The sequence below is a fragment of the Ambystoma mexicanum genome, chromosome 3p (assembly GCF_040938575.1).
Source record: "Ambystoma mexicanum isolate Mex_15411 chromosome 3p, UKY_AmexF1_1, whole genome shotgun sequence".
Taxonomy (NCBI): domain Eukaryota; kingdom Metazoa; phylum Chordata; class Amphibia; order Caudata; family Ambystomatidae; genus Ambystoma; species Ambystoma mexicanum.
Window position 1 is genome coordinate 1,229,392,339 of NC_090925.1, and position 72,089 is coordinate 1,229,464,427.

The 72,089-nt window shown below is 44.8% G+C and overlaps 1 long non-coding RNA gene across 1 annotated transcript; it reads right to left on the reverse strand.

Moving 5' to 3' along the window:
* Positions 1-591: 591 nt before the first annotated feature.
* On the reverse strand, positions 592-46,055 carry LOC138581393 (uncharacterized). The gene is made up of 2 exons (XR_011304545.1): positions 45,617-46,055; positions 592-2,854 (listed from the first exon to the last, which is right to left on the reverse strand). It is a non-coding gene; the product is annotated as an uncharacterized lncRNA (long non-coding RNA).
* Positions 46,056-72,089: the final 26,034 nt, after the last annotated feature.

A 72,089-nucleotide genomic window follows, 5' to 3' on the forward strand; every position in this document is an offset into this window, starting at 1 on the left:
GTTAATATGTTAATGATTGCAAGCGGACAGGCCTTGAATAAAAGCAACCTTTCATCTCAAAGAAATGAAGTTCGAGTTTGTTGTTTAGTGACCACTCTTGCACAATGCTTGTTACAGAGTTATGTTCCAGGTGTACGAGCCTTTCCTTATCCTTGTGATTTGCCTTATGTGGGAGTGGGCATGGGAAAACTAGAAAGACTATCTCCCATATTCATGGAATTATTTGCGCGTAAAACGCACATTTGCGCGCCATTCTGCCTGAAAATCCCTGTTTGAGGTATGGGTATTTTTGTGAAGAATGATGCACAAATGTGCGTTTTACGCGCAAATAATTCCATGAATCAGGCTGTATGGCGTATTACAGTTCAGTTTGTAACCCGATTAATGGCACCCTCGTGCGATTGTGGCTGAGCGAGAGCTCTTGCCCAGGCTCAGAGATTCGACGGCAATCACTGACAAAAACGGCCTTCATAGCAGAGCACTGACACGAGAAACGCATTCATAATAGCACGCTGCCTCAATGAACATGACATCAAAGGGACCTGTGTTGACTGATGTCTGAAACACATTTCTGAAACTTAAGCACTGAGCTAAAATATACATATATTTATTTACAAAATGGCAGAAAACAATACACGTCACTATATGTGGGTCGCGCACGCACTTCAATGGCTTTGGCAAAACCCCAATGATTTTAGCTTATACCTTTCCAGCGACTTAACTTTAAGAATTGTAATGTTTCCTCGAGGTCAGAGGGTTGCGACGAGACTGTTAGGCCAATAGCACATTTTCCTGACCTATTTCGTGTTCCTGTTTGATACCATTTTCTGACGAGAAAAGGAGGGGGTAAACATCCACATTTTCTGCACCAAAAAATGAGTGGGGAAGTTCCGCGCAATTTATGGTCGAGTGTTTGCGGAGGTGGTCAGGCGCAGTCCTCACGTGTGCTTGTGCCCCCGACGCGACTAGCAATTTGAGAGAACCCGGGACAGGCAGCAAGGGGACGGCGCTGTGAGGTTGACTCTATAATCTCAGTCAGCAGCTTGCTCTCGCCCGTTTTGTGGAATGGGGAATGAACACCCATGTATGAATGGTCACTCCACATTCATACGGTCATTCTGGACACGCGTGCTGACTCTTTTTTTCTGTCAGGATGTGTTGCAGCAACAGGCCTAGTCGAAGACTAGAGATAGTGTCCCAAGTCATGTAACCAGGCAGGAGAGACATGCATTGCACATGCTTTACAAGAGGCAGGATGCCCGGGGGAGACATCAGGAGGCTTCATTGCACGGGAATGTTTCTGAAAGTTTGATAGAGGCTGTCCAGAGTTAGACGTGTGACACGTTAGACAAGACACAAGCTGTGCCCATGCTATTCTCAGATTCAACTGCCTGGCATGAAATGCCTCTCAGCACACATCTGGAAGATTCCTTCAGAGCTAAAACAGGTTAATCCCTCACAAAGGTATTGGAAGATGGCCGTTGATGTACATGTTTCGTCCCTACCCTCCAAAGACGGGGCCTACCACAACAGCCCCCTCTTGGTGTTTTGAGGAAGGGCTTTGTGAAGTTAAACCCATGTGAAAGCAGAAGGAGCGTGGACCGGCAGTGGATGATTAGAATGCCCAGTCTGCCACCATTCCTCCTCCTACAGGTTAAACTACTCCAGCCAAGATGTTCAGCTTTGTCTGTGCACTAAAATGAATGGAGTCTATCCACTGTGTGCGGATGTCTGAACAATTGCAGGGCGCCCAATCCTTTGTAACAACGGGGATCCAACTTTGCAACCGCCCAAAGGCCCTCCTCATCAGGATAGACTTGACATATTTCTGTCTCTGTTCATTAGGGCAGGTGACGGATGCCTACTAGGCAGCCCAAGGGTTCCTGCACAATTCCTTGGTAAGTTTGGCCTGTGCTAAAATGCATATTACAAGTGGGTGTGGGAAGGCTTACAGCACTGTGAGGTTCTGTGAGAGAAACCTCTCCATCCTTTTCATCAGTGGTGGAAACGAGAGGTGAGGAGGTTCTTCTAATGTGAAGTCCATCATTTTTTAAGAAGGAAATAAAACACTGGGCCTCTTGCGTGAGCCTTAAAAGTCTGACTGGCTGGGCAAGTAGCGATAGCTTGGTGCTCAACAGAACACTGCACTTACTTCCGGGCAAATGCAGCTTTGGCAGAAAGACCTCTTAGCATGATGTCTGCCAGATCACATTTTTTAGTAGCGGGCCTTAGATTTTGAAGGGAAAAGCCTCAATGTATCTTCTCAACACCGGCTGCAAAGGCAGTAGTGGTAGTCCTTCCCGGCCATGGGTGCGTACAATCTCCCGTCGGCAGAGCTCCTGCAGGCTGGGCGGACGGCTACGGCGCAGAGGCCTTGTCAGGACCAAACGGACACCATTCTCACAGCAGATGGGCCGAACCCGAGTTCTCTCAACTACTAACTCCAGTAGCTTGACAAGGCAGTCTGCAGAGTGCTCCCTCAGCCAAAAGCATCCTTTGTGGAAGATGACACGCACGCTGACAGGTCCCCCCGCCATCCTGACGCTCACCGTGAAGAGGTGGTGGTGCTGAGAGCTGTCCCGCACTAGGAATGTGCCTGTTGGCTCCTGTGTCAGCTTCTCATGGGCTTCACCCATGGACAGTGGGCCCCAGTAGAAGTCGCTGGTCTGTAGTCTGGCCACCGAGCACTCAACCACCTCTCGTTCTCGGTCCTGGAAGACACGGTAGTGTGTGGCTTCAGAGCAAGGCTGGCATCTTGGGGAGACAGTGCTGGCTGGCGCTCTGCCTCCGACCATCTCAGTGGGCCCATGGCGCAGGATGGAGGACAATTCTTCTCAGTGTCGTCACATAAAACCTGTGTGGGAAAGAAAATAAGGTAGGTTTAAGACAGAGAAACCTGGTTTGAACTCAAGCAGACAGAGGATCATACATCAGTGAGCCACTTACACGTACAAAGACAGCAAAACAATTATAAAAAGATAAGTTACTTACTGCTAGGAAAGATTTCTCTAAGTGCAATTTTCCCTCCATATTATGGACCCCCCAAACCTTTTGCTTGGTTGACCTAACCTGACTTTTTCCAGTGGAGCCCTGCCTTCAGCTGTATTCCCCTGGGATTTAGCTAATTTGTTATGGGAAACCTGACACGTCCTTCAGACCGTCAGTACTGGGAAACTATGTTTTCCTTAGTTTTTGACTATGTTGCCATTTCTTCGTAACTTTTTATCTGTGTGCCAAGTACCTTACTGTCCCGCCCACAGGGGTCTTTTCATTTGTATGGCCCTAAACACCCTCTAAGGATTTCTGGTGGCTATACAAGTGTGCCTAAGACAAACTGGTGGCAGCAGTTTACGTTACTGGTATTTGTACTTCTTTTCATTGTACCATACCGCGTTTATCACGTTTGGTCCCTGACGGTGGCCAACGCCGAAAATGGCTGTTCCACGAAATCTTTTGTTCTGTCCTTTGACCATCTTGTCCTTAGCCTTCACCCAGGTATAGCTGATCCAGGACGTCCTTATTTGGGCATGCAGCCTTCTGCGTAAACCGCATCATGTCACGTGTGCTAGTGCCCAGGAAGAGGACTGGGACTGTCTGGTCCCAATCCACACTACTGGTGCCAGGATGTCTGGTGTGCCTAAATGGCAGAGACCACCATGGGCCATGATTGGCCCACGCCTGGTGTGCATGCAAGAGAGCAGATCTTCCATTGGATATTTATTTTATTTTAACATGTATAGCAGCACACCTAGCACTCAGGCATCTGGGCGCTAGTTACATAGATAGGTACAGTTGCATGGTAGGAATAGTTCAAGCCGGGGTTGGATGCTTTTAGTCAAACAGGTGAGTCTTTTGTTTTTTTTCTGAAGATTTGGTTGGATGTCTCTGAGCAAAGGTAGAGCGGGAGGTTGTTCCAGAGGTTAGCTACAACAGTAGGGAAACTTGAGCCACCTGCTTGTTTCCGTTTGAATCTGGCGGAGATTAGGCACTGGCTTCTGGAAGATCTGAGCGCTCTGGCTGTTGAATATTTCTTTATTCTCTTGACAAGGTAAATCAGTGCTTTGTTTGCCAGCCACCGGTGTGCAATCGTGAGGATTTTGAATTGTATTCTTTCCCAGATGGGCAGCCAGTAAACTGAGCGCCTTAGCTCGGAAATGTGTTCAGATTTGGTCAGGTCCAGTGCTGCTCTGAGGACATTGTTTTGGATGATCTGGAGACGGGTCAGGTTTTTTTCTGAGGTCCCACAGAGTAAGGCGTTGCAATAGTCTAGCTTGGGCAGCACCAGGGCACGGCAACAGAAAGGCGGATTGTGGTGGATAAGAACGGTCTGCTGGCACTAATGAGTTTAATTGTATAGGCTGTTGCAGAGGCGATGTTGTTTATTTAGCAGATCATGTTGAGGGAGGCGTTGAGATAGATGCCTAGTGTTTTGACGGATGAGGAGACAGGGTTGTTGTGACCATCTATGGGCAATAGCCGGTATGCTGGATCAAGGTTAGAGAGACGGGCTGAGGGGCCGATCAGGGGCAACTCTGTGTTTTTGTCGTTGAGACACAGGCTGTGTTGGGTCTCATAGATGGTGTTTACAGTAATTATGGACACCACTTTCTACAACTCCCAGTGTTTGGCATTACTGACAGACAGGGACACCTATATCCCCACTGTTGAGAATCCCACAGACAGAATTGCATCTATGATTGAAGAAATCTTGGAAAAAGCAACGACAATGGTTGGATAACTGAGAAAACAAGATGTTTTCTATACAAATCTGATCCGATAATACCGGTATTTTACGGATTGCCAAAAATTCATAAACATCTACGTCAACCACCTTTAAGACCCATTGTAGCAGGAACGGACAGCCTATTTCATCCTCCGGCAATTTATGTTGATCAGATATTACAACGCATTGTACAGAAAACTACCACTTACTTGAGAGACACAACTCATTTTCTGAACATCATACATAACCTACAAGACCTACAACAAGATGACTTATTAGTTACATCAGAAAAAACCTTTAGACTCGAACTAGTAACCATCATCTTACAAAACAACTTTTTCCGGTTTAACCAACAATTCTATTTACAAGCATCCGGTACCTCAATGGGTTACGCCAACTTGTTTATGCTTCATTTGGAATCAGAGAATATAACTTCCCACCCAGACTGGGGACCAAAATTGGTATGCTGGATGAGATATATTGATGACGTGTTTGTCATTTGGAGAGGAAACAGAGAGTTACTTAATGAATTCTTAACATATATCAACACAGTGAACGACAGAATCAAATTTACCATGGAAATAGGGAACCCGAAAATCCATTACCTAGATGTAGAATTGGAATTGAAGGATGGTGAAATCATCACAAACCATTCACTAAACCTACTGATGTGAACAACAGCCTACATTACTTAAATCACCACCCAAGACATCTAAAAAACAACTTACCCTACAGTCAGTTCCTCCGAGCCAAAAGGATTACCTCTATGGAATCCACAATCACAGTGGAAATGGATAAGATGACTCACAAATACCTTGAGAGAGGTTATCCAGAGAACATTATTACAGCAGCTAAAGAAAGATCCACCTTAAAATCAAGAGAAGTTCTATTGGAGAAAACACCAGAACACAGGGAGATACCCTTTCTGTACACACTCAAATACTCAAGCCAAAGTCATCAGATCACTCGTTTGATAAGAAAGAATTGGAGGATTATACAGATGGACACCCAATTACAAAAACTCTTCCCTGAACCGCCCCTTATTGCCTACAAGAGAGGTAAGAACTTCCGGGACCAATTGGTAAAAGCAGAACGTACCCAGGAACAGCGACAACAAACATTACATACCCAAAAAACCGGTACTTTCGCATGCCTACATTGCGGGAACTGTAATAACATCACCAAAGGAAACTACATTAGGCATCCAAGGACAGGTGCGAAAATCAAACTAAGAAATTATGCCACCTGTGATACCAAGTTAGTCATTTACGCATTGAGTTGTCCCTGTGGGATCTATTATGTGGGACAAACAAGAGGGAAAATGAAAGAAAGGTGCAATGAGCACAAAAGTAACATCAGGACAAAGAATGAACGGTCACCAGTGGCACGACATTTTTTGAAAAAAAGGCATACAATAGCCCAATTGCGTTACCAGATAGTAGAAGTAGTCTAGGCAGCAAGAGGAGGTAACATTCCAAAAAACTTGATCAACGTGAATTATACTGGATTGATAAATTGGACAGTATGACTCCCTATGGAATGAATGAAGAGTTTCATTTAGGTGCTTTTTCATAAACCAGCTACATGAACACAACATACACACATAACGGTTGAACCATCAGGTGATTGGTGATTTAATTTAAAGATCTTAGATGACATCACACTATTGACCAAGCATTGTTGAGTACAATTTGATGAGAATATAATATATATATATAATATCGGTACCAAATCATCATGAGTTATTGTCACCATAAAGACCGATGTGAAAATGATTACTGCATTAATTTGATGTCTTTAGATTGTGAACAGAGGTGCCCCGTGGTTGACCTCTGTCTCTTACCACATATCATTCCCGACATAATCTAAATACCCCCCAGATTTAGACATCCCCAATATGATTCGCGCTCTCATCGCGATGCGTGATGTCGTCGCGCGTTCTCATGGGACGTCATTGCGCACGTAACGCGCTGGCGCACAAGACGCGAATGTTGCAGGAAGTTAATTCCTACTAAACTGAATATACGAGCCAGTCCCGCTACCTAATGCACCGCGAATATCAGCCAGTTCTCATTAGGCACACGAGCAGGATCCTTACTATCAGCACGCCAGACATCAACAATAGGTAAGCTATCTGAACGATATTACAGATTGTTGAGAGTTACCCACTCTCTGTTTCCCACCTTATGCCTAAATATGTTATTTTTGAGGTCAAACCAAAGCCCTGACTTTGATTTAATTTCAGCCTTAATTCTTTCTTTCCAAATTAGGATCTTGGACCCCCATTGGGGCATACAAAGGGAGGACCTAACACACTACCCCGTTACTTTGAAACTCCAGCTACTCCTGCCAAGGCATGACTTGGACTAGAGATTTTTGAACTGCAGGCAACTGAAAGAATATAGCGTAATAATCCCAAGCTCCATGCAGTTTCATATCCAAGGTACATCTCTCTGTCATTCTCTTGGATTCTCCTGTTATGAATATGTGTCTTGGTTTTTTGATACTTTACTTATCAGACCTACCCTTATCTTGCAGGGTACTTATTTACCAGTATTGACATATGAAGACTGATAGATGTTAATCTCATCCACTTAGACCCAGGGTTTCAACCTCGTGGCACCGATGTGATTAGTAAGAAAGTCTTGTTTTTCTGAGTAAAAATTACAACTAAGAATAATAATGTCTTCTCTTGTAGATATCCAGACACAACGTCTCGGAAGTTTAGAATATTGAAGATTAATCATTGGACAGAAATTTTTCTTGACAATCTTTAACATCCACTCCAGAAGAAGGGAGTTTTCCCGAAACGCGTAGAGTTTTTATGTTTGAATTTTGATGACTTATCACGTGTGAAGAAATTATATAGACTTCTAAAAGTTTTTTGTCATAACGGTATGTCTAGATGATGATTAACATTTATATCTAGAGAACTATACATATTGACTGTCAGTGACAGTACCTAGAGTGTGCCAGGGACGCAAGGGGCCCACATCTTGTGGTTACCCTCCCTCTTCCAGTTTTTCCAAACCCACAACCTCGTGTCAAGGTTGTGTTACACTCCTCAGCACCTCACTACTAATCTTAAAACCAACAAATAGGTTTCTCCAGGACAACAATAGGAATGCATATGTGTTCATTGTTTCTTGTCATAATTGGGGAACTGACCTGACACTGTAACAAATGGCATAAGCATGTTCCGTGGGCAATGTGGAAACCGGCATGGGAATGTATTTACTTACAGTGATATTTTCACGCCACTGTCCAAAACGGCATGGTTGGGATTCCAAGATGGCCACCGGCCATAGAGCAGTGTAATCGCTGAGCTCTCGCACTCCCCGCCCCGGGCAAAATTCAGTAAAGAATTTACTATAAAGCCTCCCCAGGAGGGCAAAAGATGCAGGTCGCGATGGAGAAACAGAGGCTGCATTCGGGAGTGGATGGTGGCGGATCGCAACGTTAGGACCAGAGAGAAACACGGCTTGAGTGCAGCGTGGCCTGGAGGCACTGTGGGCTCACAGCCTCGTGTGCTCCTAGAAAAGCAAAGAGCCTTGACGCCAGGGCAGAGCGGCGCATAGGGGGTGAAGTAGTGACTACCGTGGGACGGCCACCAGAGGTGTGGGGAGGGCCTCCTCCTTTGCAGAACAGAAGCAGCGGTGGCTTGTGCCGAATCTGGGAGGCCCCGGAGGGGGTCCCGTGATCCGGTGGGGTGGACCCAGGGGGAGGGGCCCTCCCCGAGCTCAACAGACCGCACGACAGGCTGCAGCCCGAACTCACCGAGAGATAGATGGAGGAGCGGGTGGCGGACTCACCCTGAGATTGAGCAGCAGTGTGACAGAAGGTGAGGGGCTGGAGAGTGCTGCAAGGCTTTGTGGGGCGTACACTGGGAGTCATTAAGGAGGCCGAGCCCAGTGAATGTGCGGTGGGTGGCCAAGAGTGGAATTTCACCCAAGGCCAATAGTGGAAGATTAAAGGCAGAACAGGCCAAGGCCTAGGAGCGCACACCATAAGAAAGAGACCACTGGGTGTACCAACACAAGATCAAAGGCAGCGCAGGCCACGTCCAATGAGTGCACTCCATAGGAAAAAGACCACTAGGGGTACCGGCGTGGGGCAGCTCCCCCCAACCGGACAGTAGCACAATAGGCAGAGGATTTGGGGGTTGGAGCACCACTTACACATAAAGGAGTGATTTCAGGTGGCTGGAGTGCTGACACGGTCCTCCACCACCAAAGAGAGACTTCCTGATGTCCACAAATGAAAATAAAGAAATGCAATCCACCCCAAGTCTTCCAAAAAGGCGTAGGAGGGCAATTTGGAAAGACTCTGGAGAAAAGATGAGGAAGCGGCCATAGTAGGCGAGCAGGGGTCCCATGCAGAGGGCGAGCCTTTGGGAATGGCATACAAGTCGTACAATAGTGTTTTCAGGACTTTGGCAACAAAATCACAGAAACAATTCAGTCACAGCTGAGCATAATTCGAGCAGAACTCTCCCAGTCGCTGCAGAAAGTAAAAGGCAATAGAGCGAATCTGGAGGAGCGGACCGATGCGGCAGAGAATGCCAGACAGGAAATTGCAGAGGACACCCACAAGATGGATGAGCTGGTGGATCAATTAACAAGGATCACATATGACCTAAAAATGCAATGCGAAGATCTAGAGAACAGCTTGATCCAATATAAGAATAAAAGGCCTAGCTGAGGCGGTAGCGGACTAGGATTTGTAGGAGTGTTTGCATACCTGCTGGAATTGGAGGTTTGGCCGGGGATACAATTAGACCACATCCACAGAGTGGGGCCTAAGAGAGGAGAACCGGGAGCTAGACCCAGGGATGTGGTGGTGGTGGCGCTGCACCAATATGGACAGAAGAAAAAGGTATTGGCAGCCACCAGGCGGGCAGGTTCGATAAACTAGAATGGGTCAGAGCACCAGTTGTTTCAAGACTTGATACAAGCCACACTGGTGAAGAGAAGGATGATGGGGCCGGTGGTGCGGGCTCTGTTGCAATACAGATGGACCTTTCCTTTTAGACTGGTATTCTTGTGGGAGGGGAGGCAGCACTGGATCACCACCTGCAAGGAAGGTCTGAGGGGCTTGAAGATGGAAGAGGAAGCAACGCTTTGACAGGAGCAGAGGGCAGCGAGAGAGACCATCAAACGGAAACTATGGGAATGGACAAAGATCCTGGCAAGAGGCCCAAAAAAAATGGGCACAGAGTGGCCCCACCAAGTTCCCTGATAAGGGGACTGTTCCTTAGGGTAGTCCCTTGGACTCTGATAAGGATCCACTGTGCTGAGGGGAGGGGAAGTGTGGCAGTATGGTTACAAAAGAGTACCATAAGGGGGAGGAGGTAGAGGTGAGAGGAACCGATGGGGAAGAGGTGCGTAGCATCTTGGAATAATTATATGGGTCTTGTAGGACCTTCACAAGTACACTCTGGGTCGTCACGGGAGCTCAACTTCCAGGGCTTGGTGCTTGGGGGTTTCTAGGTTGGTTGAGCCCAACCAGTGGATGGGGGGTAAGGCGGAGGCTGGAGACAGTTAGGGAAGGGGAGAGCTGGAGGGGGGAAGGGAAAGGGTGGGGGAGAGGGGCAGTGGACATCCATCCCAAGGGAAAGGGTCAATCTGTGACGCCCATGGGTAGCAGGGAGTTGCTTTGTCTCACCATCCTCAATGTTAGGGGGCTCAACTCCCTGATCAAGAGGAGAAAGGTGAAGCAGTTCTTGGGGAATGGGAAACCAGACATCAAGGCCCTGCAGGAGATGCACATCCAAAAGCAGGACAAACAGAAGTTGAAACTGAAACTGTATCTTCACATGTTCCAATCCAATGGCCAGAGGAAGACGGGGGAGGTTTGATAGCCTTCCGGGAGCTACCAAGCTTACGCTTTATAGGAACCGAGGGGGATAACAAAACTTAGCAGTAACTGTCCATTGGGGCAAGGGGGCATACAGTCTGGCAGAGATTTATGCACCCAACATGGGGCAGGACGGATTCATATGATCAGTATGGGCAAGTTTGAGAGGTTCACCACAGGGTACCTAATCCTAGTGGGAGATTTTAACTTCGCTCGGGACGCACAAAACAACAGGAGCGCAATGGTATACTGTAATCAGGGAGCTCCATCAGAGAAACTAAAAGAGTGTATGACCCAACTGGACCTGGTGAACTGCTGGAGAGAGATGCGGGGAGGAAGGGATATACGTTTTACTCCCACATTCATAGGTTCTTTTTAATAATAGATTATGCCTGGATCTCTATCACTTTGTTGGAGCAGGTGACAGAGTTGGAACTGGGGACGATCACACTCTTGGACCATGCGCCCATTACACTGGCCATAAATTTGGGAAAGCGGGGGTCTGGTTTATGGCAGCAGAATTTCCCTGACCATCTGCTCAAAGATAGTCTTTTGCGATGATCTAAGGGGCAAATAGAGGAGTTCTTCACAATGAATAGAACAGAAGGGGCCCAGGAACATATTATGTGGGATGCATTCAAGGCCACAATGAGGGAGGAACTAATTGAAAAAAACATTCAAAGGGAAAAACAATTAAGCCAATTGCAGGTGGAACTGGAAACTAAACTCCAGCAAGTAATGGCCAAAATGTTGGATGACAGGAGGGGTGCGTTCCCGAAAGAGTACAAGCAGATAAGGGGCCAACAGGAGGTTCCCCAAACCAGGAACGGCCAGCGATCCCTACTCTACCTACAGCAGAGGTCATTTATTAAGGCAAAGAAGGCGAATTGGCTCTTGGCGTGGCAGGTGAGGAAGAAAGGGGCATCCAGGATGATCCTCAAAATTAAGACTTGGCCGGGGAGGGAAAGCTCCTCTTCTGTCGACATAATGTCCACTTTTACGGAGTACTACTCTGCCTTATATTTATCGGACTCCCCTGATGATCAGGCTCAGACAGAGTACCTCTCCCACTGCCCCCTATCAAAGTTTACACTGAGGGAGAGGGAGGAGCTGGGAGAGGATATCCCATATGTCAGAATTATTTAACCTGTCCATCCCTTCTGCAAAGATCCAGGACATGCAGAGCTCCATCCCTTATAGGTAGGCAGATGATAGCATTAATTAATTGGGAGTACAACTCACAAGGTCCATGGATTTCCTAGGAAGGTGAAGGAGCTGCTAGACCAGTGGGGGCCTTCGTCCATATTGGGGCTGCTGGATGGATGGGCCGGTGGTGGGTAGACCCCTGGAGGAATTGCTCTGGTACCCAAAGGAGGATAGTCCCAAAAATATGTGCTTGAGTCAGATAACAGCTCTAGTCGAGGATGTGTAGGACTCCTTGGTCCGGCAGGTAGGTCTGACAACCTTCCCTCCCCTTTGACACAGTTATTCAGAAATCCCCAGTTCCCACTGGGGGAGGAACAGGGGGCTTTCACCCGATGGGAAGCGGCACGGTGCCAAAAGCTATGGGGCATGGTTGAGGGCCAGGAAATTAAATTGTTTGTCCAGTGTAAGCAAAAATTCGGGTTAGGGGAAGGAGAGAGTTTCTGATATTTGCAGCTGAAGCACTGGTTAATGAGTCCCCCGGTCAAAGCGGCAGCGATCAGGCAGCTCACTCCTTTCGTCAAGTATGTCACTGCTACCTCAGGAGACAAACACCTGGTGGCAGCACTCTACAGAATATTTAGTGAGGGCCTGCATAACCCGGAATGGCTTTACATGAAACAATGGGGATCCGCATTGGGCTATTCGATAGAGGGGCAGCAGTGGTCTCAGTTGTGAGCAGACATACCCAAACTCACGCGCACTATCCTGACTCAGCAGATATGGATCAAGGTAATGGTGCAGTGGCATCTCACCCCAAGGAAATTACACAAATACTACCCAGAGGTATCTGCTTTATGCTGGAGTGGATGCAGGGAAATTGGATCTTGGAAACACATCTGGTGGGAATGTGGTGGCATACAGCCCTTTTGGGACATGATTCACATGGCTATGAATGCGATATTTGGCTCTCAGAACCATGGGGGCTTCGGGAAGGCGATGTTGGGAATGGATGAAGTCTTTGGGAACTACCTTCGAAGGCACAAAGGAAGGCATACGTGATTCTGGTGGTAGTGGTCCTGCTTCTATTGGCATAAAAATGGAAGCAGACGAGCCTCCCGACAGAGTATAGGCATGCATGTACATGGGTCACAGTGAGGAGCCATCCGCAGATGGAGAGGCAGACATGCTCCTTTTCGGACAGCACATGGGTGGCGCACCACACCATTGAAATAGCTGGTTACCACACAGCCTTGTGATTCGGGTGACAGACGCTTCCCACCGGCCTCCACACACACAGGACACCTATAAACACAGTAGATTGTCAGCCGCAAAAGCATGTCTTCCATATACCCAGTGCAAACACGGGCGAATCGGTGCAGGCAGGGCGCATATCCACACTTAGGCTCTAGTAATCGCTGTGGTGAAACTTGGAATGGGCACTAATAGGACTCCATCCTGCCTCATATGGTGCAATCCATTCTTCACAGGCAGTTCCAAAATTCCACCCCATCAGTGAGGACACCAATTCAAATCAATCCGATACTCCAATAAACTTCTTTCTACACAAGGTATGGACTAGGGTCTTCCACGGCCCAGACTAGGGTCCTCCTTTGTCTTTTGATATGTCTTCTAACATTACAGGGTACATCATTTCTTCTAACAGTACCCTGGTATGTGTGTTGTTCCAGACCTTTCTGAATCATAGCGTATGAAATACTTAATCATAGTCTTACTGAGTCTTACTGAATCGACAGTTCAAGGCTTGGATGATCCACCCAGAGGGACAGATGCAAACGGTAAACCATTAGGATTAAGAAAATGTTAATGTTAAAGGATATTTGTACCGTGCACTATCACCACCGGAGTGGTCCCCTGGCGCTCTGAAAAAAGGAAAGGGTGGGGGGGGCGAGTTAGTGGGAAGAAGCTGAAAAAGTGCAAGAGAGCAGTGATGTGCTATTGGTGGCCACAACCCGGTTAACTCTGTTGGCTGGGCTTGGGGTGTTTTTCGGTCGGTAGTCATCGTGTGCTGTTGTGCGAGTCTATGTGTGGTTTGTTTTGTTCTTGCAATGTAGTGAAGTTTGTGCGGATTGTTGTGTTACAGGCTTGTGGTTGTGTTTGGTTAAAGTTTGAGAGGTGTATGCAGAGGGGTGACATTGTTAGTGGAGTGGTTAATTGGCAATCATGGGGAATGGTGAACAAGGTAGTATGGAACCTGGTAGATAGTATGGAATTAGTAAATGTCCATCTCTATTTTTTCCAGACAGGGTCCACATGCGGTCCTGAAGAAGCCGGTGACCTAAAATAAACTGCTGAAACTTCATACGAGCTGGGTAGCAGATAAATCATTGTAAATATTCTGCCAATCCTGAATTACACTCTGAATTTATGGGAACTCTAGGATAAGTAGTTACAGGCCCATTCGGATTCCTGGGGAATCCCAAATCATTTTTAGCACATGAATAATGTACACTGCACTGATCGTGTTAGAGCACGCCAGCACTTTAGACAGCTATATGTATTATGGTTGGTTGCAGTTGCATGTAAATATGTACTGTTGATTTTTTCGTTGCTTATTCTCATGTTTAGAATATGGTATTGTATGTGTGTATGTTGCATGAAGTGGAACCACTATCATTGCTGCATGCAGAAGTTGAGGTTTGCTTTCAGTGCAACTTGGCATTACCGTTCACTGCAAAGGAGGAATAAAATGAAATATGTTATAAACTAACATAACACACTGGATCAGTTCTGAAGGGAACAGCTTCCCAGTTCTGGCTGCGAAACTATGGAACTCACTCCCCAACCCTCTTAGAGCTGAACCCTCGTTCCTAGCTTTCAAGACCAAGGCCAAAGCCTGGCTGACCACACTCCACCTGCCTGTGTGCTAACTGGCATGGTAGTCATTAACTGTATACCCTGTATAACTGTATAAAGATTAATATGTATATACGTATAGACTGTATTATAGCTGCCTTTGCTCAAACAGACTAGTGCCATTGCCTATGCATATATGTATTTGTATTCAAATTGTAATATAACCGCTTGGATTATTTGTATATCTCTATGTATGTATAACTTGTAAGATTGCTTATATGCCTTTGTAACCTGTAAGATTCAGCGCCCAGCTGCCCCAGGGCTCAGCCGCGCTTTACAAATAAATAAAATACAAAAAATACAAAATAGTACTACTTTATAAATTGCAAATATATATTGCATTTTTTGCTTGATTATTGAGACTGTTATAGGTTGTCAGGAACACTTTTTGTGTTATAGAGCACCCGACAGAGCTCGAATGGATTGCCAAGGTCTGGAATTATGTTGCCTTGGAATGGGTGACTTATTTGATTCAGTGGGACGATCAGACATTTCTGCCAGAATGGGACCTGGTCATGAACTTTCTTCAGAATGACTTTCGGGCTGTCTGGTGTCCGCAGAGACTACGAGTGCTGGGTCTGGTTTGATGAAGTCACCTCTGTGAGGAAAGGGGAACCTATTGGATGTCCACTGGGTTAATCATTGTTGTTGTTCTGGGGGAGAGGGAGGGAGGGTGGGAGGTTTACTGTATGTTGAAATACCAATAAAATACTTTTTTTTGTATTGCACGGTCCATTTTGGCATAAATATTTTCGGATTATGTAGAAACTAGAATGCTAATGTGCCTTACTGGGAAACAGGTATAATGACACTGATAAAACTGCCATGTCATTGATCAGTTTAATATTGTCATGCAACACTGAAATATTTGAGTGATAATTTGAAATTATTGACAACACAAATCATTATTTCATAAACACTCAGATATAATTTGAAAGTACACTAGAATACAATAGAATAACTTTTCAGCTAATCCTAATTGTATTTTATGTGATGGCATTTCTGATTTTATGTTATTAACTAGCACAGGAATAACGATGCACATTAAGGGCCTCATTAGGAACCTGGCGGAATGGGTTTAACGGCGCCGCTAATGGTGCCGTTGCTGTTAAACCCATTTCGCCCTATTACGAGGTTCCCTCGCGGGACCCGCTCTGGACGTCTGGTCAGACCAGGCGTCCTTTCCGGGTCCCGCGAGGGGACCAGGGAGCTAACAATGGGCCTGTTGATAACGGGCCCGTTGTTAGCTCCTTCCCCATTCCCATTGAGCCCTATGGGGGCTCAAATGGGAATGGGGATGGGTAAATTGAATGAGGAATTACTGGGTCCTCCAAGGTTGGAATGGCCTGGTAATTCCTCATTCAAGGAACCCAGACCCGGACCCGAGTTTGGAGGCAGCCATGCCGCAAACAGCGGCATGGCTACCTCCAAACTCGTAATGAGGTCCTAAATCTCCTAGCACAATCATTGATGTCATGTTTACTGCTAAGTAATTTCTGTTTGCCACCTTACTATTGTGGTAGAATCCACTTTATCAGCCACTGGTTCAGTGAGGTGACGCAGATATATATTTGTCTATTGTGCAGCCTGAATTTATATTGGGTGCAAATATTTCTGTAACCCGTAATCGAATTATTTTGATACCGTACTAGATGAGAGAGGCAATTTCTTGTATAGCTCTATTAATACAATGTTTACACTCGAACACGGACGACACGTGACAGCATTGGTGAACTTAGAGATTGTAATGGCGGATTGATTACGGGTTACAGTAACCCTTCTGTTATTGAGTATTCAGATAACAACCATTCATCGTTTGAGAATGACGCATAACCATATGTTTTGAAATACTGTATGACACAGAGTTATTAGGAGAGTTTATTAGGATTATAAACAATATACTAACATTGCATTTAATGGTAGCCACACACTATATGCAGAATTGTATAGTTATATACAGTGCTGTGACATCTATCACTTATGCTCCCCCTAGCTCTTATATCTTCGGCCACATGACCGGGCTACGTCTGGGACGCTGGGACTCTAACCGCATACAGTGAAGGACCTTGTACCCTCCCAAACCTCAATTTTATCGAGCCTAGTCATCTGCAACTCCTCTTACAGCCATTCTCAGCTGAATATTGAAGCCAAGTATCTCTCTAGGCGACATAAGGTTGGTTACTCCAAGTTAATTTTATGAAATTGAGTGCTCTTTGACCTTCATAAGACCTATTGGTAAAACATACTCTCTATGTGTCATCTACAGATACACATTGGGAGTTGGAAATTGAAAACACAGTAAGGCAGTATCAGCCCTAAGAAGGATTTATTCCAAAACCAGTTGGCATCTTTTTTGCAACATCTTTGATACAGCATACATATTTGGATCAATTAGAGACAGGACTACAGGATACCTGACAGTGTGGAATCGAACACATTACTCTTTGATGTTACATTGAGATGTGATACACTGGACTCTATTGATGAATTTGACTTACCCTGTATGAACTAATCGTTCTTATTTACCTGCATTTTTGCGTTTTTTGGTTAATGTGGGGGATATTGTTAAGAAGTGGAATTACGATATTGCTTTTACAAATTTGTGTATATCTTTTGTGACTAAAAAAGTATTTTTCCTAAAGATAATTCCTAAAAATCATTCTGTTCTAAACTGTAGTCTGATCATTGACTGATTTCATTTATATGCATTGAAAGTTTAATGCTCTTAGGGCTTTGATTGAAACACATTATAATCCTTTCAACTTACATGAAATAATACCTGGGATACATATATCCCCTAGGAGTGCACATAGGGACCACCCGTCAACATATGACAGGTTTTGTTCTTTAGCTTTCATAGATGTACATGCATTGCTCCGACGTTGGTTCAGTTAGATATTACTAACCTGGCTTTAGAGGCTTTCTGGAAAACCCACTGGCATAAGATCTAGGCAGCACATGGTGGCAAGGTCAGAAGTGATGAGATGCAGTAAATTGCTTATGAAAGGAGTGGCGGCAGTTGTGTGTGATGTGGAAATGTCCAAAAAGACTGTTAAAAATCTCAAATGGGAGATTTGGCCGAATTTGGGCTGTTCGAAAAGTTCGACTAAATCCCCCATTCGTGGGCAAGGGCTGCGGGGTAAGGGGGTGTCCCCGGCACTCTTGTTCACTATACTGTGAGTGGGGGTTGCGGTGTTGTCCCCCGCAGCCGGTCCCATAAAGAGTCAACCAAAACAAAAAAGGGAAGGACCTTGCGGCGCCAGTTCCCGATCACGGGAGTGAAAGGAACAGGCGTCGCAGGGACACAGCGAGTCACCGGCATACAGCAAAGTGTGCCGCCGCAAGCTAAGTAGAGGTGTGGGGGCAAGGGCAAAGGCTGAAATGTGCAGGGGAGAGAAGAAAATAACTTTTGGTATTTTCTCCCTCGAATATTTCAGTCACAGGCTTCCAACCCCAATCCGTGTGATGTCTAGGATAGAGAGCGGTTCCTTGATCTTGTCCTTCATGGCCTTCGCTGAGAGATATCCTAGCTGACTGAAGTCCCAATGGAAGATGGTAGTTGATAGTTAAGGTGGCGCTGGATGCTCTAAAGTCAAAGTTTTCTATGAAGTTTTGTCAAAACTGGGCAGTCTTTAGATGGTTGGTTCTGAGAAGTATTTAAAGCTGCTGGTTGTCTGGATTTACGTGTGTGTTGTGCATGTCCAAGAGTTTTTATGAATGATGCCGTCCTCTGCTGGGCAAGTGCTGCATTGAATTGCTCTGTATTAAATATGAAGCATTTTATAGTTGGGTCGTCAATTTCTGATTAAACAGATAAAACATTATGCGCCTCTGAAGTACGTCAGATCCCCCTCTCGCATTCTACTCAGTGGCACCACTCAGAAGAAACAGAGTCAACAGACAATGTTTCATAACACCCAGAGCCGCTCTGTGGGATGGGCTCCCTGCCTAGCTTAGAATGATCAAAAACATTAGCAGTGAAGGAGTATCAACAAAATGAGATTTAAACTGTACCTTCTACACTCTTCAAGAGCTAAATAGCATAGCAAAACATGATCAAATTATCAAGCAAGGCAATGATGTTGTGCTGCCATTTTGTGTTACAACAACACATTGCTAACTTGTGAATGTGTTTCTAATGCACTGATATATGTCATACCGTTTCAGTTCTAAATAATACTGTGCTTTTAATCTGGGCATTTTACATGGTAATGTTTTAGACGTTTATTTGTTGACACTTGAGATTCAACCTTCAATCAGCCAATTATTTGAAGATGACAAAAGGACCACCTGCTGCCAAACATTCTAGTTTCTGTGTAGCAGTGCAAGTAATTTCTAACTTAACCAATAGGGGAGGGTTGCATGTGAGTCTATGAAAGATAACATTGCTGAAGAATCAAAGTTACAGACAATCACTCCTTCTCCATTGCTGAAGAATCACAGTTCCAGGAAATCACTGCTTCTCCATTGCTGAAGAATCAGTTACAGGAATTCACTCCTCCATTGCTGAAGAATCACAGTTACAGGAAATCACGTTATCTTCTCTAATGCTGGAAAATCAGTTACAGGAAATCACTCCTTCTCCATTCCTGAAGAATTACAGTTACAGGAAATCACTCCTTCATTGCTGAAGAATCACATTTACAGTAAATCACTCCTTCTCCATTGCTGAAGAATCACATTTACAGGAAATCATCCCTTCTCCATTGCTGAAGAATCACAGTTACAGGAAATCACCCCTTCTCCATTGCTGAAGAATCACAGTTACAGGAAAACACTCCTCCTTCTCCATCGCTGAAGAATCACAGTTATTTAAAATCACTCCTTCTCCATCGTTGAAGAATCACTTACAGGCAATCATTTCTTCTCCATTGCTGAAGAATCATAGTTACAGGCAATCACGTTTCCTTCTCCAATGCTGGAGAATTACAGTTAAGGGAAGCCATGCCTTTTCCATCACTAAAGAATCACAGTTAATGGAAATCACTACTTCTCCATTGTTACAATCACAGTTACAGGCAATCACTACTCCAGCTCCCCCTTCTCCAATGCTGGAGCATCACAGTTACAGCTAATCAATCTTCCTTACTTTGGATCGTCCACAGATGGACACAGGTTGTTGCAGAGGCGATTGAGCAACCTAAGCAACCTAATCTGCACCCTAAGCCGAAAATATACGCGTGGACAACATACCCACGAGGTACAGTAATAATAGGTTTCCTTCTAAATTTTTGTGTACCACAGTTAGTTCTCAGTGAAAAATACTCCCAGGAGCCTAACTTGACATCATCAACCCCCTTTTTTTGTTTTTAGACTCTTTAACAAAACATAGAAGAGTTGAAAACAGTGTTCCTCTTCGAACTGCACCGCCTGTACTTCCGAGGCTACCCCCGGCTAGTTCCCTACAGATTGTGCCCCCCAATTTGGGTAAGCTGTCAATGAGGGACTCTAAATAATTGATCAGTCTAATAAAGACAAATCACAATTAGAATAGCCAAATTGATTTTGTAAGCCATCAGTAGATTTCACTGTCCCTTTCTTTTGTGTCTGCTTCCCTACAGGGTCCAGTTGTTTTTGTCGCCCTGAGGAAGGCACCGTTTGAACCCAACGCCCGGCAGGTGGCATTGTTGCCAAAACGTGTTGTGGATGTCCCTTTGGACACCAGCACATAGGCAGACCTGCTTCAGGACTGATTAGCTTAACCAAGAAATTCAGTGTTTAGCAAGTCCTGACTTCTTTCTTTTATTCGAATTATTTGTTAAATCGAATGTTTAAAAAGTCCTCATTTCTTTCTTTCATGCAAATTATTTGTTGTTTCCATACATTTTCTTTTGAATTGTATACACCTTGTTTCTTACTTGTTTATGTGATTATGCTAAATTGTTTCAAGACATGTTTTTCTTTTCCTTTTTTTGTGTTTAGTTTTTCAAATATATGCTTCTTCATGTAAAACAAATATCTGTTGTTATAAAGTCTATCATAATTTTATTTACTCATTAATTTGGAAACTGAATAAATACACTCAGTTCACGATATAACTATTCTTGATGGCTTCCAAAAAATTGTTTTTAGCTTTCTTTAGAGTTATTGTGATATCATGAAAGATACACACAACACTTTAAGTTTTGACTTACTGAATTAACTATTTTTTAACTGGTGGAGACCGTTGTTTGTGCTTGGATTTGTGTCCTACTCCACTGTGCTTAATAGGACTTCCCCACCTTTTGTATGCGCGATTGAGCAGGATGGCATGGTTGACCGTGCCAAAAGCAGAGGATCGATCGAGGAGAATGAGGACAGAAGGGAGAGTAGAATCAAGATTGGAGAGCAAGTCTTCACAGGTGTTCAGGAGAGCAGTTTCTGTACTTCTGGCAACTCTGATGGAGGCAACCAACAGATTCAGTATGTGGCTTAAGATGGGGGATGGCCAACTTTTCCAAGAGTTTACCCAGCAAAGGAGTGAAGGAGATTGTGTGATGGTTAGCTGGAGAGGAAGGATCAGCCGAGGGCTTCTTTGGAGGGGGGTGCACAAGTGAGTGCTTAATGGGGGAGGAGAAAGTTCCAGTGGCAAAGGAATGATTGCAGAAATCGGCCAAGGGCCACTTTGTTTAGTGTTCCTGTCGCTTTTTTTCAATTTGGGTGTTTGCTTTTTCTGTTTTTAACCCTTGTTTCTGCATTTCATGTTCCTCTATTTTCAGCTATTAGGGATAGGAGGAGAATCCCCCGGTGTTCTCTCCCTTTTTAATAAAAATGTTTGTCAGAAAACACTTTTATTTAAACTTGTTTTTAATTTCTTCTTTTTTCATGCTGTCTTCTTTTTTTCCTTTTAACAATTTCTGATATGTTATTTATGATGCCTATTATTTTTTCCTCTGTGTTATTATCTTTGAATAGGTATGGATATACTCCCTCTTGTGGCCATTGGCAGAAGAGTGCGTTTAATGCTTTCGAGGATTCTGCCTGTCTTCAATGTTTTTGTCCATTTTATTTTCAAATCGGTTTTCTGCAAATTATTTTGATCTGAATGACATATAGCTGCCCAAATGCCCTTTGATCACTGCACCAGTGGAATCATAAAATAAGAGGCCGGAATTTCCTACTTCCAAGGTTAGAACAAGGGTGACTGCAGGCACCATCCAATGTCTGACACGTGTACTGGTTAATATGCTCGTTATCCCTCTTTAATATACTTTGATGTGGGCTGTACAGTGCTCCCAAAGATAACACTAGCTCTCATTTCAGCAGCTTGCCGGAACTCAAGGCTTAACCCTACCAGGGATGATGGCAGGTGCAGGAATCCACGTTCATTTGGGAAAACAGTTGAGAGATAAAGGACAATGTTCCAAGCATGCTTTGAATTTCATAGTCATAAACCTCTAAAAATTAAGAAAGGTTCAAAGAAAATCCTCATCAGAGTGAGGCGCTGAAGTTTACCACAAACTGGACTTTTATTGCACATACAAATGATAGGCACTGCTGGGCAGAGGCTGCTTTACTGTTCTCAGATAACCCACAAATTAAAAGACTTTGTAGAAATGGAATCCCAGCTCTTTGACAGGAGAAGAGAAGTGCCGCAGGAGATGGCGGGAACCGAGGACATTGTCGATTCTATGTTTTTGAGGCTGGATCCAAACCCTGGGGAATTGGAGAGCAAGGTGCATGACCCCTTACCTAGACACCCGAACCCCTTTTTAGGAACCTTTGGAGCCAAACTTTGATTTTCTCTATGGAGGCACGAATCCATTCCCAAAAACAAGCACAAGACTTAGGGAGCGAGACCTCCCCCCAGAGGGTTTGGAGAGAGTTGCATCTCCACCCAAGAATTATTTTTAAGATAATCGACCGAAATGGTACAATTCACAGCTCATTTTTCAGGAAAACAATTCAACACAAAAAATAACGTTTTATTTACAGGCCTTTCTAAGAAAGTGAACGAGTCCAATACTTCAGATACCAAGTGCTGCAGTGGTGTTGCTGCAAAGAGTCAAAGAAAAGGAAAGCAATCCTGGTGTGGCCACCATCAAAGATGTCTGTAGAAAAGCACTGCAAAGGAGACACTGGCACCAGAGAGCAAAACATTAGTTTGTAAATGTACATACATGTATAATATATATGCCACTATAACATATACTTCATTCCTCTTTTCCGTGAGAGGATCATGACTAACAAGTGATGTTGTCATGAGTGCGCAAGAAGACTAAACAGAGATATGCTACTAGCACAAACTGATCCTGAAACATCAACACCATCACTGATGGTTGAATTGGACGAGGCTAAAAATCAACAGGCTTAAATCGGAAATGCTCAATTTATCAGTTTGCCCCGACGACTTGGAGCAACTGCGAACCCCTACTCAGTTGAAACTGGCAGAGAATTGAATCACATACCTGGGGGCGGTCATAACAAAAACGCTAGAACAATTATATGGAGCAAATCATCCCTAACTACTTACTAAAGTGAAGGCTCACCTGCAGAGATGGAATCCCATTACGATATCTTGGCTGGGGATGTTGGCGGTAATAGAAATGGTGATCTTACCCAGAATTTTACATTATTTCCAGGCGCTCCCGATCCAAGTGCCTAAAACCTTCTTCAGATCCCTTACTAAACTCATGTCATCATATATATGGGAAAACAAGCCCCCCAGAATAGCAATGAGTACTTTGACAGCTTGGAGATAACAGGGTGGAATGGCGCTTCTGCACTTTCATAGATACTATGAAGCAGCACCACTGCGCATGATAAAAGAATGCTTTGCGGCTGAGGGTCATAAGATTTAGGTGCGGCAGGATAGGGCAGTAGCGGACCCATCTTTTTCTGGACTAATATGGTTAGGCCGGAATCATAGACCGCCTAATGTTCGTATCAGTAAAATAGTGCGACTATTGGCTGACGCGTGGGATTCCGCAGTGAAGAATGGGGCCCTATCTACGAATCCGTCCCCATTCCTCCCGATATTTCAAAACCCTGAGTTCCTGCCTGGAATGGAACCAGGAGCTTTTAAAGATTGGAACGAAGCAAGGTGTTTAAAAATACAGGACATGTTTCAGGGTCAAACACTTAGAACATTTGAGGATTGTAAATGCAATATGGGCATTGGCAAGCATGATAGATTCTGTTACACCCAACTGAGACATTGGGCATCATTACGACTGTTGATACCGGACCAGCACAGTGCGACTCTGCAGGCAGGTGCCGTCCCGCCCGCCAGGGTCAGACCTGGTGGGCGGAACAGCACTGGGCCGCAGAGTTTCACGGAAGCACCAACAACGTTATTAACGGTGTCAGTACTTCTATGGTCCCCATTCCCGTTTGAGTCCTATGGGACTCAAACGGGAATGGGGATTTACCATTTACCGGCATGACTTCCCAGAACGCCGGGGTTGTAATTCCCCAGTGTTACTGGCAAGCCGGGTGCCGGTAAATATTGCAAGTCCGGCGGCAACCCACCAGTAGCACCGGCAGGGTTACCGCCGGATTTGTAATGAGGCCCATTGTCTGTCTAGCCCAACTATTAAAGCAGCAGCCATACGACACTGACACCTTTTGAGGTGTATATTACGACTCATACCACTTCAAGAAAATTCATATCGACACTTTACAAATTTTGAATGATACCACAACTTTAGTGCAATGGAATTATATGAAAGAATGAGACGCAACAATCAAAACTAATGTTTCAAGGAAGAACTGAGAATACCTATGGGGAATTATTCCGAAACTGACTCGCTCATTTCAAATAAGGGAAATGTGGTACAAAAGAATTTTCCAATGGCACTTTTCCCCCGAATGGCTTCACACAATGTACCCAACAATATCAGCTCTTTGCTGGAGGGGGGGCAATACGAAGGGGGACTGGATACACATCTGGTGGGACTGCCCTGCTATCAGGCCGTTTTAGGAACAGATGAAAGGAAGGAGCAGGTGTGCTGATGAGAAGAATCTTGGTCTTACTGACATTAAGATCATTGGCAGCACACCACTCATGGATAGAAGACAGTCAGAGATGAGCGAAGGAGAAGAAGTGGCGGAAGGGAGCCTGAAAATGAGTTGAGTGTCATCTGCATAGCACTGAAAGTTGGGGCAGAGAGCAGCAATACAGTGGGCAAGATGTGCCAGGTATTGGTTGAACGGCCAGGGAGAGAGGTTAGACCCCTGGGGAACACCACAGGTAGAGATAGAGATAGAGGAGAGGAAGGACCCAAGTTGACCTGGGAGTGTCGATCGGAGAGGAAAGAGGTCAGCCAAGCCAGGGCCTGATTGCTGATACCCAGGTTATCATGGAGACGGTTGAGCAGGATGGCATGGTTGACCATGTCAAAGGCACAAGAGAGATCAAGTACGATGAGGACACAGGGGGTGTTGGAATCGAGGTTGGAGAGCAGGTCTTCACGGATGTTCAGGAGAGCAGTTTCCTGATGGGGAATTGCACCCTCTAATGGTGCTAAGGCTTTTAGCACCCAGGGAGGGGCACAGGTTTTAGTCTAAAGGAATGAGCAATCATTTCAATGTGGACCACCATATCACCCCATGCACTCTGCAGCCATTACAACAGAGTCGCAATGTTGGATGCCATGAAAGCAGGGCATAGCATGCAATGGCTTGTACAGGGCCGTCGCACACAAGAGGCGCTGTCACGTGGAGAGAACAGCCTCCCACCACGGCCTCCGCAGAAAGATGTGGGCAGCTGGAAGAGGTGTGACAATGGTGCAGGGATGCTGCCTCATGGGGGTGATCACAGTGCGGCAGGGCTGGGGCACAGGCACAGAGGCTTTCGGCTTTGCCTAACCTAGGAGGAAGGCACATTTACTTGTAAGAACTGCATTATAGTGACTGGAATTTCACACAAGCGTGCATTACTGAGTGACTGGGTCAATCAGAACATTATTGTCTCAAAATAACTATAGCCAAGCAATAGTATAAGGCAGAAGGTTGGCTTCTAAGCCCTTTTCTCCAGCTAGCAGTACTACTACTGCCTCTGCAATAAGGCCATGAAGGTGAAAACCAGCACCCAAATGAAATGCCTACCTCCTTTGTGTTTTAGAGTCCCATGAGCCGAGTGGTAGACTATGCTTTTCGGGAATGTGTGAACCAGCATGGAAGCAGCAAAACAACAATAGTACAGTGATACCAAAATAAAAATGAGTGTGCACACAGGCTCTTATAGAATATAGGTAATTTACTTAACCACAGGCAATTGGCCAAAAACACTAAGCTATCCCACCCATGAAGATTAATGCAGACTTTGATATATATGCTGGTGACTGTGGCTAGAAATGACGGGATAAAGGAAAAAAAGGCAAAGGGGTCAGAACCTGGAAAAGCCTTTTAAGGGTCTCTAGTCCATTCAAACATTTACTTTGTATCAATTTTAACAGCGTTGAGGCAGTCTTCTTGGCGCTTTTTTAACAGCACTTGTCAAGGTTCGAAGTGACAAACTACTTGACTGGGTTTGAGCACTGGTGCCTGCGTGTGATGTTGTTCACAGGTGGCTCAAAGAGGTCAATTGTGTCCAGTTGCAGGTAGCAGTGTTTCCAGTTGACGCGGCTCGATTGCATCAGCGGGGGCTCAATGGTAAAAAGCCAGCGATTCGGTTGTGATGGTCCAATGCAGCTTCCACTTGCCAACCCAACTGTATTCTATGGGCCATTTGTGTCAGCAGCTCGACAGTCGTACGATGGGGGCTCTATCAGCTTGCTTGATGTGACTTGAAGCAGGGAATGGCCGTCTCGGCCACCGCCATTGCCAAAGGCAGCACCTTTTGGCTTGTAGCATGCTGTGAGTCCTTTCACCAGACCCCTTAACACACATAATGCCTTGCCTTGCTCTTCCTGGTGCCGGGAAGTAATTCAGAGGTACATGCAAGGTCTTTTCCACAGTCCTGGGCAGGGGCTCCCTGGGTACCAGCACTTTTCACCAGCTTTTCTTCCAGCAGTCATTTCCCTTGAACCCCCAGAAGTGTTTAGGGAGAAAGTTGCCAGCTCTTCTGGAAATCCTGTATTAACCCGAAGCAAGGGACTTTGAGCTGCTTTAGCTCCAACAAGAGTTCTGTCCTGATCCTTCTTCTTTATGATGACTCTTACGGATGCTTCACCAAATGGTGGGTTGAACACCCGTATATAGTCAAATCCTAACAGGCGATAGCACTACACAGGAGGTTAAATCTGAAAGAACAGATTGGTCTTTTTCAAGTCTTCGGTTAACAGCCAATCCGTATCTCTGCTAAAGATTGTACCTCCGTTGCAGTATTTTACCCAGAATCCTTGGTTTTCTTGAAGGCATTGTAGGGGGCTTTAGAAAGGAAGTGATGCAAGGTTGCCAGATTCTTCTTCCTGTAGCTTTCCTGGCTCCCCTGCGTCTCACTCAACCCTGTTAGTCCCACATCAAAGGGTCTCCTATGGCAACTATCCCCTTTAAAGTATTCCCTCCCTTTGGTGCTGCACATTCCCCTGAATTGTTTGTTCCATCCCTCCCTTCTGAGGATGCCTGTGTCTCCACCTGGGAGAGGTGTCAGAATTCTTACCAAGAACCCAATAGGTTCCCTGGATGTAACTGTGCCTGTGTGTTGTGGGGGCAGATTCAAAGGCAGAAGCGTGCCCCAGATGTCTTATTAGTATAATAAAGTGGAAAGCCAGGTTGGGGCACAAGGGGATGTCCACAAATTCGGTTTTGGCTGTTTAATTTAATCCCTGCATGAATTACTATATCTAACTTTAAATAAGATATGGGCTCATAAGGAGCTCCCCGGTCTAGAACAAATGGCAGTAAAAATGCTGGTAATTCCGGCACCAGCATTTTTCTCTGGACCAGAGAAACTCAAGTTTACGGTCGGGGCAGTGAATTACCATCAGGGGTGATCGGCTGGGAGTTCATGTCCTTACCAGCAAATAGTTTTTGGAATCACTGCACCATTATTACCGGGATATCGGGTGGTGGAAACGCTATCTCGCTTGTTCACCAGCGGTATACCGGCAAAACTGTAATGAGGGCAATAGTCTTCTTTTTACTTTAGAACTGTCCATGTGTTAAGGGAGACAGCAGTGCTGTCACCATCATGCATGGAGGCAACATTTAATAACTGAATGAAGCCTGTTTGTTTACCATTAAATGGATTGCTGTTTCATTCTAAAAAGGCTAGTGGGCAATGTAGAATAACTTTCATTGTAGACCACTTCCTAATATGGTCAGGAATGTTCCTGTGGCAGAATGCCATTTGATAAGGGCAGGATATGCTGAGCTTTTTAGATGTTTAATGAAATGATGCAGGTAATTCTGTTTCGGAAAGCAAGATCTGCTAATCAGACCCTACTTCATAATGTTCAATGCAAGAAAGCATGTACTCTGCTGTGACCGTCTCCCCGCATCCCCAGCAGATGCCCTGCATTAGCAGGGCAGGTTCAAAGGATTCATGTGCATTTCTGAACAAAGCTGAAAGAACACAATGTTCCAACACAGATATGTGGTGTTTAAAATGTGTGCATCTCTGGTTCAAAATATAATAATTGTGTAAACTAGCAGCCTAGTGGCAGTTTAATATATCTAAAGATAAGCCATGTTTTTTTTAAAGTGGCTATTGAAATAACACAATTATACAGCCACAAGAAATGGATGCCCTCTATTGTCAGCTTGGTGAACAGTGACTCAGTCATGACAGGGTCTGGTGTGCTTTACGCTGTCTAGGCTGGGTGAACCCACAACAACAATGCAAGGTCCAGCCCAGGAGGCCTTTTGCTATAAGCAGACAAAAGAAGGGAGGGGAATCAGAGAACTCCAGAGGAAAGCTTCAATCCACATAGGGGACTCACTAGCTTGGATTTTGCTAAGTTTCATGTCCCCTGCCCCACTTCCTACATATAAGGCACTCTGGGTATGACATAAGCAGGCAATTGTCACTTGTAACAGCAGCCAGGATTGGACTCTGGACGATTGCTACGGAACAATCAACAGTAGCCATCCCGTTAGTTGATTAATCTCTGGAACTCTGTTGAAGGTACGGTCTGCTCCAAAGTCCTATGCCAAAGAGGTGAAGACTGAGAGCTCAAAGGAAGAGGCAAGCGCTTCCCTCTGTCCATCCCAAGGGCATCGCTAGGCTATCCAGCCGACTACTACAACTGGGGCACTGTGCCCAGGACCCTGCTCACCGGAGGGAACACAATCCTGCACGTGCTCTCTATAGCTCTGCCTGGTTGGGAAGCCCACAAGAAAGGGCTTACAGGCTTACCTTGGCCCTGAGACCACACAACGAAGGAGTTGACCCCAGTGACTGTCCCTGAATCTCCGAACCTTCTCGATGACAGTTTGGGCACCTTCACCACTGTCCAGGCTGCTGCAAGGGAACTACCAGAATCCCAACCACCATCACATCAGCAAGTTTTGCTCATTGCCGAAGCACTGCTGTCCCTCCATCTGAGACCAGCTGAGTCTTTCAGTATCCCCAACTCCATAATGCCTGCCTGGTTACCAGCCTTTTTAGAGATCCATGCCGTGCCCGCTGCAGCACCATGATGACGTGTAGAGCCAGTTGAGCCTCCTTAATGCCAAAGGTCAGTCTCTGCTTCTCACGCTCAAGGATGTGGAGTCTTCCAGCACTGCCACCCTGACATTACCTTTGGCTCGAAGGGCGTTGAATATTATTGCAGAAGTTCAAAGACAGTTTGAAGTGGTGCAAAATGATTCAAGCTGCTTCTGGGCTTCCAGGTGCTGTGAGTCCTACTCCAGTGGCTCTACATCATGGTGAGTCCTTCTTGATCTGCACTCACAGTCCATTGGGGTTGGCCAGCACTTACAGGGGCTCCTTCATCTTCAGTGAGGAGCCTGGTCCAGTGCAGCTGGCAGAGTGGCAGGCCATGATCCACAGCAGTTCACCCCCAAAGTGTCCTGGGGATGGTTAGGGAGCAATGCTTTCCGCTGCCCTGGATGCCTAATGTCTTCACCATTATGATAGAAGACTCTGGAATGGACTGCACTCCCAACAGAGGTACAAAGGTGTATTCTTCTTCTTCCTGGTGTCCAAAGATGAATCAAAAGAGTGGGAGACTCCTTCTTTATAAAGGCGAAATGTCACAAAGGATCGGTCCATGGCAAGCCTGCTGTAAGGAGACCAGTTCCTTTTGGTGTAATTAGTGACCCTGGATTTCTGACATCGTACCTAGAATGCATCGCCCTGCAAGAAATGGAGGGGAGAGGAAGGAAGAAAGCCCTGATAGAAAACCAAGATGGTGGGACTCCTTCTCGGGCCAGCCTTCCCTCTCAGGCTACTCTAACTCCACCTCTTTACCTAGCCCGCTGACTTCAAAACACCTTTGTTGTGCAACACTCTAGTGCGAGGCTAGCTATGAAATGTCAGTGCTTCCTTTGAAACACTAAATCCCAGGAGCTCTCCTACTGAGAGGCCCTGGACTTGGATGCAAGGTATTGCCCTTCCTCCCTGGGATTCAACAGAGGCAGCCTTGGATACACACTGCCTTTACATAGATTGGGCCTGGGCTCACAGATTTGACACTTGCATGATATCAAACTGGTGTGGCTTCCATAACTGTGTGCTCTTATCAGTCACCATAGCACAACGGGGCATGGCCTATATTTAGAGAATATCCTGCCACCAGACTGATTAAGGTAGACAATTATTATAATTTAGAGCTGAGGTGCACAAGTTAAAATGCTACCGCTGCCTGCAGTGACTTTGGGTCAATGTAGCTATCAGGGATGCACCTGTGACTCTTGATCCTGCCCTGTACTTCGGCAGAGAAGGTACATGGATGCACTATGCTTTTGACAAGCAGCATTTAGGAAAGGGGGTCTATACAGCAGGGATACCTTTCAGAAATAGAATTACCCACATCATTTTATAATAATAAAAATAAAAAAAGCTAAGACATTCACCCCCATGTCAGATGGCATTCTGTTGGTCAGGTGCTGGCTGTCCTGCTTTTGCAGTCAGACACCTTCCCTGCATTTATTTGTTTACTGTAGTTCCTACCACACACTGCAATCGGCCCTACCACAGTCAAAAAGAGCCGTGTTATACTTGTGGGGGACTGAGGGAACCCTGGGTCAGAGAGAGTGTTTGGACACTGCAGGGGTTCTGCCCCTGGCGAGCGCTGACCCACTTAAATCCTTGGATATATGATGATGTGTTGCGGCTATGTGGTTGCTGTATCAGGGTCTTTTGAACAGTTGCAGAAGGTGGGGATAGAAGAGCTTGCTGGATGTGTCAGGTTTTCCTGTGGCCAAGAAAATGTTTGTGGGGGTATGCAGGATTTTGATCTGGGTGAGGCCTCAGGATCTATGTTGTCTTGGTTGGTTCCTCATATAGTGTTTATGCCACAAAAAGGCAATTTCAAATTGTGCAGAGGGGAACAGAAGAAGGGAAGAACGGACATGATGTGAGAAGCAGAGCCAGAATATATGGTCCAGGGAAGAGGGATGGGAGGGTATACCAGTTAGGGCATGAAAGAGGGAGACTGCGGGTGTGTGTGGTGTTATGTCCTAATACTTATATACCAATTCTGGCTGTTGATCCCGTGACACGGAGATGGTGGGGGTGAGAGAGATGAGGGAACAGGCAAGAGGGATGGAAGGGAGAAGCAAAAGTGAAAGAGGAGAGACCTTAATGTTAGATAATACAGAATTGTAGATGGGTAACTATCAAACAACAGAAATATATTCCACCAAGTGGTTTCGACTGATATCTGATAGACACTGGAACAACGCTCAAGTTGTCACTCAGAACCCTCAGACTGCATGAACCACATTATAATAAAGAGCTCCTCTACAATTCTATGTTGCGCATGTTTCCCTCCCCCAGTGCTGGAAATTGAAAAGATGTACTCTGGGAACCTGTGAAGGGGAAGTGTGCAGGGCTAAGGGGCAGACAGCCCCAACCCAGATTGAGCAGCGCCCAGTCACTTCAAGAAGCCACATTCTGGCACTTTGTATAAAAGTAAAGAGCATTTTGGGAATATAACAATGACCACAGAATGTTATAATTAAATAATGTGTGTGGTAATGTGTCAGCATGAAACCCTTATGTGCAAGTAATGCAAATTAGGCTCTCTGCTCTTTTTGTCAGAATACTCACTGTACCAGAAAAATTTCTGTAAATCACAAGACCTATATACCCATTTACACCGCTTGTCAATCAGGTGTGAGCCTTGGGCTATTAACCTAGCAAGGCTCATGCAATGATCCACAGAGGTTTGGCCCTTTGGCCTCCACAGAACAGTACCTCGGAAAGACAAACTTGTTTTGGTCTGTGCTATCCCCATAGACCAAGCATTACAGGGGGTGAGTATTAAAAGCATATGTGGTACATAACAAAATGAGACAAAAGATGCCTAGAGTCCTCCTGCCCTTCCCTTTGTCATCCTGCATCCCTCTCCAGAAAACCGGATTCCACGTAAAGCACAGAACGTGCTTTATCCCCCTTCTATGAGGTCAAACGGGTAAAATATGACTTCCATATTCCACTGGCATGATGTCATGGTACGAGGATACAGCCTTTATAAACATATGTATGTGATAACGTCTTGTAAGTCTACACAACATGTTGCTGATAGTCACAGATATATGCTACGTTCTCCAGCTTTACCTTCAAAGGCAAACCAGGGAACGGCCTGGGGCACAGTTTGGGATGAGAGGCGCAGCAGGCAGCCTGTTAATCTCCCTTGTGGGAGAGCAGGAAGCCATCACATTTAACTTGGTTGAGCAATACATGGACAGAGGCAGGGAACAAAAGCCTGCCCTGCCCATATCATCTACCTCCTTTGATGCAGACAATGGCATAATACTCTGACTAGAGTTTTTTTAAGACCGCTCCCACCTCCCAAATTAACATCTCTTTGTGAAACGAATCATACCTAAACAGTGTGATAACTTGTGCACCACTAAGCAGGCTTGAAAGGAGCGTTGGGGTGTTTATGGTGGACTGAAAGGGCTATTTTGTGTTGATGCTGGCTTAATTAGGCAGTTGTGAGGGCAGGAGTGGGGGAATAAAGCAAATGGCGAAGGGAAGGAAGGGAGGAATGGGCATTCATTTTTGGTCTTCTAGCAGGTGACTACTCTCACTTTCTTGTTTAAGGGGTGTTTTAGGGCAATCAAATGAGTGACTCCTGTGGGGTTTAATGTCATCCTCAGCACACAAAGGCCAGGTTAGGCCTCTAATTTCGTATACATTGTTTTTGTGGCAAGGCACACTGGTGAATAAAATGCCTGCCTTAAAACATCAACACTGCTAAATGTGCCTAGAAAATCCAAATACGGGTATTTCTGCAGTTGTCACAAGGAATATGTAAAGATGGAAAAGGCACATTGTTGGTTGAGAGAAATAAAAAGTGGCATTTGTCATTGAAACTGCCACACATGAAAATGCTGTGCATCCTGAAAATTAAGAAAACAGAAACTGGTGTTATGTTGAATGGGAAGGTGTGTGCATTTCGCAACTGAAGTCACAAATACATGGAGTAAAAAATATTGCTGAGGATGAAAATGCACATGGTAAATGGCAAAATGGGATTTAATCTTCTCTTGCCCCATTATTAAACCAATGCTGTGCAAAGCAAGAAGAAAATACACTGATTCAAAGGTGTAATGAACAATAACAGAAATATGCATGGTCTCAAAATAAGTAAAATGCTCCACTGGGAAAATGAATGCAATAATTGAAAAGTCTATTTTGTTTTCAGATGCTACATGTAAATCTCTTATGAGGCCAAGAAAGACAGAGCCATGTGTGTTTCTGGGCAGATCTCCCAAGAACCTTTGCCCCTTTGCAGGTCTGTTTGGATCCTTATCTGGAAGGGAGATCCCTTTGAGGCAATAGCAGAGGAAGTTTATGGTGAGGTTGCTAGGCAGCCAGATCAACACAGAGCCAGCCTCGGTGGGTGAAATGCTTAAAAATATACACTATTAGATCAGAATTGTTACAAGGACAAAATGGCAAATGCCAGCAAAGCCTCATGATCTCAGAGACCATCTGGTGACAGAGATACAATCTCTGCAGTGTCCAGTAGATCAGCTTTGGGCTCCTGAAGAGTGATTGATCAGTTTATTGCAGGCTAGATCAACATTGAGCCCAGAAACTTGGACACAGATGCTCTGGACCAGGTGGTTGCAAGAAAATGGAGGAAATGAAACTTCATATTGTATTTGGTAATTAAGTGGTCATTGACTTACATTACAAATGGCATTTTATTCTAGAACATTTATACCGTGATATTTACAGGATTGTGACAGATCTCATTTTAAATCTGCTGTCAATGCAATTGTGCTAATGTCATTTGTATCTGAATTTGATTTGTATCACCCTGTGGCAACCTCAAAGGTGTTTCTAGCTGCCCCTAAAATGTTATAAATCTGAAAGTTGGGGAGCTAATGGCTTATTAAATTAGATATCTGATAAGGAAATTTCACATTCCCAGCTATGTTAATTTTGCATAAAAGGGTGAGAAATCATAACTTGCACGTGCAATAACATGCAGAAACGAAAGTAAGCTCCACCTATCCATCATGGTTAGGGGAACATTAATATCTAAATATTATGGCATTTATTTGTAAATTACAACATTTTGCCATGTATGGACTTTTTCAGTAAAAAAGCTGTCATGTAAAGAAATTGTTAATGACAGGTCCTTTTCGCTTCACTTCACTCATAGAACTCCAAGGCCTCCGCCCTCTTCACTAGCGGAAAGTAAGTTATTGTCATTAAAGGAATTGGGTGCATTTTCTTTTCTGTCAACCCCAGACTTCTTTAATGAGCGGGAGCGTATTTGTCCTAAAGTGAAATTCCCAAATGTTACCACTCCCTATACCTTTCTTTTAAACAAACTGTGTTTTAGTCCCAAAACGAAATTCCCAAGTGTTGGCAATCCTTAAACTTTGTCTTTAATCAAAGGGGTGCCTTTGGCGCAAAATCAAATTCCTGAACTGTCCCCACTCCCTAGACCTGGCCTTTAAACAGAGTCTTGCTGCATATAACTGACAGCTGGTGTTTTGGTGTTTGGGGAGATAAGTGCTTTGAAAAAAGTGAAACCAAGTGTGTTTTCAAAACAAAATTGCTAGCATTTTCAAGTGTGCAGGGAAACGCCACGTATCTGTGGGGTGTAATCAAAGGCCCCAAACAGACGGAACTGAAGGGCCCACTGAAAATAAATGACCTGCCAGCATTTGTAACAAAACCTTTGCACAGGAAACAAGCCTATTAAGGCTGACTGTAGGGTTTCTGCAACTAACACAAGGAAATGCCATTTAAAAAAGGCTTACCTGTCATTACAAAAGGAAAAACAGCATTTTAATTCACAAAGGGAGAAGAAATTCAAAGATCCCTTTCACATCACAAACAGGACTTTTAAACACTGACACCAGAATGACGCTGCATGTGTGTTTGCAGTTTAAAGCAAGACATGAGAAAAATGTATCCCTGCTAGCATAAAAAGATCAGGGAAAACACATGGGGCCTCAATCTAACTTTGTGGTATCCTGGCGGTAGAGCCATTTCTGGCACTCGGTACGGCGGCATTGCCGCTTGATTCCGAGTGCCAGAGTGAGGGTGTAAATCTCCATTCATGGAATCCCATAGGACTCCTTGAGGGGATTTGCAGTCATTACTGGCACCAGCAATGCCTGTGCTGGTAATGATGGGGTTTTTCTTACTGGTATAGTGCCTGGCTACCCCCAGCTCTTTGCTGGAGGTAACCCAGGTCCACCACCGGGAAACCTGTGGTCGGCCGGTCCGATAAAGTGCGGGTATCCATGAATATCGGCACATTTTTACCAGACCAGCCGACCTAGAATGAGGCCCATGGTGTGGACAAAAAGTAATGTATATTATGTTTCATATGCAAAATACTGGCAACCATTTGAAAAGAAAAGCCCACTTTATTGCCATGAAAGTTTCCTGTAGGCCCAAGGCAAACTATGCGGGCGCTTGTCTGCTGTGGAAATCCAGAGAAAGCTAAAACAAAAATGTAATCCAAGTGCAGATTGGAAGAGCACATCACATTGCAGACTGAGAAATAAATGCAGCCTCTTCACTGAAACTGCCACCCATCAAAAGGTGGTGCACTGTGATGATTCAGACCCACTTTTCAGCAGAAAAACAAACAGCAGATAATTAAAAGAGTATTTTATCAAGGAATGGAAGAAACAGCCAGTACTTTCCGTGCAAAAGCAAAGTGAATCCTAATAAGTAAAACACACTGTATGCCAAAGAATCAAGGCTGATGTTAGAAAATACAATATGTGACTTCCTTTCAGCCAAGGACAAACGGTGGGTCTCTGGGCGAAATTAACAAAGGACTTCCCCAGTGAAAGCCTGGCTTGCATCCCAACTTTTTACAACTGCAATAAAATGTGTCCCGAAGGGTATCGAAAACCAAGTATCCCTAGACGTGCTGTCTCTGAAAGCAGTTCCGAGCAGGCCAGTGAATGGCAAGAATGTGGGGAGGGGATCTCTGTGTTGCCAAAGTTCCGGGTTTTACGACCGGCAGCTACCAACTTCAAACAACAAAGAGGATAATAAAACATTTTTTAAAACCTGGTCACAGGCTGGCCAAGGATGGCAAATGGCACGGAGGAAGGGAAGCTCATACTTGCACATGTGAAGATTCCCCTTAATTTAAATGGATTGTCACAATTGTTGCTTTTTCTCAGAAACTACAAATCACACTGCATACATGTATGTTTTATTTTTAGATAATTTTGGTGATATAAAATTCCTCCACCTGCGACTTAGGGAATTGTAGTGACCAGCGAAAACGTGTTCCTGGCTGCTCTGAACATGTTCCGAATTTGAGATTTGGCGGATGCGTGGAGAGTAGAATTGGGAATGTGGATAATAAATGACATATTCCTAACTATTATGCTTTTTGTAAAAACAGCAGGAAATTGCCAAACAGCCGTACAACATGGTGTGGACCTGACTGTTGTTTTTTTAAATTCCCCATGAATAGCTGAATCCTAAAATAAATATATTATGGCAGTTACTAGTAAATTCTGAAGTTTTGCCACATAACTCATTTTTGTCAAAGAGTTGACTTGGGAACAAAGAGGGGAAGCAAGACAACACGGCGCAACAAGTTTTAATCCCGATCCCGCACTTAGAAACCAATCTCTGGTATTAAGCGCATTATAAAAGATCAATTATAATAATAATATAATAATTATTATAATAATATAAAAGGGGATTTCAAATGCAAGTTGCCATATGTCTGCTCCAGACTCCTAAACCAATCCTTAGAGAAAGGCTGGGTTTAGGGCGAGAGAGAAGGGTAACTATCCAATCCTGGTTGCGAGAACTCTTGCAGGGCAGTGTAAAATTTAAATCTTGATGGTATAATCACTGGTACATAAAGTGGACACACTATGGGAGAAGGTAGAAGGCTGCTGAAATTTGCCATCTGACAGCCACAAGGAAACACCAATAGAAGATCTTTGGTGAGAGTGCATCTGGGCGGAGCTGTTCATTGCTGGGAGGGTCTAAAAGCTGACTGGGTCATGTGGTAGAGAGCCGGGGGCCATCCTTGAGAGTGGAGCAACCAGATCCCTGCCCTGTCCTTCCAGAGGGTCCTGAAATGCAGCTGGCTTTCTTGCACTTTAAACAGAGGTTTTCAATGTAAGTAGACGTGAACCCCTTTGCAACCCAAAGGTGGAGGAATCTGCTGGCCTTAAATTCTCTCCCTTTATAGTGGGTGGGGCACAAAACGGTGTAGATCCTTAGCCTATTTAACTAAAAATATGAATTTAATTAATTGGCCTTGGAGGAACACCACAGGGTGATTTTGTTGAAATTCGAAATTATCAAAGCTCATTTGCAGTGTCCACGGAAAACTATAGACTGTAACGTAATTGGGTAATCCTATTTTGCTTGTTAACCCCGAATTCTTTTAGGAAGAGGGGTGTCTTTGTCCCTAAACTAAAAAATCCCTTAACTGCCAGCTTCCCCAACACAGGCCTTTAAGTGTGGATGGGGGGTCTGAAATCCAAAATTCTAAAACCATCCCAATTTTTACCATCCAACTTCCCCAACACAGTCCTTTAAGTGGAGTGGGGCCTGAAATTCCAAATTCTTAAATCATCCCAATCTTTCTGTCCAACTTCCCCAACGCAAACCAAAGTAGAGTGGGGGGGGGTGGGTCTGAAAAATCCACTACTAAATCACTACGTGTTTATTTACAGCTAGCCTTTTATGCATGCTGGAAAACTGAAATAGTACAGCAGAGCAAATGTAAAGTGATGTTATTCAGGGACCAGTGTTGATGATCATTTATTTTGAAATGTGTACAAAGTAAAATATTGTGATTTAAGTTTTCCCAACCAAATTGAGTTATTTATGTTGAGAGAAGTTTATTGTGTTGTGACACGGATAAAGTGGTGTGAGACATTTTAGTGCGATATTCTATTACCTATCATCCAAATAAATACAAATATATTTCCTGTACACCGGCCTGGTTCTTGATTCATTGGTAGCTCAGAGGGAGGGATCCAATGGGTATGATATGCATCAGAAATAGGGCTGAATAAAGAAATGACATGAAACCGTTTATTGGGAAGGAACTCCCTGTGTTGAGGGTGGCCTCTCAATAAACCGTTACATATCAAGCAATACATGTGTAATTTTTATTTTTGTTGAAAACACAACTTTGCTATGTTTTCAATCAAAATGTTATCAAGTAATAATGACCTATTCAGTACAAAAAGGAAGAACTGATTTTGTGTTGACGCTTTATTTTGTGCCAGAAAGAAAGTGGCGTGTGTAACCATTAAAGGAAATTAATTGAACATATACTTTAAATAAATATATATTCTCTCTATACCACGCACTGGTTCTTGGCTCATTGTTGGCACAGGGGAGGGATCTATGTGGCTATAGATGAGTCATAGATAGGGCTTGCTGAACCCAACATAAATTATATATTGTGGGCCATATTAATTGGGGGGAAGGGACTCCCTATGTTGAGCATGGTCTCCCCAATATATATAAATACAATCCATTGTATTTTATTCATTGCATTTAATTTTACGCCCAAATCCTGGGGTATCGCGGCGTAGGTTACAGGCATATTTGACATCTTAGTAGTTACATACAGTAGTTGCACTTAGTGGTTGCACACAGGAAGAACAAAAACGTTTAAGATAATTTGTTACATGATGGGGCTTAGGGATAGTTACAAAACGTTATTGACAATTCCAGGTAAGGTAGGTGGGCTGGTTGCAGTGTCTAAGGTGGTGGTAGTATTTGTCAAAGAGCCAAGTTTTTAATAGTTTCTTGAATTTTGGGTAAATTGCCTCGTTACATATGTTAGTTGGTAGTGAATTCCAGATTCTGGGGGCTGCTATAGGGAAGCTAGAGCTGCCTGTTATAGCATTCGTGAAGCGGGGGATGGTAAGGTGTGTGTTGACGCTGAGAGTTCTGGCTGTAGTTTTGCATGAGAGGCTTTGGTTAAGATAGATAGGGGCATTGTCAGTGATGTATTTGTGTGTGATGGTGAGTGTTTTATGAAGTATTCTTACTTGTATGCGTAGCCAGTGTGCCTCTATCCTGTGTTGTGATATGTGTTCCCTCCTATTTATGCCCAGTGCTGCTCTAAGGGCTTTATTCTGTAGTCATTGCATTTTGTTTATGTTTTTCTTCGAGGAGCCTAGTAGGAGAATGTTGCAGTAGTCAATCTTAGTCAAGATGAGGGCTCTAGCAAGAGTGATGCAGTTTTCGGAAGTGAGTAGGGGTCTGCTCAATGCAATCAGTTTAGCTGTGTATGCCGTGGAGGAGGCGAGTGAACTGATGTGTTTACACATGGTGAGGCTGGAATCAAAATATACCACTAGGGTTTTGACTTGGTGTGATATGGTATTGGGATACCATCTATGACTATAGATGTGTATTCTGGGTGGAGTTTGCTTAGGCGGGCGGTGGCACCTACTATGAGGATCTCTGTTTTTTCACCATTGAGGCAGAGGCTGTTCATCGCCATCCAGTTCTGAACGAGTGAATAGATTTTTTAACACATATGGTATCCTGTTCGAGATTGCCTGTGATTGGAATGAGGATTTGTGTGTCGTCCGTGAAATTGGTTTATATTACTCCCATTGCACCAAGAGCCGCAAAAAGGAGTTTGGTGTACGCGTTATAGAGTGTGAAGGAGAGGCAGGATCCTTGGGGGACACCCAAAGGGACTGATATGGGGTCTGCTGCTTCATCGCCTATGGCTACTCTCAAGGTGTGGTCTGAGAGGAACGACTTGATCCCAGTGGTAGCTTCCTTTGAGAAATGCAAGTTGTTTGCTAGTGTTAGGCATAGTTTGTTATGGTCCACTAAGTCGAAGTCTGCTGACAAGTCGAGTAGTAGTAAGATACAAAGTTTCCCTGAGTTCCTAATGGCATCCATCTGTTTTTTTAATCCAGAAGGGCTGTCTCAGTGCTGTGTCTGGGACGGAAGCCTGATTGTCTGTCCCCTAGTAGATGGTTTTTCTCAAGGTGGGTTTGAACTTGGGTATTAGCAATTTTGTCTATGATTTTAAGGAGGAGAGGGACTGTCATGATCGGTCTGTAATTTGTGGGGGTGGTAGGGTCTAGGGTGGTTTTTTTAGTAGGGTTGTGACCCATGTTTCTTTTATGGTAGCTGGGATTTCATTGGTGCTAAAAGAGGCATTCACAAAATGAGTGATAGGAGATAGGGTGGGGGCACAGTCCTTAACTAGTTTGGCGGGAAAACTATCTCCTTTACAATTGGAGGGTTTAAGCGAGGCTATCGTTTTGAGGACCTGGTCATTGGTCACTAACATAAAATGGAATTCAGGAATGTTTGCTATGGTGTCTGTCACTAGCGGGGGGTAAGCTCTGTGGGGTGTGCTAGGAGCTTTCTTTGCAAAGAGATTTTGTTTTGAAGAAAATTAACTTTAGAGGTCAATGCATTGTGAATGGTAGTGCACGATGCTTTGCTTGCAGTGACTATGCTGGGTGGTGGGATGGAGTTTCAAGTTCTCTGATGATAGAGAATAACTCTGGTGCTTGAGGCAGCATTGGTGATGTGTAGATTTAGGGAATTAGCTATGTGGGTAATTACTTTAAGTTTATAGGTTTTGGAGATTATCTGGAGTTCTTTTTTGGATTCACTAGTGGGTTTTTTCTAGATAGACGTTCTAGAGCTCTTTTTTTCGCTCTAAGTTCAATTAGTTCATTATTGAACCAAGGGGTGCTGCTTTTGGGCTTAGGAAGCTTAAATTTGATTCGGATTTATAGCTGTTTTCAGGCAGTGGTGGTAGTGCAAAGAAATGCTGTCAGGGTTGGCGTTGGCTGGGGGTTTAGTATTGAGTAATTTATTGAGAATGGGGGTCAGGTTGTCAGGAGTGTGTTTCTGTGTATTTCTCACCAGAATTGGTGGCAAGAGTATTCCAAACAGCGCAAGAAAGCTAGTTACTATTGGGGCAGGAATGGCTCTCTCTGGTACAAAGGATGGACAGGCTCAAATTGAGGATCCAAATAAGGTACCTATGGTTAGAATAGAGTGACCTATCTATCCCCCAGGGGCATTAACATCGCGCCACCAGATCCTGAGAATTACACAAAGTGCTGGGTAGATTTAGCAGGCGATGGGGATTGTATATACCTTACGTGTACTCCAGAGAAAAATGCACGGCATGAAGGTAGTTTGTACCACATGTGTAGGGCACGGGTGCCTAAGGATGACGCACATAGAGAGAGAGAAAGGGAAAAGATAGTTAATTAGGTAATGAGGAATTAACTAAAGGGGGTAATGTTGGAATGCATGTGCTGTTTGTCGCTCCTCCCAGACGATTTAGACTGCGAAAACTATATTCAAGCATGAAGAATAGATGCGGGATGGTGTAGGGGCGCATCATGGGTGCGACTAACTGGCGGGAGCGGGGAATCACATAGGGGGAACAACCAGTAGTTTTTACTACAAAACGTACATATAAACATGGTAATCACAACATAAAGTAGTGTTGCATTTAGGATTAGGCCTGGCTCCTCGCAGGCCATGTTGAAAACACAGAACAAGGACTCATTCTTTGTCTGACCATTCCATTTTGATTCCCAGGCATGGCGATAAACGCACACGTACACCCCAGCAGTTAGGCCTTATAACAATTGAGCGAGAATGTGTGTAGCTGATCAGGCAAGGGGATGCGGGCTAGAACAAAGGTCATATTCTTGGGAAGCGAGGCAAAGGACCTCGAGTGCGAAAACATTAACCAAGATTTAAGAAACTAGCGCACCCCAGATTGATGGTCATTCTATTTGAACTACCAGCTGTGAAGGGAAATTGGTCTTAAATCTTTTGTGAATTGAATTGATTAGTGGGATACTAGGTTTTCTCTTGAGGAGTAGAACCGATAAAGGGGAAAGCAGAGAACAACATGATCTATGCTTCATGCCAGGGAGAGCCAAGAATGATGCCCATACAATGGCGAGGACACAATTGGGGCACCAACATGCCTGGGATGAGAAAAGGGCTGCTTTGTTTGCTGGGACCAGACTGACCTCGAAGTTGACTGTTGAAATCATGTTGATAACCAGGTGTATATCACGTGATGAGGATTAAATGAAGGGTGGTGCCAGCTGAAAGTAACCAATTGCCTTGCAGTGTCTCAAGATGGAAAAGGACGCTACCCACGTGTGGTGAAGATGGGCAAGAAGACAGCGGAACCAATTGGAAATGGGCTATATGTAATTATTAGCATGAATATAGATGGTAGCCAATGCGGGTGGGGGATTAACACTTTATATCAAGTGCGTCATATGTGACGATTTTTGTGTTTATAATCCGAGTCTTGTACGGAGGCCGAGAGAGCTCTGTGGTGGTGGACCTATAATACCAATTGTCGCCATTTGTCTTTTGTATACAAAATAAAACTCTTCTCCTTCTCGTAAAAGGATGCACCTTGATAATTAGAATGTGTTCTTTGTAAAGCTTCACACAGATAGAGCACTGATTTGCCCTGTATTATAAATATGCGTCTTTACCCACCGATGGTACTCAATTCATCACTCCAAGAATGAAGAAGTGCCTGGGCTATGCCACCAGGCTTTTAAACTTGTTTGATGGCATTGTCCCATTGCAGAAACCCGCATGCTGTACATGAGCTATCCAGCAGGTATGCGACTATCTGCCAGAAGTTAACATCATATATTCAGGAACGATATTAGGCAGCAGAATCCATCAAAGGCCTAATAATTCATGCCATGTTCTAGATATTGTAATCCTACACTCAGGTACTCACACCATATACCAGGTGTTCCCATTAGATGTTCATGCACTCACGCCATTTGGCAAGTATTGTTATACTGTGTCTAGGTACTCAGAGCGTATGGCAACATGACAGCTTCACCTCAGAGCCTACCTACCTCTGTGATTTTGCCCTATAGCGCTTTGAAGTAGCTTCAGGCAACTCCTTGTAACCTGACCCTACTTAATATAGCTGGGAACAGCCTTCTCTTTCACGAGTGTAACTCTTTCCATATATTTCCCATCCCTCTTCCAGTCTTCCGCCGCAGCGTTTGCAAGGGCCTCTGGGCGCTGTGTTCCCCAGCTGAAGAGAGCTATTGGTCTTGCCACGCATTTTATTCAGAGCAGACTTGTTGGAAAAATAGATCACCCTGAGCTTTGGGCGCTTTTGCGGCAGCAACATCCAGGGGAGTGTGGTTCATTTATGAGGTCGAAAATGAGTTCCTGTTTAAAATATTGTTGTATACGTTATCTACTTATTCATTTAAGTACAAGTTAATAAAACTGCAATGATTTCGGAAATCGTGTGCAGTGCGGGGTAGCAGTAGAGGGGCAGCGTGGGGAGTGAGGGGCGCGCATTCCTGTGTATCGCCCTGGTTGCAATATGGTCCAGAGACTGCCCTGCAAACATGCATGGTACATAGCAGCAAATAAAGACCATCAAGCCTTTTCCATACACGTCCCTGCCTGCCCCTTCCTAAAAGACCACCTTACACAGTCTCCGTCTTTACCCTCGGCATTCACAGCTGCATAATAGTTGGCAGGAAACGCAGACCACCGAGAGCTCAAAATCATGAGTTCCCTGCCCCTTCCTGGCGGGCATTATTGCAGAGTTGGCTTATGCACCGTCGCTTCCTCTGCACTTTCCTTCCTGGGTGATGTTTGCTCCGCGCTCTTTTTAAAGTCATTAGTAGGTGACTTGAGGTCTCCGGTTGGAGGCTTTTCTCGGCGCGGCGTATTTAAAAAGGTCTCTAACGTTTAGAGTGACTCACAGAGACCCAGGTGAATCGACATATACTCGTACTTAGTAACGGTGGATGAGAATTAGATTAATATTGGTAATAGCATTCCAATGCCAGGGACTTACCGAATCGATATTCAGAACCATGAAACACTGCAACACTGGAAAAGTTCCGCCGCCTTCCCCTCTTCGGGCCTCTGACGGGCTCGGGTATCACTCACTCACTCGCCCCCTCCACATAATCTTTAGCAGATGGCGAACGGAAAAGGAGGGGAGCTACTACAAGCCAGGCGTGGTGGGCTCGATTGCTCCCCCCTTCTCTGCATTTTGGAGCCGCTTTCGCAGTTGTGCTGCAGAAATCCCTGTAGCTTTAAACGCCTGCTCCGTCCAGGATTCGAAGAGCGGTCCTCTATTGGGAGGCAGTGGGACGGGCCCTAACTCTGGGATACCAACCCGAGACCTGCGTGTTACACGGGGATCCTGGCAGCAGGCACATTCTACTGCCATTCAAATTTGTGACCGCAAGGTGACACGCGATCACTCCAGCATCAGGCCCAGGTGAAGATGTGTGGGATCCACTTCAACATGATGGTTGGGGTCCCCTTTGCTTAGAGCAGAAAACAGTCTGAGGCACCCATGGGGTACCGTGCATATATTATAATGGAGGCAAAGGCATACACCTCGGGTTAATAGCCGAGCTGAACCACAAAACGGCCATTGAAAAGCTATAAATCCTTCTTTGACAGCAAGTGGATCGGGTGGTGCGGAGGAACCAATGTTAAAAGGCAATAGTAACGCTTCTGTATACCCCGAGAGAAATGACACCTGGAAGGGCGCCGGCAAACGCAACTCTGCAAAGCGCAAATCAAAAGCCCCAGAACGAAAGTAATGTATTGCTGTTGTAGGACTGCTGACTGGAAACATGGGGCGGGGGCAGTTGATTGATGGGGGCCCCCATGAGTCTCAGGGCCCCTCTCAACTGAAAAAGTTGAAATGCCCCAACGCTGTCGCTGGTTCCTCTGGGATACAAAGCTGTGGCCCGCAGGTCACACAGTAGACGCAGGGCTCTATAGCAAAGTTGCCTGATCCACTGTGATACCTTACAGGCTTTTTTGTGACGGTTGCAAGGTTCACAGCACTGACATTCCGGCACACTCCCAATAAAGAAAATAACTCAATGTAAACCCCTCTTACATGGTCCATAAGTTCCTCACAAGCCCGGCTGGAGATGTGTTAGGGCTCGTTGAAGCCCATTTCAACATGAGGGTTGCCCCCCCCCCCCTTGAGTAGAGTGTGAGGCATCTGTGGAGTGCATACATTATAATTGAGACAAATAAATACAGCCGGAGTTTAATAGCGTCAATTATCACGAGATGGCCGGCTAGGAGGTAGCTGAAACGCTACATGCCCGCCGAAAAGCTATGAATCCTTCTTTGTCAGCAAGGGCGTGCTGTGGAGAAACCTATGTCAAAAGGCAACGAGGTGGTAAGAACACTTCTGCATATCCCGAGGGTCGGAAGTGACGCACTGTAGACATCTCAGTACTATAAAGTGTTGAGCGACACGTAGGTGGCACCTGAACTTGCCGGAAATGTTTGCGCAGCACGTGGTAAGGGTTGTGGTGGTAAGTGCTCAGGAGGGAAGCGAGAGCTAAGCAGTGTGCGTGGGCTGTTGGGATGCACTTGCTTAGAGAGGAGCAACCACGGCCTTACTTTGGATGTGCCCTAGCCCGAAGCTGTATCTAATTTAACGCCACGGGCAATGCATTCAGAGGAGATAGGCCCATATACAATATAGGAAATCCAGGCAACATTACCAAGCATTCACATCACAGTGTCGATCTGGTCAGCCGCCTTCTAGCGCATTCGAAGCACTCGGACCACGCAGTCCAGTTTTAGGGCTATAGACATTGACGTAAAATATCATATCTGTTCCGTATCTGCCAAGCAGGGGGTCTCTAGGATGCCATAGTCAGGTTACCCCGCACATTCGGCACCCCTCGTTCCAGGGACGCCCCTTCGAAGTTCGTAGATTCGGTGGCTCTAGTTCGGCGTGTCCTCTGGCGGCGCGGGGTCTGCTCGAGTTTCGTGGATTATGTTGGTCCTGCTCAGGGGACGCCCACTAATGCCGGGCGCCTCCCCTTCCCTTCCACCCCCTCCTCGCCGGCCGCCAGGGAGCCTTCCAAGAAGACTTCAGGCCCTGGCATCAGGGCTTCCTCTGGTCTTGCGAAAACAAATAATCTGCTAGGCCCGAGCGGCCTCGGGTTTTTGAACACAGTAAGTAACCCTTGAGCGGCCGGGACCGGAAGAACCTCCCGCGGGCTTCAGCCGCGTAGCACGCGATCTGAAGGGTCCTCCGGTACTCTGCGACCGAGATTTCTGCTCACCGGAAAGCCCTTCATAAACACGCAGCAAATAAAAAATATAGCCTGACACTTGGCCTTCTGCACTGCAGTCCGGGTGTCCTTCCGCTCTAAAACGAAGCGTTCATAGTGTTCATATTCTCCCGAGACTCGTATGTTTAGCTTTGTTATACTTGCAATGCGGCAATAGGCCTGTGGCCTCGCCATAGGCATAGCACTCATCCCGAAAGACCACGTACACTGATCTCCTCATGATAGAATAAGGACACCAATTTCTGGCACATCCCAGAGCTGTCCAGTCATTTCAGCAGCGGGCTGCTCGTGTGGTGGTGGTATATGCACTGATTAGCCCACGAGCCTCGGTAGCGTCGTCCCCAGTCCCACCCTCATGTAGAAGCATTACTCGCCTGTAGCAGTAACGCAAACAGTAGCATCTACCCCAGAATTGCACGGAGAAACTAAAAGTTTTAAGAATAGTTTCCCAGCATGCACGCCCTCCATATTTATATAAAAAGACATTTACCTAGAACACTGCTTCCCCAAAGTGTGGATACACTGTGTCACGAGAAGCTACTTATCTCACACAATAGTACAGTTGTCTGTCCGTCCCTACGCCTTCAAAAAAGTGCCTCAATAAATGTGGGAAAAAGAGGAAATAGAAATATCAAATTTTCCACAAAGAAAAATGTTTCCAACACGTTTACACAGACGCTTGTTGAACTTTTTTTTTAACAATTTGGCAACGGATGACTGCTGCTGACGAGAAGTTTCCACATTTACTTGGAGTTCTCGAGCGTGTTAAATAGTCCTCCACAGTTCTCGCAAGTCCAGCCTCGCGCCTGGCTGCTCCTGGAGCTTAATTCATGGCTGGGGCAGCAGAGTGGATATGATATGGCATTTATAACGTGCCTGTACACAAGTGTTTCAAGGCGCAACAGATGGTGTTCGGGTATCTGAAAATGAGGTCTGCTGATTAGACCCACCCGATTTCATAACACTCTTTTTAGAAAAGCATAGTGCAAGCATGTGACTATGCAGAGTTTGTCTACAGACATTTCTCAGCAGCTACCTTGTGGTTTGGCAACATCGAAGTCAGACAGTGACATGTTCATTACTCAAAGCAAGTATAGGAGCCTAAAGTCCAGCTTGTTGGGATCAGTCTATAACTGCTCATTTCTGAGCCTAATCCTGTGCCCATTATCTAGGCAATAGGCTCATCCACCCCTTCTGATGTCAGCTGCAATAAAAGAGCTCCAATTCCAGATTCACAGGAGTCTGTCTGAAGTATGAGTTCCTGTCCATAGTCTGGCATGTTAAGAACTGGGGTCCAGCACAAACCATCTTTCAGGTACTGAAAAAGTGCTTCAATCTAAGGAAGTCTCTAGACTGGGAGGCTTGTGAAAAACAGCCATCTCACAACAAGGAAAGAACAAAGATCAAAGCAGTCTTTATATGCAGTTCACATGTAAATATACAAAAAAGGTAGCAGGCACCTCTCTCTAGAAAGAACATAGCAGGATAACCTGTACTGTGTTTTTTTTCCACTTTGAGAGTCCGCAACCATCGCTTTTTCCTCACTGTACTTTTCACAAAGGAGGAATATTCATTTGTCTTTGCCCTGCCACAAGGGCAGTCCAGCAATGAAATGCCAGGCAAACCCCCTGAACAAGAGTACCAACAGCAACCCCAGACACGTGTTTCAGCCCTGTGAGGCCTTATCAGTGAGGTGAAGCTGTGGCTTTCTGAACACAGTGAGCAAGGAGTCCACGTCTGGGTTTCCCCAGGTAACTTAGGGTGACCAACCCCAAGTTCCTTGCAAAAATACAAAAAAGGTAGCAGGCGCCCCTCTCTAGAAAGAACATGGCCTGATAACCTGTTCTGTGGTTTTTGTGATTTGGGGTTGTTTGACCGAGGTGGAAATGTTCGAAGGAGAAATGACCGAAGATTATTTGTTTGAAATAATCTTCGGTCTTTTCTCCCCTGGACATTCCCGATGTGGCCAAACCCCTACCCACACCCCAATCCTAGCCACCACCACCCCCAACCCTCCTACTTACCTTCAATTCCGTCTAACTGGTCCCTGCAACGCCAGTTCCCTTTCACTTCTGTGATCGGGAACCAGCGCCGCAGGGTCCTTTTCTTTTTTCCCCCTTTTTTTCTTTCTTTGGGTCATCTGCAGGGGCATTTAGTATAGTAAGCAGGATGTTGCGGGACGCCCCTGCAGCCTTTTTTTTTCATCAGGTCAACTGTGGGGGTGTCCCCCGCAACACCCCGCTCACTAAACTATATTTTTTTGGACTGCAGGACAGCTGCAGGGGACACCCCCGCAATCCTCACTCACAGTATAGTAAGCAGGGGTTGGGGGACACCCCCGCAGCCCTAAACCGAATCCAAATTACTTACCCAACCAAAAGTCCGACAGAAGGTCGAACATTTGGTGGTACCTTCTTTCAGACTTTTGGTTGGTTAGGTCATTTAGATTCGGTCATTTTGACCGAAACCGTTTTTGTGTGGTGTTGGTTTTGTTAATACTGCAGAATATTTACTTTGTGTTTGACTTAAAAGGCCTTTAATAAATGTATATGTATTTTCAATATATACACCTGACAGAGAGTAATTTGTGGTGTTGCTTACTGTGTGTGCTCATTGTGGGCTTTCGATCACCCTCACCCCTCCTGAAACCTAGTCTTGAATGCCACCAATGCTGCTTGATTGGTCTGGCTTGTGCAGAAGGTTACCCTGTTCCAATAAACTAGGCTGGCCTTCTGAACCTCTGCCCACCAGGTCAGACTTCAGAAATCCATCTTAACAAATACCCATACAGGGGCGTGGCTAAGCGGCGTTCGGGTTGGGTGCCTAGCGCGCACGTTCTCGCTCCTAAACTTCTTTTCTTTCATTCTTTCTACAATGGCATGTTAAATACTTTCTTAAATCACACATGCTTACTTTTGTTCGCACATCCCTGGTGGTCCGTGGGACACTCTTTATCCTGTATCAAGCTGTGACGAAGTGAGCGGTGTGTGAGGCAGAGCCAGGCCTGCTGAGCTGGGAAGTCCTGAGACGCGTTCACCGAATTTCCAGTCAGCTGGCTGGGAAGGCGGACGCTAGAGGACTCACTTATATAGCAGGTAGTATTTTTACTGCATAACACGTGCCCAGCACCGTTAACTTGCCTCACAAAGACTGTTTCCTCATAATTTTAAAGGTACAGATTATTTTTTAAATCAATTTCCTGGAAAATTAGGAATACTTTTTTCAGTATTATTATTGACTGTTTCCTCATGAAATTTCAAGGCACAGATAATATTTCAAGTCAAATGCTTGAAAATCACAATGTTTTCTTCTCATTTCACCTCATAATTATATTTATTAAGGACTGCCTCCTCATGTGAAAGCATAATAACATTATAATTGCTATAATAAGACTAAGCTGCAGCCTGCTCTTAAGGCTCTACAGTCAAGTACCAGGTCATCTGCGGGCTCTTTTGAATATTTGAAGCTTTTGATCCTTCTCTCAACCTCATGTGCCGTCACACACCTCAGTCATTGGGTCAACTTTAATAACTATCTTTACCCTTAACATTCTGCGTGTGACTATAAAATGGTTGACTCGCTACATGGAAGTACTACAAAACCTGAACTATTAGTATAAAATAAAAGAAGTGCCTATGCTTAAGAGCCCACAGTCTATCTATCATTCAGCTCTTAGCAGGCACATGTTACATAATAACTGAGACGTCCACAATATTTAAAAAACAAATGCTTGCTGCCCTCTTACTATTCACATCAGTTCACTGGGCGAAAACGTGCTGAATTTTCTGGAAATAAAGCAATATACCCACGTGTTAAGATTCCTGGGAGATACTTTGACAGGGTGCTCTAACGAACAATGAGATATCATACCAGCCATTTTTATTATGGCTTCTAAGAAAAGTCAGATTAAAGAAGCACCCATCTCTACCCCAAACAAGATACCAAAAAGTGAATTGCCGACGCCTAAAGAAGATACGCGGATGCCACCATGCAAGCCATACTTATGGAAATTAAATCCTTGAAACCCTTTATGGAAGCAACAAACATAAAATTACAGCAAATGGATGAAAAATGGTCTGCTTTTGAGGCAAGAATCTCTGAAGTTGAACAAAGGGCAAGCAATGCTGAAGACATTACAGGAAGAGTTCAAGAACTTGAAAACACTGTTAAATCTCTGCAGAAGCGCACCGAAAACCTGGAAATCGTAATAAGGAGGAATAATTTATGAATTGTTGGAATTCAGGAGGGTGCTGAAGGAGATGACACAATTTCTTTTGTTAACAATCTTCCAGTGAAGCTTTTGGAAATTCTGTCATCAATTAAGCTGAACATCCAAAGGGCACATCGAATTGGCCCAGCTACTATTCATTCCTCCAGTGGCCCTAATAATAGACCCTCCAGAACAATGATATTTGCCTTGTTAGATTACACTCATATGCTCATGATTATGGAGAAAGTTAAACAGTTGAAAAACTTTACGTGGAATTGCAGAAAACCTTTCATCACCCAAGATGTATCTAATGCCACAGCAGCCTGAAGGAAAGAGCTCCTTGCTCTCAGACCAGCTCTTAAGCAACTTAACGCGAGATACAGTATTATACACAGGGCTATTCTCAAAGTGACCCTCAATGGCCACACATCGTCCTTTCAAGACCCTCTTACCTTAAGGCTTTTCATTCAGAATCAGCGGAAAGACGATATGGACATGTCCAGACCATATACCTAAAAGTCATCACTCAAGTTTCGGTATTCATCACTATCCTTCGCCATGAATCATTCATCTCAGAGCGCTGTGTGGGGTTAGCCGTCTCTTCAAAGGCTCTCCCTTCCCTCTTTTTTTTTTTCTTTGCGTATACAGTTATAAAAAACTTTTACACAAAATTTTAACTAAACAAAATATACTATCTACATCTTCATCATTACACTAAAAATGGTCTCCCATAAAATCATCTTATTATGTTTACATAATTATACACAAGTAACATATAAAAAAGAAAGACCAAAGCAAAAACCAAAACCTAAAATAATAAGCAGCCAGAGACAAGAGGGAAAATTCAGGCAAACAATCAACCAGACCTCGTGCTTCATATACTAGAACTCACGTAATAGTTTGACATCTTCCTAAAACGTTCTCAGTAATTTATCCACACATTTCCAAATTTGCATAATAGCTATGATCAATCCCCTATTCTGTCCCGAAAGACACCTCAACCAGAACAATTCTTCAGTTATTTGTTCTGTATCATCTACATATTTAGTGAAATATCTTTCATAGATGTTTAACATGGCAGAGCAGTTGGTAAGTATATGTCTTGCAGATTCATTTTCACTTTTATCACAGCATAATCTACAAAATCTTTCATTAGGTGGAATCTTAGTCTATGCACCCCTACTCCCAAGCACATTTAAGTTGTTAAATCTGATATTCATAAATATACGTTGAGTGATTACAGAGGGAAAAAGCTTTAAACAGACCTGTGGTTCCTTATAACTAAAGAACATTCTAGAGAAGATGTATAGGGATCTCATTCCAGCCACCTTCTCATGGCTTTTTACCCAGTCATACTTTTCTGCAGTTTTTTTCAAGGTTTTTAGGAGCACGCCCTCACCATGTTCCCAGCAAGGAGTCCAACAGATTTTTTCAAAGAATTGATCATTCATGGCCTTAAATCTATTAATAACAGTCAAAGAGCCATTACCCACTGCGATTCATATAGGGAACAAAAGGGAGTTGGGTTTCGAGTACATTACCTTGATAGACAATTTGGCACTATTATAGTTGATCAACGTTGCTAAGGAAATCAGACCCATCCCCAGTCTGATAGCCTCAATTGGGTTATAATTACTAAGCCCCAAGATCATGTGCCAAATTATTCCTTCAATTCTATCGGACCAAGCGGACCACTTAGTGTATGAGGCCTCTAAGCCATACAGAAAGGCTGCTGATAACTTCTGCTTATAGATAGTGCAGACGCCACTTAAGCTATAGCCAGCTGTCCATTTAGAAAAGGATAATACAACACCCATAGCAGCCATCACCTTAGTTAGCTTATTACGCTGTACTATTTCATTTGTGTCCGCCTTACACGAACTGACTTCAAATCCCAGATATTTATACAAAGTCACCTTTATGATCTTACCTATCGGGCTAGGGATATATGTCATTTAACAGTGTTTATGCCCCCTTTTCTTCTTTTTGTTCAGCATGAATTGGAGTGGCCGCTTCCTGTTAGCCACTACCCCTGTTCTTGTTCTCTTTTTCTCGGGTTGAATGTTTTTCATGCTGATTTTGGTAGTCTCCCCTCTCCCCTTTTGTCTCCTCCCTCATATGTCACCGCTGAGTGCTTATCTCATATCCATCTTTTTCAGTGGTTAACCTATATATTCTGGCTCATTGTAATGCTTAGCGTGCCTTGCATGCCATTCAGTTCCTTTAGATACTCAAGTTTTGTTCCTCGTCTTTTTATTTTTTTAAATGTTATTTTATTGAGATTTTGTAAACATGTCAAAAAACATAACTTGCAGTAACAACAGTAACTTCACTTTTCCCCCCACCTTCCACGCTCACATCCTTATTCACGTTACTTTATTCCCTTATGCCCCTCCCTCCTCCTCCCTTGGAACAGTGTCTTCTCCTGTGAACTATCACCATCATCCATCCTAACAGTCGTGGAATGCGAACAATGTCAATAGAAGACACTAATAAATGCATTTGGACTCCTCAGTGGAGGCTCACTTCGTGATACACTATTAGTCTGCTGTGGCGGGCCTCACCGGAAGTGATGGCGGGCACCAACGTAATCATCCAACTACTGCAGCCCATATGTTTACACATTTACAATGCATCCTCTACTTGCTGTTCAAATATTTTGCCATCATTTCCCCCATAACATTTCATGCGGAACTGTTTTCCCATGCAGCGCTGCAGTTATCCTTTCCATTATGCATATGTTTGTGGCAACAATGATCCATTCTTTCTTTCCTGTTATCCTGGCCCCTTTCCATTGCATCACAAGGTAAGCCTTTGCTGCAAGTAAAAAGGGTGCTGCCACCCCTGTCATCTTTCTGAGTTCCTCATCGGACTCCGCCATCCCAAACAGTATAAGAAACGGACCATTAGTACGTTGGATCCCATCCAGTTCCCTAATCCATCCCAGGAACCTGTCCCAAAACACCCTGATCCAGGGACACCCCCACCACATATGCCAGTAGTCAGCCCTCTCACCACACAGGCGCCAGCACATGGGACTGGCCGATTGGAACATCCTTGAAATTCTAACCGGATCATACTGCCAGCTATGGAGGAACTTAATGGCATGTAACTTATACTGACTAGCTACAAAAGTCTGCGAAGCCCCCTTAATAAATCCTCTCCCAAAGTTCGGGGTCTATGTCCATTCTAAAATCTCTCTCCCACGTTAGCCTGAGATTTCCCGTTGACCCCTCCCCAGCATTCACCAGTGTTCTGTACATGGCAGAGATCAAGCTCCTCGTTTCCTTCCATTTATCTAGATGCTCCTCAAAGGGGGTAAGGTCTCTTTGAATCTTCTCCCTCCATTTCTCCCTCTTCAAGACCCCCTTAAGCTGAAGGAAGTAAAAGACAGAGAGAGGGGCCTATGCCCAGTGCCTCCTCAAGGTCAGTGATTGTAATAATGTTGCCTGTACTCCAGAGTTGGCCCACCCTCTCCAATCCTGCCTCAAACCAAGATTGAAAGCTTCCGGGTTTGGGTTTCAGGTCTCTCGTACCCCGGGTGCCCAGATATGGCTACGGGGGGGGCGGCCATGAGGTAATCACTTGCATGTCACCCCGCTTCTGCCAAATCTCCCATATGGTACTCAATATCGGGTAGTCCCTGACTCTTTGCAGAAGCTTACTTCTCAGTACCCATAACCATTCTGCCACCGTGCCGGGGGCAAGATTACCATTGTCCAGACCAATCCATTGAGGTGCCTTCTGGCCTCTTAAATGGGGAATAAGGACCCTTAGCTGCACCGCTTCATAATTTTTCTTGAGATTAGGAAGTCCCACCCCACCTGTCTTTGAGCAGTGTGAGGACATTGTATGCTACTCTCGCTTTCTTCCCTTGCCATAAAAACGTCAACATTGCCCCTTGACCTCTCGGAAGAAGGATTCGGGAAGGCAGATCAGAAGCATTTGGAATGGGTATAAGAATCTAGGTAGGCAAACCATTTTAAGGGCATTCAGTCTCCCAAGCCAGGATATGGTTAATTTCTCCCATCTTTCTAAATCGGTCCGGAAACCGGAGACAAGATGAGGGAAGTTATCGTCAAATAGGGCATCTATCTCCCTCGTGAGGTTTCTCCCCAAGTATCTCAGTGTGTCCCCTCCAACCAGTAGACCCAGTGAAGCGAATCTATTAACCTCATCCTGCCCAAGTTCCTTCAGAGGAAATAGGATCAACTTGGCCCTGTTAACCTTGAAGCCGGATAATACCCCATCCTGTTCAATCAATTGGATCGTCCTGGGTACAGAGGCCAGGGGGTTCCTTATATGCAACAACAGGTCATCCGCATATACAGCCACCTTGTACTCCATCCCCCCAACCATGAGACCTTCCACTTGGGGATCTCCCCGAATTCTCTGGGCAAGGGGTTCAAGGGAGAGGGCAAACAAGATCGGGGAGAGGGGGCAGCCCTGCCTCGTGCCCCTACTTAAATTGAACCAACTGGAGTAATCTCCATTAACCGCCACTGACACCCTGGGAGAAGTGTACACAGTCATTATCCCCCACTAAACCTAGTGCCCAACCCCACTTTGCCCAGGACCTCTTCCAGAAAGCCCCATTCCACCCTATCAAAGGCCTTTTCGGCATCCACTGAAAGAAGGGCCCGGTCACCCCTCATGATTCCGTGACTCGTGAATCAAATGCAATGTTTTCCGCATTGTATCTGCGGCTTGTCGTCCCATTATAAATCCAACTTTATTCGAGTGTATCAGACGGGGCATATATATCTCGAGTCTTGCCACCAGCACCTTGGCATTGATGTTCAGAAGTGATATGAGGCGGGGCAGTAGGACCCACACCTTTTGGGGTCCCTACCTTCTTTAGGGATCACCATGATTAGTGCCCGTGAGAATGATTCAGGGGCATCTCCCGTCTCAAGAATATCATTAAAAAACTCCACCATGAAGGGGAGGAGGGAAGAGGTAAATCACTTATAAAAGCCAGCTGTATAACTATCCTTTCCCGGGGCCTTCCCCAATGGCAATCTTTTCACGCCCTTTTAATTTCCTCTGCAGTGATTGGGGCGTCCAGTGCATCGGCCTCTTCACGAGAGAGTTTAGGCATCTGAGTATCTGCTAGGTATGCTCCTATTCCCGTCTTTCCCTATCCGGCCCCTGATTTATATAGGGCCTCATAAAATGTTGTGAATTCCTCAGTGATCGCCCCCCCCCACCCAGGTCCCGTGCGCCTCCCTCATCCTCTATGGCCGTCACCCACCTTTTGGAGCGCTGTCCACGTCTCCTGGCGGCCAGTAATGCGTCCGCCTTATCTCCCTTCTCGTAAAATTTATGTTTTAGGAACAGTCATTTCCTAACTATCCGGCCTTCCTTGAGGAGTTTCAGCTCTTCCCTTTTCTTTCTGGCCTCATGTACCCTAATCTCCTTCTCCTTGTTGGCTTCCCTTGCCACCCTCTCAAGGTGGGCTATCTCCCCCCTCAACCTGCTCTCTATTGGAGCCCTCTCCCTCTTTTTCCTAGCACCTTCCCTAATCAGGATCCAACACGATATCGCCTTTCCCGCTTCCTGTCTTCCTTGGGACCTCCCCCGTATTATTCATTTTAAAGTATTCCTCAATTTCCCCAGCCATCATCTCTGTTCGCAACACAGGGTCCTTCCACAGTGACTTATTGCACCTCCACTTTGCTCCTTTATGCGGTAGGCACGTTCCGTCTAAGTCAACCGTTACCACGTCGTGAACCGACCATGAGATCGGAGAAATGTCCGAGCCCTGCGCCACATCCCACTGGCCACTTGTGACGTACAGGTAATCAATTCTAGTGAAAGTACTGTGGGGTTCTGAGTAGAAGGTGTATCCCTTCAGATTTGGGTGAAAACTCTGCCATGCGTCCCTGAGGCCATAACCCCAGTGCACCCCCACCCAATGGGTCTTGGGTTCCGGGGTCCCCCACTTGCCTGTCCAATATAACATCTGCCCAAAAGTTGAAGTCCCCTCCCAGAATTACATGCCCTGAGGCCTCCAACATTATTTTCGGGAGTGTCTTCAGCAGAAACAGTGGCTGACCCGTATTGGGGGAGTAAACTGTCGCCAGTGTGAAGATCACGTTCTGTACAGTGCCCACCACCAGCAGGGCCTGTCTTGATATTGGGCAAATCTTCCTCGGGACCAGCCCTTGGGAGTAAAAAATACCCAATTCAGCCCAAAATACAGGTTCTATTGTGCCGAGCAGTGAACTCATGCTAATGACAAATGACACCTTCAATAAGTTTTAGTATTTTATTCTAAACAGTGAATTTCAGCAACATCTTGGGATTCAAGTTAGAGAAAATTACAAAGCACAAAACTTAGAGAAATGCAAAATATAGAGAAACGTAGAACTTAGAAAAACACAGTCTTACGCCCCTTCATTCAGCACTGGGAGACCCTGGCCCTCATAAGCTAGCTGTAACAAGCCCCGCTCAGAGGACAGCGCTGCAGGGTGCCGACAGAGCCACAAATTCCGGACACTTGATCTTGCTCGAACCAAGTCCACAGATCGATCTCCCACCTGAGTCATGTGGGCATGCATTTTTATAATCTCGTGCTGTCAGTCCATGACGCACAGTTCCAGAACTTTCCCTGTGCAAAATATAGGCTTGCTCATGGAAAAACCCAACTCTGTGAATTTCCACTGTGCTCCTTTTCTGTGCCCCTCCCTGCTTGGAGCCCATCTGCGCAAAAGCTCAGGAATGTCTTATCAGTGCCTTCCCAGAGAAAGGAAGATTAGGTTACGAAGCCATGCAGGGCTACAGTTAGAAAGGCAGAATATTCTAAGAGAAGCCGAGATGAATTAACCCCATGTGAGCAAGCTCTAAAAGGCATGCACTCATAGCTTAGTGTTCATAGCGCTTAAGATTGGCTATCTAAGCGCTATATAGGTGCCATAATGTTCCAAACACTCCAATAATGTCTATTAGCTACAGAGCTGGGGCCTTCGCCCTGCCTGTCTATCTACAATGCATAATGTGACCTACAACTCCTACTAGGCCTGCATATTCCTTGTAGCTCACTACTGCGTAATGGAAGTGCTACAACAGACTACTGTCAGCATTTTTGGCACATACTTTGAATAAACTATTGGCTTTCAGCGGCTAATGCTGTCATCTAAAGCCCTGATTGGCAAATTTGCAATTTTGTGTATCACTACAGGGCCCTACCCTCTACATCTGGCCATACTTTGGTCACCTTCATTTACAGCCCTTTCCTGGTAAGAATGCCCACCCCTGCCTTCCTCAAAGGACCCAGCCCCAGTACTCCTGTCCCAATCTAACACCCATGATCCTATGTTCCTCCCCTTTTGCGTATTTGGTCTCCTGCAGGAACAGCACATCAAGGCCCGCTCTCCGAAACTCCCTAGCCAATAAGGACCTTTTCGTGGGTGAATTCAATCCCTTGATGTTCAGTGTGCCCACCCTAAGAAGGTCGCCCCTCCGAAAGCCTGGGTCTACCACCATTCCTGCCTTCCGACACCCATCTCTCCCCTAACCTCCCTGGGCGGGCCAGCCCCATATTCTGCCCCCGCCTTACCACTCACATTTGATTTGAAGAAGACCCCGTTCCTACCCTTTTCCCCCACCCACACCACACCCTCCCCCTGTAGGGGCGTCCAACACCACCTGGTTAACATCACCAGGCCGACGTCAGACCACCAGCAGGGACCGGTTACCTTCCGGTCCCATCATAACAACACCCCATAACAATTGAGCCCTCTACCCCCCCAACCACTGCACGCCCTCATAAGTCCCCAACTAGTCCTCCATACAGCCCCTCCAGTTGCATTTAATCAACAGTACCCTGCTCTCAATGTAGTCCAGGCGTGCACCACAGGCAAAACATAGGTCCCCCTATAACTCCTGGAGTCCGGTACCCGCCTCTGATGTGGCCCTGGAGTACGCCTCTCACTGTCTGCGCATCCAGGACATTCTTAAAATACAATCTCCCCTGAGCCATCACCCTGGAACTAACACAGGTCTACCATCTTCTCACCCTAAACATCCAAATCGCCACATCTTTATCTCTAAGCAGGCTTACAATGTACTAGGTGTGCCTCATGAGTCCATTCCGGGGGAGGAGTTCATTCTCCTGTAGTTTCTGCAGCCCGGTATGCGCCTTCGTCTCGACCCCTGAATGTGCCACTGCCTGTCATCGACTGCCCTTTCGTCCTGGTTCTGCTCAGTCTCAGACTCTCCCAACAGTTCCGCCATGCATCTTCGTATGTCCCTCTCCATCTGCAGCCTCTCCTTGCACCCATCCAGTTCAAACATGAGGGAGAACGGGAAGCCCCATTTGTAGCGCACTCCATTTTCCTTTAGCCACTTTGTCAGGGGCATGCACAGTCATCTCCTAGCAAGTGTCAGCGAGGATAGGTCTTGGAAAGTCATCACGCTCGCTGAACCGTAGGTGGTAGCGCCCCTCAATTTAGCTTTCTCTAATATTTTGGTTCTATCACTGTAGTTATGGAAGCGGGCTAGGATGGTCCGGGGACCTCCGGTCGACCCCCCAGCTCTATGTATCTTTTCAATCTTCACCTTGTCAATGGAGTCATCTTCAAATAATAGTTTCATTACTTCATGAACTGTTCTTTTCAAGTCTTAATCTGACTCCCCTTCTTTGTCCGGGATGCCAAAGAGCCTCAGGTTATTCCGTCTTTCGCGGTTTTCCAAGTCGTCCATCTTTAGACAGATGTGCGCCTCCCGATTCTCCATTTCCATTAACCTTTGGTCTATATGCATTTCGAGGGTGCTCAATAATGAGGTCTGATTATTTTTGGACTTCCTCTAGTCTCTCCACCATTTTGTCGATCCTCTAAGTAATCTTGTCGACCCTGCCTCCAATGTCCGGCCTCATGCTCCTTATTTCTTCCATCAAGGCGGCCACATCTCTCTTGGTTGCCGCTGATTCTTCCGCCAATGTCGCCATGCTGGGCCGATGAAGGGTCTCTGACGCGGGTAGGTGCGGGCTGTATTTGTAAGTGGCCAACTTCTGCCTTATGTCCATTCACTCCGCTCTGCAGGTCTGTTTGTGGTCCCCAGATCGCCCTGCCCACCTCCGCTCCCCTCTGGACCAGGTAACAGTCTCTAGTACAAGAGTTCCTCCTATGGCCTGATATTCTTCTTAGTCTTGGTATTACCACTTCTGCCTCTGTGGTGGGCACACGCCCCTATATCGGGGGCCTACACCACACGGGAGTGGGCGAGGTAAGTGGTGGGCAGATCCCTTCCTTTACAGCAGTTTTTATCGCTCCTTAGCGCCCAGGCGATGTCAGGTTGTTACCTCTCTTTGGAGTTGCGTGGTCCTTGCGTCGTTCTATCCTTGCATTTACCTCCCTGGTGGGGTAATTACCAAATCACCCGTAGCTGATCCTCCAGCAGTCTGTTATTCTCCTCAGGCGTGGCTCGTCCTCCGCACCCTGTGGTGGGCATATGCCCCTGATTCGGGGGCCCATACCATGGCAGTTAGGGTTGAAGTAGGGGGGTCTCGGCCCTCCACCCCTCGTCAGAATTGTGGATCCTGTCACCTCTGTCTGGTGCCAAAGACTTTTGTTTTTCCCTTGGGAACCCCTGGTAGTAGGGAGGGACTCTACTGGCAAGTGTACTCCACCGGTGACACAAGTCAGGAGGTCCTCCGTAGAGATTGCGTCCTCGGCTTGCGCCTTGGGAGGAGGGCAAACACCCCTAGCTCGGGAGGCTCACCCCTCCCCAAGCCCCGTCACCTATTTTTTCTTGTCCGCTACTGGTGCATCTCACCACCTGCTGTCGCCGGACAAGATTAGGCAGGTATTCCTCCTCAGGGCGGGCACAAGCCCCAGGTATAAGCCTAGGTACCCTCACCCTTGTGGTTGTTCTCCCGGGGAGTTGGGGCGATCCGGGAGAACAACCATCCGGGTCAGCTTCCTCGGTCTGTCCTCAATTTATACGTGTCCTCCGGGCATCGGCCCTCTCCTTTAGTCTTTATGTACCCACAAAGAGTAGGTCTGGAGTCCAGGAAGGAACAGATGGACTCCTCGAGTGGGCTGTCCACATACGTTTATCCCTGACGTGTCCCTTAAGCTTGCCGCACCCCTCCCTTATCATCCAGGTAGTTCGGGCAGTCTCTTGTGGTCCACGTTCTGTGTTTGGAACCTCTGGCCCTGCCAGGACCCCCCTCCGAAGAGATGGTTTCATTCCCATATTAAATAAAAGAACTGGTCTGGGGCGTTGACTGTACGCTGCTCTCCGGTCCAGCTCACCCAAGAGCTTGAGTAGGGAACCAAGTTGCATAATGAAGCCAATGCGTTTACCCGTACCGCTGCTCCGTTCCAGGGCACTCCTTCAGATCAATGCGCATGTGTTCCTTGGGCATTTCATGTGGACAGAGCACCATAGGGCCTCCCGGGACTTCTCCTCATAATGCGCCCTTCTCTGATACTTAGCACAGCATCCCAGAGAGGTGTGCGTCTCCTCCTGTTCGCCAAGGGCAAATCTCTCCCTCTCACTGCAGTTCCGTGTGGCACCAAGGGGGTTGGAGCTCCGGTGCGACTAGAGGAGGCATAATGCAGCTGGTCCTGCTTCCCTCCGACGTTACCTGGTACAGTGTTGGTGTCCCAGCATGTGCCTGAATGGACCACAACTCCAGTTGTATCAGGGGGTGATATTAGGGTCTAGATCCTCCTTCCAACCCTTCGCTCCACTGGAACAACTTTGCGTGGCCCCCGTAGGCGAGTGGGGCGCCTTTCCCTTCTGCTGCGCGACACCATCCCAACGGAGGGTTTCTCTTTCGCTTTCTCTGCAGTCTTTCACGGTCGGTTCTCCTCAAATCCGAGGCTGTCTCGTGGATGCCAAGATTGATTGTATAGCACTATCCGATCACGCTCCTGTACACTTACAATTATCCTCCCCACAAAAGCCATGGAGCCCAGTCGATGGAGATTTTTCCTTTCCTTTATTTTACAGCAACATAATTATTACTTCTCAGAAAATTCGAGTCAAGAAAACTCAGTTGCTAATAATTAGGACAAATCATTTCCTTTGTGCCAAATAAAAAGAAAGAACTTAAAGCACAGTCGGAAAACATTTTGAAAGAGCTTAAAACCCTTGAATCTCAATTTTCACACAGTAACTCAGTATCAATATTGAATTATATTTTAGACTTAGATTTCAATATAATAAAATAGTCACCCAATACTCATGTGATAGTCTTCTTAAATATAAAGCAATGATTTACCAAATCTCTAATAGATCAAGCAAAGCCTTAGCATCCTACCTAAAACTCAAAAAAGATAAAACTAGAATTGCAGTTCTGAAAGATAACATAGGTGGAAGAACGTTTTCAGATAAAGAAATTTTAAAAGTCTTCTCAGTCTTTTGTAAAAAATTATATTCTTCGGAAATATCCCCCAATAATGCGCTCATACAAAACTTTCTTAAAGCCGCTCCTCGTTCTTCATATCCATCAGTTAATCTACAACCATTGAACGTCCCTATCTCCATTAGTGTAATCCAGAAAGCTTTCAAAAGCCTTAAGAAATGTAAAACCCCTGGACCAGACGGTTACTCTAGTGATTTGTATGCACATTTCACTAACATCCTGGCACCCAAGCTTAATGAGCTTTTCTCTCAATTTATTCTAAATGGTGAAGCGCGAGGATCGTTTTTAGAGGCAATACGCTTATGGTATTCCCCAAGCCTGGTAAAGATCCTGAACTCCCCCAAAGTTATAGACCCATCGCCCTTATTAACACGGATTGCAAAATCTTTGCGAAAATATTAGCCAATAGACTTTTATTAGTAATGCCCAGACTAGTCAAACAAGATCAAGTAGGCTATATCAAAGGCAGATTTTCCTCCCCCAATATAAGGTTAATTTGAAACTCCATAGATCATATTTGCAGTTCCAACCACCCATTACACTACAGTTGCCCTTGATGCTGAGAAAGCATACGACCGAGTCGAATGGAAATATATGTTTGAAGCTGTCTTGATATGGGCAAAATCTTCCTCGGGGCCAGCCCTTTGAGTGCAAAAATACCCAATTCAGCCCAAAATACAGGTTCTATTGTGCTGAGCAGTGATCTCATGCTAGTGACAAATGACACCCTCAAAGTTTTAGCATATTTATTCTAAGCAGTGAATTTCATATACTTTTGGTATTCAAGTTAAAGAATATTACAAAGCATAAAACAAAGAGCAATGCAAAATATAGTGAAACATGGAACTTAGATAAACATAGAGAAACATAGAGAAATATAGAGAAACATAGAGAAACACAGTCTTACGTCCCTTTAATCAGCACTGGGAGACCTGGCTTTTCATAAGCTAGCTGTAAAACAAGCCCCGCTCATAGAAAAACAATGCTGGAGGACACCGTGAGAGCCAATTCCGGGCACCTGTTTCTGCACGAATCAAGTCCACAGGACGATCTCCCCCCGAGTCATGTGTGCATGGATATTTTATAATCTCATGCTGTCAGTCACCATGACGCACAGTTCCAGAACTTTCCCTGTGCAACTGGCTCATGGAAAAAACCCAACTCTCTCTGAGAGGCACCCTGCTCGCTCCTACCCCTCCCTGGTTCCCATCTGCGCTGGCTGAGGAATGTCTTATCAGTACCTTCCCAGAGAAAAGCAAGATTAGCTTGGAGCCAGGGCTACCGTTAGTGAGGCTGAATATTCTAAGGGAAGCAGGGATGTATTAACCCCATCTGCAAGCTCTAAAAGGCATGCACTCATAGCTTAGTGTTTATAGCGCTTAAGACTGGCTATCTAAGCGCTATATAGGTGCCATAATGTTCCAAACACTCCAAAAATACCTATTAGGTACAGAGCTAGGGGCCCTCCCTGCCTGTCTATCAACAATGCTTAATGTGACCTATTTCATACTAGGCCTGCATATTCCTTGTAGCTCACTACTGCATAATGGAAGTGCTACAACAGACTACTGTCAGCATTTTTAGCACATACTTTGAATACACTATTGGCTTTCAGCGGCTAATGCTGTCATCTAAAGCCCTGATTGGCAAGGTTGCAATTTCGTGTATCACTACATTCCACCCCTATTCAACGTTTGTGCGACAAATGCTGACTAATACCTATCAATATAGTATTTAGTGCAGTGATAAAGACCTTGGGGCTTTGCAAGAGGTTTAAGCAAACTATCTTCTAGCGGTTAGTTAGCGTGGCATGCAAGATAAAACACTACCTAAACAAAAATGTACACAAAGTGAACAGTGACATATACCCTTGCCAAAACCTGGCCTACACAAAAATACCTACACCAAGTGAACATGGACATTTACTCTAGCCAAAACCTGGCCTACACAAAAATACCTAAATCAATTTTGTATAACTGATTGTCAGTTAAAAAGCAGCATGCAGTTAAAATGTCAAGGCAATCCAGTGTAGTCTAATCTACAATGCACTATTGCATTTATGTATGGTTACCAATTCTAAAACCTGGCAGCCTTTTCACTCTAAGGGCCTACCTCCCCCTGATCCCAGGGCATTCAAGCGTGACTATGGGCTGTGTGACTAGACACTTCCCCCAGGTAGGTGGAACCCAACCAGAAACCATCTAATTTCGTGAACAAGGTGAACCCATGGGCACCAGGTTGTCTAAATAAAAACAATTCTACTAATTTACATCAAAGCAATGGCATGTGTTATTCATGCAATCAAAAAACAAGCAATTCAATCCATATGTATGCTGGTAACTGTAGCTCTGCGTGCCAGTGAGTGGAGGATGGTCGCCCCCACCCAGTAAAAAGCCAACACCTGCTGATTAAACAATGTTTGCCATACAATGCATCGTGTGTATTTAGCAGTCTTGTTGACCTGCCCTATGGCAGACAAAAATGTCTTCATGTCTAAAATTCTGTCATCTTCAGTTGGCTGTCAATACTTATAGCAGTGCTGGGCATATCAATGGGCCCCACTAGGCCAGAAGTTCTATAGCAGAGCTGGCATCAGAACCCATAGTGGCTAGCTTATTGTGCACAGTTTCTATGTCACAAGCATATAAAGCTCCTGCAATTAATGAATCTAGCTCCCTAGCTACGCACACTCTGGTGATGGGCCATAGAAATGGACTCCATTTGTAGCAGCTTGGTAGTACTAAGGAAACATTGCCTCATGATAAATCTATGTCTAAGTGTATCACTGTAATAATGAAGGTGTGCATTACCAGCCTACAATTTACATGTTGCCTTACTACTGGAAAATCTAACAGGTTCACAGTGTCTACCTATTGTGACTTGGAGAATACTCTTCTTCAAGTGGGATATCTACCATATACAATAATAACTTTAGCCACAAACACCATACTACTATCCGGCAGTGGCTGTTTCATCACACCATGGTAAAATGCCTTAGTCAAGTTATAGTCCATAAAATCTTGGCGAGAACACTCGCTGCAGTTCTTGGTCAGAAAAACATCACATTAGACAGATTAACAAATTGTTGTATCCATTCAGTGACAAAAGATGCCTGACAATGTGCCTGGCCAGTACACTAGCAATTCCATGTGGATACTCATTTGTAGCGCTTTTCCAAAGAATTATTCCAAATGTCTACAATCAAAAGGTGACTCTTTGCATTAGTGTGCTGGAGACAGCTGTCCCCACAAAAACATGAAACTGGTTGGTTTAACAAAAACCGTGTCACACTCTGTGTCATAAAATCAAACATCAAGTCAGTCATGGTTTCATTTACCTGCCTTAAGCTGGCTGTAAATGTATCCAGTGTTTCAAAGATTACCATTTCAAATTATAGCTCACACACTTGGCAGCATTACTTCAATTAAGAATCTTAACCTACGCACAGGTGACTTTGATGTGCGCGCTCATCTTATCTCAAAATAAATTACGCTCCTGCTTGCATAATTCTGCTGCCCCAACAGTTCATAAATCATTCTCCTGCCTACGTGCAATGTAGAATATTTTTTTTTTCTTCAAAAAACAAAACATCTCTGGTTAAAGCAATTCAGTTGGAAGAGTAAAACCATTTCGTTTTTTTTCAGATTCATCTCAACAGTGCATTTAAAAACCATTTTTCAATGTGTTAGCATTCAATTGCTGTGTCACACAGCTGTATGTGGTGCCTGATGTTACAGTCCATCACTCATTGTCCATAGTCCATTAAACAAGAAAGGGCAAAACATGTCAATTAAGTTATTTCCAGCAACTGAGTCATTTGAATGTGTAGCATCAAATACTTGATAATTAGCCAAGTCTGCATCGTGCCATTTCAGCAAAAGTTATTACTCTGTTGGACACTTTTCACAGGTTGCAGCAGCATTGAGTGCGGTGCAGGGCACGTTTAAAGTTGAAATAGCATGTCGCAGTGGCTCGCTTTCTCTGAGAATGCGTCTGTTTTCTTGATCAGTGTCACCCGACATTTGCACACTTCTACCCCCCAATCTATTTCTTGGTTATTTGCCTAGGCAAAATACAAACAGAAATGTTAGGATTTCATCAAAAGTTCAATATCATTATTCTTCATGTTAGGATTTCATCAAAAACTTCAATATCAGCGTTATCCACCCCTTCCCATAATACCACCCCCATCTTCAAAAAGGTCTCATCAGGTAACTACACACTTTGTCATTGCTACTGCAATTATTTATCACCTTTCTGCATGTTTCTGGGGGCTTATTTACACTCAACCATACGGGGTGTGGCTGCCTAATCACAAACTCATTTGTGCAATGCAATCATAGCTGGTCAATGGTACCTCAGACTGATCTGTGCTTTTACAAAGCCATATAGTAAGTACCCAGGTCGCACAATGCTTTTCTTTTTCACCAAAGCGATCACAAATGCCAGGCGCCAACTTGCTTCCAGTGTCTCATGATCTTGATTTAGTTTGCCCTGCTGGCATCACTCCATTTTTTCAAAGGGGGTTTGCTGTTTCTTGAACCACCCCTTTGAGTGCGATAGTCTAAGTCAGTTTCTTTTGTTGCTTCAACAAATCATTCATTCTTGCACTAAGCCGTGTGGCTTCTGGATCATGGCTAATGTGCAGTGTTCATGTTGTACTTCAAAGCCCCGCTCTGCATGTTGTCTCTTGCAAAACGGCTAAGCACTTTTTGTCAGTTTTGCTTCCATCTGGAATGCCATAATGTCTTTGTCAGTTACTCCATCCCTGGCAATGTAGCTTGCAGTTTGCCAGATGTGTATTTTCTCTTCTCAAAGCGCCTAGAGGTCTCTTCTCCAGTGCACAGCGCTTTACTTCAGTTCACATCACATGGAGCACTGGAATGCAGCTTGCACAGCAATAGCGTTTCACTTCACATCACATCACATGGGAATGCGGTTTGCACAGTAATGTCTGTTGGAATGGGCAGCTGTCTTTTCTTGGCCCATTCACAGATGCATAGGTAAATGTTCAGATGTGATGTGCCCGTCTGCCATCCTGCATGAAGCCTTTGTTTCCCTACCACAGTTTCACTGGGCAAATGCTTTACTTTTGAACAGCTCTCTGTCTTTGCTCCCCCATCCTCAGGAATGCAGGCATTGTTTATCTTTCGTGTGCACCTGGCAGCGCCATGAGCACGCAGCTTATCTCTTTTGCCTATAACTCTTATACTGTGGCGGCTTCAATGGGAAGCACTTGTTTCAGACAGTTCACCCAGATTAACTCTTTCTTGTACTGTTTCTGCTTTTGTTTGCCTTCACGCACCTCGCCCAAGACAGCTTCAAGGCACAAGCTCTGCACACACAGCAAGACTCTTGTTTTCAAAAGCGGCACTTTTCTTGTCATCAGATTCTACTCCATGTAATTTTGCAAAATGTCAAAGCGTCTTTTTTTTCTTGTAATGTGCGATCTTTCAAGAGAACTCACAACCCATTAAATCTTTGTGCTATCTTATCACACACAGATGTTTCATTCTGTTGTACCATTGCCAAACTATAACCACTCAGTTCAGTGCATTTAAAAAATAAAAAATGCCATATTTAGTTTGCAGCTCCCTGCACGTTTTTTTTTTGTTGCAAGAACAACCCACACTCTATTGCTTGTGGGCTGTTTAATGTGTCAACAACATTTTTCCCCATGTATCACAGTCAACAGGTCACTATTTCCAAATCATACATCACTTATAAGGCAACAGCACAAATCCATGGCATAGCGTGGGATCAAAAATACTCCAGGGGCAATTTAGAAAAATATAAATTGTTTTTCTCCCCAAACCATTGCAAACTGATTCTGCAAATTCAAATCAATACACAAAATCGAAAATCCAAATAACATTCACTCACTTTCTTTTTTAAGTGAGTCTCTCACCCAATATAAGCATGGCACAGCTTAAAATGCAATATAACCATTTTAGTGTGTTTCCTTTAAAACAGAATTCGCACCACCAGCACATGGAATTTTACAGTTGCCAAAAGAAAAAACAAACCCTTTAGGCTCTCAGCACAGATGTGACTCATTCTCCTAAGCATGGCTCATTCCCCTTCCTCATTATTCAGGAATGCCAACACTCAAAAACATACATCAAAAAGCGAACCTTCGCCTCCGAACATTACAGCCCCCACTCGCTAGCACACTGGGGCTGAGTCAATGGTTAAATCACTATTCACAATTTGCATGTCAAATTCTTGCAATTATTTTTTCCCTGCCCTCATGACAGAATAGAGATGAGAACTCCGTCTCACTATGCATTCCAAATTACAACTTTAAACTGGGGAAACCGCATGATAAAATTCTTTTCTAATTGAGCATACATCTTTCTTAACCATTCATCGGAGTGCTTTAAACAAAGCCATTTCCCGCTCGTTTATCGCCTTGTACTCCCTGGCACCAATCCCATGCAATAAGTCAGTCACGACTGATTTACTGAAGGGAGTCTTAACCACACAAGCTATCGGCCACGGCAAGCCGACACAACATTGCTGCCTTTTGAAGTCTCAGAGCTGCAGTGAGACCACCAAGGAAATGTGACAGCCTGCTCCCCACTCTACACTGTGTTCTCTCACACACTTTGTCATGTCATAGCAAGGCACTGCTGTTCACAAATCCCACAGAGCTGCCACCAAATGTCTTGATATGGGCAAAATCTTCCTCGGGGCCAGCCCTTTGAGTGCAAAAATACCCAATTCAGCCCAAAATACAGGTTCTATTGTGCTGAGCAGTGATCTCATGCTAGTGACAAATGACACCCTCAAAGTTTTAGCATATTTATTCTAAGCAGTGAATTTCATATACATTTGGTATTCAAGTTAAAGAATATTACAAAGCATAAAACAAAGAGCAATGCAAAATATAGTGAAACATGGAACTTAGATAAACATAGAGAAACATAGAGAAATATAGAGAAACATAGAGAAACACAGTCTTACGTCCCTTTAATCAGCACTGGGAGACCTGGCTTTTCATAAGCTAGCTGTAAAACAAGCCCCGCTCATAGAAAAACAATGCTGGAGGACACCGTGAGAGCCAATTCCGGGCACCTGTTTCTGCACGAATCAAGTCCACAGGACGATCTCCCCCCGAGTCATGTGTGCATGGATATTTTATAATCTCGTGCTGTCAGTCACCATGACGCACAGTTCCAGAACTTTCCCTGTGCAACTGGCTCATGGAAAAAACCCAACTCTCTCTGAGAGGCACCCTGCTCGCTCCTACCCCTCCCTGGTTCCCATCTGCGCTGGCTGAGGAATGTCTTATCAGTACCTTCCCAGAGAAAAGCAAGATTAGCTTGGAGCCAGGGCTACCGTTAGTGAGGCTGAATATTCTAAGGGAAGCAGGGATGTATTAACCCCATCTGCAAGCTCTAAAAGGCATGCACTCATAGCTTAGTGTTTATAGCGCTTAAGACTGGCTATCTAAGCGCTATATAGGTGCCATAATGTTCCAAACACTCCAAAAATACCTATTAGGTACAGAGCTAGGGGCCCTCCCTGCCTGTCTATCAACAATGCTTAATGTGACCTATTTCATACTAGGCCTGCATATTCCTTGTAGCTCACTACTGCATAATGGAAGTGCTACAACAGACTACTGTCAGCATTTTTAGCACATACTTTGAATACACTATTGGCTTTCAGCGGCTAATGCTGTCATCTAAAGCCCTGATTGGCAAGGTTGCAATTTCGTGTATCACTACAGAAGCCCTCAAATGGCATGGTTTGGAAGTCCCATTCCTGGCTATGGGTAAAGTGCTTTACTCTAATCTGATGACCTCATTTTTAATTAACGGAAATATATCCCCCGTTTTCCCCCCTTTCAGAGGCACTCATCAAGGATGCCCCCTTTCCTCTCTTCTGTTTATCCTAGCACTAGAACCCTTTTTGGAAAAAATAAGACAAAATACCAACATTAAGGGCATTATTTGTAGTAACGTACAAATCAAGTTAGCGGCTTATGCAGACAATGGGCCGAGTATGGAGGTAGCCATGGTGCTATTAGCGCCATGGCTACCCCCATACCGCATACCGGTTCCGGGTTCCCTGAATGGGGACTTACCGGGTCATTCCAACCTTGGAGGACCCGGTATTTCCCCATTCAGGGAACCCATCCCCATTCCCATTCGAGCTCCCATGGGGCTCAATGGGAATGGGGAGGGAGCTAACAACGGGCCCGTTAATAACGGGCCCGTTGTTAGCTCCCTGGTCCTTTAGCGGCTCCCGCTAATGGCGGCTGGTTTTACCAGCTGGCCTTAGCGGGACCCGCTAAGGGACCTCGTAATGCGGTGGTAAGGGGTTAACGGCACTGGCATCCTTCCCGGCGCCGTTAACCCCTTACCGTCAACCTCGTAATGAGGCCCAATATCTTTGTATTGCTCAAAGATCCCAATAGTTACTTGCCACACATCTTAAATATAATATCTCAATTCTCAGCTGTCTCGGATATAAATTGAACACTGACAAATCCGAAATTCTATCCCTCAATGTCCATTGTAACAAACATCATATGTTAACTAAGGGTATGAAATGGTGTCCTAATAGTTTCAAATACCTTGGCTTTTCACATCTCGTCCTCCGACATTATTAAACATAACACCACTTCCTTTTTTATTGAGAATACAGGAAATTACCGACTCCTGGTCCCCTCTATACCTTTCATGGTGGGGTACACTAGAATCCATTAAAATTAGGATTGCACCCATTATCCTATGCCTTTTATATATGTTACCCGTTTCTCTTCCTTCCTATGTCTTCAAATCCATCGACTCCTGTCTAACCAAATTTTACTGGAAGAAAAAGAAACATAGATTGTCTCTTAATAAACTTAAACTTGCTAGGGAAGCTGGAGGAGTTGGGTTTCCCGATTTCAGGAAATATCACATAGCTTTTGTTTTGAAGCAAACTCAATTGTGGTTTACCCATAAAATTTCTGGTGATGTGCACCCAATGGCTATGTCTGGAGAGAGCGATGGTATCCCCCTTAAGTCTAGCCGATTGCTTTCTTATTAAGGCTAGAACTAGATTTATCAAGTGCACAGCTACTATCTTATCCGCATGTTACTTAAGAAGATTCTTGTTCCCTTCAACTAACAAGCCCCAACCATATATTTCATCTTATATTTGGTCCAACGATCTAATCAAAATTAATAATACGTCACTTTTTTGGAGGCCATTGCTCTCTCTAGGCATCAAATATCTTGATCAGCTAATTGTTCAAGGTGTTCCTATTAATTGTAATGCACTTATTGACAAATTTAACGTTCCTTGGTCTTTTTTGCAACAATTTTTGTCCATTATTAATGCTATTGTAGAAAACTACGACTCTCTCATCAACAATATCACCCCTCCAGTTTTGGAAAGGCTAAAATCTCTCTACAAATCGACGATCTCTGCTGCCTTATATTACAACATTCTTTGTCAAAATCCTCCTGCTAATATATTGCAATACTGCCTGCTGGCCTGACAACAAGATTACATTCCTTCAAATGATCAACTGGAATGGCCTAAAGTCTGGAATGACATATCCAAAGTCATGCCCTCAGCAAACATATTACAATGTTCTTTTTTCATCATCGAATTTTAACTCCTTTACATCTTTTCAAATATGGCCTCTTGTTAAATGATAAGTATTGGAGTTGTCTTCACTCCCCAGGATCCTTTAAACACATGATTCTTGAATGTAAATTTGTTTCAGCTTTTTAGATTGATGTTTGGAAAATAATCAAAAGCATTTTCAATATTTCAACTGATTTCCGCCCTCAGTTTCTTTTTACTGGTAGTGCTCTGGTTCAAGACATCACCTGTAAATATAGCAAGCTTTTATTTGATTTACTTATTATGTTGGCCATAAGAACAATTTCATATCACTGGAAAAGCTATAGTGGAATGTTGTTTACAATACCCACAGACTAGAAAGTTGTAATGCCTCTACGGTATTTTTATTACGTAAACGTGAGCTGAAATGGAAATCCTTTACTGAATTTCTTGCACAATCATCTATGGTTTAATCAGTTATATATATCAATCTTGTTATGCACCCCTCATTTTTCTCCCCTCCCCCTCCGTGAACTCAGCATTCCTTCTGTATATGTCCTGTTTTGGTTATGTCATGTCTTTGTCCATACATACCCCCCTTACCCCCTTTTTTTTTTTAAACACCATACTCTTAATCATCAATGCATATACATTCTTACAAGGCTTTATTGTATCTTAAAGGTTAAATATTAGTCTGTTACTGCTTTACACTTTATGTAGATACACTGTATCATCTG